The sequence below is a fragment of the Silene latifolia genome, chromosome 9, assembly GCF_048544455.1.
Source record: "Silene latifolia isolate original U9 population chromosome 9, ASM4854445v1, whole genome shotgun sequence".
NCBI lineage: Eukaryota > Viridiplantae > Streptophyta > Magnoliopsida > Caryophyllales > Caryophyllaceae > Silene > Silene latifolia.
The window spans coordinates 3,519,491-3,591,579 of NC_133534.1; the positions used below are offsets into that span (position 1 = coordinate 3,519,491).

Genomic DNA, 72,089 nt, shown 5'->3' on the forward strand with positions numbered 1-72,089 from the left:
CACTAGTTAATGCACCCAAAGCTCGATATTCAGCCTCCGCAGTTGACGTGGCAACCGTTGTCTGTTTTCGCGCCTTCCAAGAAATAGGTGAATTTCCCAACTTCACGAAGTACCCCGTGAGAGACCTCCTGGTTAAGGGGCACCTAGCATGATCGGAATCCGAGTAACCACGCAACATTAAGTCACCGTTTCGTTCTATCACTATTCCTTCTCCCGGACTTCCCTTAATGTAGCGTATGGCTCGTAGGACAGCATCCATATGTTCCTTTCTTGGGGCGTGTACAAACTGGCTCAAAATGTGCACCACATATACCAAGTCAGGTCTCGTAATGGTCAAGTATATAAGACGGCCTACCAATCTTCGATACTTCATAGGATCGTGCAATAAATCTCCATCTGCTAACGCCAATTGATGATTCGGTTGGATTGGTATGTCCACTGGTTTCGCTCCTTCCAATCCCGCTTCTTTAATAATTTCTAGGGCGTATTTCCTTTGGCTAAGAAAAAGACCCTTAGTACCGGATGCAACCTCAATTCCCAAGAAATATTTAAGTCTTCCAAGGTCCTTTATGCCAAAACTTTGATCTAGAAAATGCTTGAGACGGTTGGTCGCTATTTCGCTATCACTTACAATGATCATATCATCCACGTATACCAAAATGCCAATAAAAATTCCGTCTTTATTATAAGTGAAAAGTGAATAATCAGCCATGGATTGAGTGAAACCGTACCTTGTCAATGAATCGGTTAACTTGGCGAACCAATTACGAGAGGCTTGTTTGAGCCCATATAAAGACTTCAACAGTTTACAAACCTTGGTTGATCCGCTTTGCTCGAATCCGGGTGGCATTCTCATATACACTTCTTCATCGAGATTTCCATGGAGAAATGCATTATTGACATCTAGTTGGGTAATAGACCATCCTTTTGAGACCGCTACTGCTAATAAACAACGGACACTCGTCATTTTGGCTACCGGTGCAAAAGTCTCATGGTAGTCCACTCCTTCGATTTGAGTATATCCTTGTGCTACAAGACGGTCTTTATACCGTTCGAGTGTCCCATCGGCCTTATACTTCACCTTGTAAACCCATCTACACCCAATGGCTCTCTTTCCCTTGGGAAGATCAACAACGGACCATGTACCATTAGCTTCTAGCGCATCGAACTCTTTCGCCATCGCATCCTGCCACTCTTTTACTTTCGAAGCTTCTCCATAATTTCGTGGTTCACGAATCGCGTCCACTTTGGCTAGAAAAATCCTGTAATTAGCAGAAAAATAACTAGTAGTGACATAATTACTCAAAGGATAACGAGTACCTTTCCCTTTGGATGAAGACTTGGCGGAGTGAGCACGACTTGGGGGGTCTATAAGGCGAGTTGATTTGCATATGTAGTCTTTACGCCAATACGGCTCGAATTTTTGTCGAGCCCCACGACCCTCTGTCTGTTCTGTACCGGCCTGATGTCCCTCGGACTGTTCTGTTTCTGGTTGCTCATTATTCTGTGCAGTTTCCATTTCCCGTTCCTGTATAACACTATCATTGACTATGGACGAATTGTCCTCTATTTCGACAGTTTGTGTAGTGGCAGGTGGGTTTTCATAAATTTCATAATCATGCACTTCATTAATAAATGGAGCAGCCACTATATCATTAGTGGTATTATTTTCAATTATTTTCGTGGGTTCCATACTAGCATAGGGAAAAATATTCTCGTAAAAGACAACATCTCTCGACTAAAAAATAGTCTTTTTCTTTAAGTCATAAACCTTCCAACCTTTCTTACTTGCCGGATATCCCACAAAAATGCATCTTTTACCACGCTCATTGAATTTGTCCTTCGGCCTATCTTTATTATGAGCATAGCAAATACTACCAAAAACCCTTACATTATCGTAGCTAGGCCTTTTTTTATACAAAACTTCAAACGGAGTCAAACCATCAAGTATTCGAGTAGGTGTTCTATTTATCAAATACGCAGCGGTGAGAACACATTCTCCCCAAAAATCAAGAGGTAAGTTGGCTTGAAAACGTAAAGCACGGGCTTTTTCTAGAATATGCCTATGTTTCCGTTCCACTCTACCATTTTGTTGCGGGGTATCTACTTGACTAGTTTGAAACAACATACCATGCTCATTGTAATAGTCTTTCATAGTATTGCTCAAGAATTCCGTCCCATTATCACTTTGCACTACCTTAACCTCCTTCCCAAATTGAGTCTTAGCCATGTGACAAAAATTAATCAATAATTGGCCTACTTCACCCTTATCACGCATTAATCGAACCCAAACAAAACGACTTCGGTCATCAACAATGGTGAGAAAATATTGTGAACCACATAAACTTTTCGCATGATAAGGTCCCCAAATATCACAGTGTATTAAAGCAAAAATATCCGTACTTCTTTTATCACTAGTCTTAAAAACCGAACGTGTTTGTTTGGCCCGACAACATGGGTCACAAATATTATTAGAATTCCAAGATAAATTAAAGCCAACTAAATTCGAGAAAAGAGGTAAAATACTGCTAGACGGATGCCCAAGTCTCTTGTGCCACAGTCTTGAATCGGCCGTAGTACTAGCTTGTGTTGCCACATGTGCTCGGTCACCCTTGAAATAATAGACCCCGTCATTGTGCTCACCTCGTCCAATCTTCATCCTCGTAGATTGGTCCTGTATAACACAATGATCATTATAGAAAGTCACAACACAGTTATTTTCCGTAATTAATTGTTGTATAGAGATTAAATCACAAGTCAAAGACGGGACATAAAGAACATCTTTAAGTGTAAAATTATTAGCCAAAACCACTTTTCCATGCTCCTGTGCTACGATTTGAGAACCGTCGGGTAGGCTGACAGTAGAAGTTTTGCCTTGCCAAATATCAACGAGTAAATCGCGCCGTCCTGTCATATGATGTGAACACCCACTATCGAGTAACCAGTGACCACCTTGAGTATCATTCATACCTGCATTTTTCTGACCACCATCAGTATTAGAAGCCAAAAGAGTGCGTAATTGGATGATCTCCTCTGGAGTGAAGGTCTGTGTCCCTTCGGTTTTGTGTTGGTTTCCGTCTCCGTGTGTCATTTTAATTATCTTCGTGGAATTTTATTTGTGAGAAAAAAATAAAAATGAACCAGGATCAATGAAGCTCTGATGCCATGATAAACGAAGAAGGTGGACACAGGAGAAGGAAGGAATTAATCTTATTATTGAATAATAATTAGGCATAAGAGATACATCGTATATATACAAAACACAAAGATTAGTTACCTTAACAAGAGCCTAAAAAGGAGGAAACTAATTATATGATAATGCTAAAATAGGGTAGACATTATACACTTAATATTTACGATATTATGTGAATATATCGTTTAACAAGAATTGTAATTGTTATTGATAATATGATGCCTTTTACAAATACAATTGAAATATATATAGAGATAACTCTAAAACTAACTCTAGAATATTCTAAAATATCATAATTTATTTTGTATGATATAATAATATATCATATACCTAAATATATTATGAGTCATGAAATTTTCAAGATCAAGTTGAGCGGATAGTCCGCTGGTCCGAGAGAGGAGTGGGTCGGGGTGGTCTAGCCGAGCATGAGATGCGGCGGTGATGGTTTGTTGGTGGGATCACTCCATAGTCCACCCACAACAATACCTCACCTCACCCCACAACAATACTTATTTTAATTATTTCATATACAATAATACCCCACAATATCTTCTCTCTTTCCAATTACTTCGCTCCACCACAATATTTTACATTATTTAACCCATTTTCTTAAATCTTGTGCAATTTGAACAATGGGACAATTATGTAGAATAAGAGGGAGTACTTATTAACAATTCAATTTCAGTATCACCCAATCACATATTCACAACCTATAGTACTCGATTAGCGTCCTATGTACCATTATTGTTTTTTCATGTACTCCCTTCTATTCACAATAAACTTCCCTATTTTTTTTGCTAAGTGTTTGTGTGGTCCAAAGTTAATTGTATGGTGGACTAGTATATTTATGTGGTCCAAATTTAATTATATGGTCCCCCCACTTACATGGTTCAACCATTATTGTTTTTTCATGTACTCCCTCATATTCACAATAACTTCCCTATTTCCTTTTTTTATTATGTGTTTGTGTGATTCAAATTTAATTTTATGGTGGACTAGTATATTTGTGTGGTTCAAATTTAATTATATGGTCCCTCACTTATATGGTTCAACCTTGTATAAATACAAAACAAACAATACCCCATTACCTAGAGGGCGTTTGGTTAGAGAAAGTGAAAGAGAAAGAAAATTAGAAAGGATAAGAGGGGGAAAGGTAACGGATTACCTAAAACTTAAGTAGTTGTTTGGTTACATCAAGAAAATGAAGTGTGGTGGGTTGTGGTTTGTTTTGATGTGCTGTAGGTTGGATGTGGTGGTGGTGGCGTCATGGTAGTTGTGGCGGAGGTGTTGTGGTGGTGGTTTATGTGGGGTGGCTGTGGTGGTGGTAGTAGCGGTGGCGATGGCGTCATGGTGGTGGTGGCAATGGGGTGGCTGTGGTGTTGGTGGCCTTATGGTGGTTGTGGCGGTGGTGGTGGTTTATGTGGGGTGGCTATGGTGGTGGTTTTGGTGGTGGCGTCTTGTTGGTGACTCGTGTGGTGGTACGTAAATAAGGTAGTTGAAGAGTAATAGGGGTAATGAAATTCATACTTGGGAGGGGGGGTTAAGGAATTAGATGGATTGAGGAGTAAGGAAGGGGGTTTTGATTCTCTTTGTTTGTGTCAAACAAACACCAACAAAGGAAATCAATAACTTTGTTTCCCTTTCCCTTTCTTATAGACCTCCAACCAAACTCCTCCTTATTAGTGTTTAGGCAGTATTATCGGACTATCGGCACAAAACCGTGATAACATTCTCGGTAAATGAAAATACAGATAAACGTCGGCAATTATTGATTTTCATATTCACATGATCACATATTCAGATCTTATCATAGTCGATTACGGTCCTACCATTAATGTTTTTTCATATATAATTTTGCGAGTCATTTGTTTTTTTTTTTTTTTCTACAAACGGTCCCCTACGTATATCATTCAACCTTGTATAAATACACAACAAAGAGTGCCCCATTACTTAACACAACCTAATATTATTTCACTCAAAAGAAAAAAAATGTCGCCCATTTTCGTCCAAGCTACAACCATTACCACCTTCCTCCTAATTTCCCTCCTCCTTTCCACTCCAACAACCACCACGGCCAATATCGTCGTTGACTTCGATAGGAAACCACTTGAGGCCGGATCATATTACATTGGCTTGACAATGACTTTTAACCAAAGTGGCAGCCCCGACTCATTTGGTGCACTAACCATGTATAATAAGGGCACACCCAATTGTGCTTCCTTCATTGTGGGCCAGACCAATACCGGTGCTATACTATCATACATTCCCTTGAAATTCACTCCACAAAATTCTACAGAAAAAAAATAACATTTACACTTCCTCAAACGTTAACATTGCTTTCAAGTTTTTGAGGCCCGAACCCGCGGGTCTTTGTCGATACAGCACCGTGTGGACGGTGTCTGGCACTGAAAACGGGAACATGGTGGTGGTCGACGGCAAAGAGGGGAGTGATGATAGTTGGTTTACGTTGGAGAGAATTGATGATTTGTTTGAACCTTATTATAGGATATTGTATGGGAATAAGAAGGTGTTATATGATCGACAACCTAATGGCGAAATTCTGTACGGTCTTGATAAGGGATCTCCGATATCGGTTTACTTTCAAAAGATAGATGGTGACACAAGTTCATCTACTACTCTCCCCGGTTCTTTAGAAATGCCCCATTTATCCTTTACACAAGGATTACTTGCTAATTAATAATAATACCGCGGAGTAATTTAAATTCCTTCTATTATAAATAGAAGGTGTCTGTCTTATTATGTACTCCCTCCCATCCACTCCAAAGGTAACATGGACCCACTTTTCCTCTCACAAAAAGTGGGTCCATGTTACCTTTGGAGTGGAGTGGATGGGAGGGAATATGTGGGTGTGTTGAAATATGTAATTTCTATTGTTGTATTTTGATTAATTACTAATGAATAATAATATTCCTTCTATTATGAAAGGAATGTGTTGTAAAGTATTGAAGCACATATTAACAATTTGAGTTGTTGAATACACCAAGTTAAGGCAAATTACGAGGTAGAGGAGCGTCAGATGTAGACCTGTCAAAACGGGTCAATGGGTCGGATTTGGGTAGGGTCAATTTGGGTCGGGTCAGCTTGGGTTTGTCACATTATCAGGTTAGTTCGGGTCGGGTCGGGTGCTTTTGGGTTTCCGGGTTGTTTGAGATATGTTTGTCGGGTCATTTTCGGGTCAAGCGGTTCGGGTTGTTTCGGGTATGTTTGTCGGGTTAAGCGGGCCAGGTTATTTCAGGCCGGGTCATTTTCGGGTCATGTTAAGAGAAAAAAAAGGCATTTCAAGTCTTTTGGGGTCAATTAAAGTAATGTTTTGTCGGGTCATTTTCGGATTGGGTGGTTTCAGATCGGGTAGTTCTGGGTCGGGTCTGTTACGGGTCTATGAAAGCTCAGGTTGGGTCGGTTCAATTCGGGCTTCGGGTGTCATTCGGGTGCGGTGGTTCGAGCTGATTTCGGGTGTCAAGTCAGCCTTTTCGGGTCGGGTCAATCGAGTCAGGTTGGTTTTGCCACGTCTAGTCAGATGTATCTTATCTTTATAAATATATATAGAAACATTTAAACCCATCTCATTCACCGACATCATCAACAACATTTTTTTTTTGCAAACCTTTATGGTCTCTGGTGTAGGAATGTCAATCTCATCCGCACTAACAGGTCAATCAGATTAGTTTCGCTTCGGGTTCTTATTAAATTTGACAATATCAGGAAATATTAGTACATGATTTGAAGAGAGAAAGAATATGAATTATTGTGGTTGAGCCATTGAGATACAGAGAGAAGGGGGTAACGTACCTTTGTTTTTCCTTCTGTAATTTAAAATTTAAATTTTTAAAAAAAAAAAAAAATCTTCCTGAATAATATCTATTTACATAGTTAAAATGAGAGTACCAAAGTTGGCTGGTGTGAGTGGTAAGGGCTCTCATCTCTTAAACAAGTGGTCAGGGGTTCGATTCCTGACTCTTTCGAATGAAAAAGCCAAACTTTATGGTCAACCCATTAAATCGCTTTCAAGATCTGAAGGAGATTACCCCAACTATCGGTAGGGGATACTCCTGGTCAACACCAAAAAAAAAAAATAGTTAAAATGAGAGTTGCATAGAAAAAAAATATTAACATACATAAAATGGAAATATAATAAGAGAAGTTTAAAATAACTACTCCGTATATTAGTAAGTTTAACGGTGGCAAAACTATTTCGAGTGCTTTATTATGAGAAAAATATTCAATTGGTTGTGTTACTTGTGTATGAGCACTTTTAATGTAAGATTAAGTTTTGCTTAACTACAATGAATGTCTATATTCTATCATATATCGAAAAGATAATCATGGATTCATGGAAGTAGCTCTTGTATTTTATACTCTTTGTGTCTTCAAGTTACTTACCACATACGTATGGCACTACGTTTTTTTTAAATAGATCAATGTGTTCTAGTTGATTATGATACAAACACTATGAAGATAAGTTTACATGATTATCTTTTAGCAATAATAATATAATAATTTATTAATTTATAGTGTAAAGCACCTAACTTCTTATATGTTCATACGGCAGATTTGATTATGATAGACAATTAGGAGTGTTAGAACTCTTATACTCCGTATTATAGTACTTCATATTCTTATTCATCATATGTAAAAGTCTTCAATTTATTTAATTTCTTTAAATAGTAGGATAAATATCTAAATATATTTTTTTATAGTAACTTAGTATTTTGAAAAAATTGCGCTCTCTGTAATCCATAGTGATGGGGCATATTCCGCACCGCTGACGAAGTTAACATATTGAGCAAGGTCAAAGATATCCACAGCAAAGTCAACGACTTAGACAGCCTCACCGACGTAGCCCATCGGCCTGTCACCTGGGTCTCGGCCAGGCAACTAGCCAGCCGGGACACATATCCGCGTACTCATATCCAAGACCCCTCGGCCGGCCTGCCATAGATCCATCGGCCGAGGGTAGAACGGTCTTTCCACCTGCTAGCCACTTGGCCACTACGTGACAAAAGGTGAAAGTCTATAAATACTCCTCAACCCTCATTGGGGAGAGGATCCACAATTTAACCTAAGAATCACTATTCATCTGGTAATATCTTTTTTATCTCTCTACAATACACCCTTAGCCAAGTAACAACAACTTATCTCTCTAAGTTTACTGACTTGAGCGTCGGAGTGAGTACGCTCGGCCAAAGCCGAGCCCTCAGTTTGTTCATCGTTTCAGGAGACCGCAAGGAGGATTCAAGCAAAGACGTCATTCTACAAGCCACGGGTGGTAACAATACTTGCTCTGGAATTACACCCGGAACAATTGGCGCCGTCTGTGGGGAAATGATACTAGAAGCTAGTCACATTCATTCCCAAACAAAAAAAAGAAACACACAAAAACCCACCCAAAAAGCTAAGAAGATGTCGAAACAACAAGAGGTATTCGTAACTGACGAAACCGAACTACACCAAGATGATACCTTCCACAATTCTGGAGTTGTGCAGCCCTCCACCGGCGGAGTAATCCAACCGGAATTCGGGATGCCAAATATACCAGATACGCCGCTGCCCGCCGACCATGTCACCATCATGGGACACGTGGTTGATGCAGCGAGACTGAAGCTACTCCTGGACCTAATTAGTAGCACGCCGGCTCACACTGTCACACCGAAAAGAGCGGCGGAACCCGTCCAGGAGACCAGGGCCCAAAATGTGACCCCGAGGAACTTGAACGGAGCGCTAGGGGAAGCTGACCATGTCAAGACACCGGAGGAGCCCAAAGTGGTCGTGGTAGACCTAAGTCCTTCTCGCACTCGTGAGAGAACAGCGTCGCCGCGGCACAAACGAGGCACACCCCGGAGGAGCGAAAGAAGCCCAACTCGCCAGAATTGGAGAAGAAGCCCGACTCACCAGAGTCGGAGGAGAAGTCCTTCTCGCTACGAGGAGAGAAGCCGGACTAGGAATGCGAGGAGCCGATCGCCGCGTGTCGTTCGACATGTGGTCAGACAGCCCCTCAGTGCCTATGTCCTTGAAACCGCCGTGCCAACCAAGCTGAAGTTGCCGGCACTCACATACAAAGGGGATAGCGACCCCACCGACCACGCCGAAACTTTCGAGTCGTACATGTCGGTGTGGGAACAACCCGATGAGGTCTGGTGTCGAGTCTTCCCAACGACCTTGCATGGGATGGCTCAAAGTTGGTACAAGGGGCTGCCCGATGGCTCGATATACTGTTACGCCGACCTAAGGGACGCCTTTCTAGCCCAGTACTCTTGCAACAAGAGAAGGGCCGTGGAGACATCGGATCTCCTGACTATCAGACAGGAGGGGGCGAGTCTCTACGGAGCTATGTGAAGAGGTTCGACGCCAAGGTTCAACAGATTCGGGAGATTAATCCCGAATTGGCAGCTTTCGCACTGATGAAAGGCCTCCCAATGGGAGACTTAAAGAACGAGCTCATCAAGTACGGAGGCTTGGGCTTGGATGCCGCCAGGAAGATGGCCGACCAGGCCATCAAGGTGGAGGACTATCACAAGACCTGGGTAGGCCCTAGTGAGGCCGAACCCTCTAAAAAGAAGAGCCGCCGGGAGGACAACCCGGATGAAGGACGCCGTGACAATAATCGGTCACGGTCCGGTGAAAGACGCCGCGACAGTAATAGGTCACGGTCTGACAAGTCCGCCAGGAAACAGAACTCGGCTGGTGCCGGGGGGAGTTCGAAAACGTACTACCAGCAGCGGTACAAAGATCGCACCCCCCTGGTCGTATCGGCCGCCGAGGTCTTCGCCCTGAGCAAAAACGAGGGCCAGAAATGGGAAAGGCCCCCAAGCCAAAGGGGGACGGTGACACGAGCCAGGACTGTGAGTACCACGGCCACACCGGTCACCTTACTGACAACTGCCGGCATCTGAAGAATGCCATTGAGGAGCTAATCCGGAAGGGGAGCCTCGACAAGTATGTTGCCAAAGGCCAAAAAACTGACACCGGCGGTTCAGACAAGAAATCCGTCTTTGAACGGATAGGAGTGATCCATGTTGTCATCGGGGGCAACGAGAACGGTGGGTCCGCTCATGGGCACAAACGGCACCTGAACGACCTGTATCAGGCCATCAACTTTGTGCCCAACACAGCGGTCCCCGCTTCCAACATCCCCGACATGACTATTGGGAAGAAGGACTACGCGGGAGTCATCGCCCCTCACAGCGACCCACTTGTAGTCCACTTGGACGTATCTAACCACCTGGTCAAGAGGTGCCTGATTGACACAGGCGCCTACACGAACATCATGTTCAGGGAGTGCTTTCTCAACCTCGGTCTGAAGGTTGAAGACTTAAGCCCCTGCACCAATCCACTGTACATGACTTTTCCGGCCGGCCTGGTACCCCGGGATCAATCGGGATCACGGTGATGTTCGGCAAGGGGTATGTGGCCAAGAATGTCCTAGCTGAGTTCGTGGTCATTGACGGCTCGTCCGCCTACAACGTTCTCATAGGCCGATTCACGCTAAGCTAGGCTGACGCAGTGATGTCCATCCGGGCCCTGACACTGATGTATGTCTCGGACCGGGGGGAAGCGCAAAGCTCGTCTCCAAGGACGAGAAGGACGAAGTGGTCAATGTCCAGATATCTGCCAGAGGATGCAACATGCAATCCCTCAAAGTGGCAAAGAAATCAGAGAAGGGAAAAGCCCATCCTTACAACAGGAGGGCAACTTCATGGATGCGACCGACGGCTAACTAGGGAGGGTGTGCCTTTGATGAGCCATTAGGACACCGACAATCTCGGGAAAAACTCTGTATAGCGGCGGAGGTGTCCAAGACAACTGTGGGCACCCCGACGCATGTTTATATCTAGTGTAGAATAATCCAAGTTCTCCATCAAAGTGTTCATTTTTCCCACAGTCACCATCAAGAAGCAGGCGCCGTCGCAGTCACCCCAAGTAGTAGACGCTACGGCCGTCACCCCAAGAGGTAGACGCCGCAGCAGTCACTCCAAGTGGTAGACGCCACGGTAGTCACCATCAAGAAGCAGGCGCCGTCGCAGTCACCCCAAGTAGTAGACGCTACGGCAGTCACCCCAAGAGGTAGACGCCGCAGCAGTCACTCCAAGTGATAGACGCCACGGTAGTCATCATCAAGAGGCAGACGCCGGCTCACACTGTCACACCGACAAGAGCGGCAATCACCATTAAGAGGCAGACGCCGGCTCACACTGTCACACCGACAAGAGCGGCAATCACCCTCAGGAAGCAGACGCCGCGACAGTCACGGCCAGCGCAGTTGATACTCGCAAAAGCGATCAACATGCCTTAAAAGCGTTAAACACAGTTGAGACACGTACTCTAGACTGCCTCGGCCAGGCCGAGGCGGAAGCAAAAGAGGCACTCCATTAATGACACAAGAAGACAACTCAGACGAAGACGAGAAAAGACCTCGTCCAAGCCAGAGGCAAAGTGAAAACGCTAAGTACAGTTGAGACGCTCAACTATTAGCGCAAGAAAACTCAAAATGAGGTAAAGACCTCGGCCAAGCCGAAAGCAAAAGAAACGAACTCTTATTAAAAATGATAACAGGTTACAAGTGAGGAGAATGCAGACGACGGCCGTCTCCATAGGGATAAGCCAAAACACAACCTACCAAAGTTGTACAAAATACAGGGAAAAGAAAAGCAAAAAGTTACAAATATGTCATTTGAAGCGCCAAAAGATGGCAGGGAGGAAGGGCTTAATAATTGGCTCCCGAACAGCTGAAGCTATCCGAGACGCCGGGTGAGCCTGGTGACGACCGCCCGTCTCCCTATGCACTGTCTTGCTTGCCATCTAGCGGTAGGAGCATCTTCTTTGATGGGCAACCCGGCAGCCTTTCTTAGCGACCTCGGCCGGCGGAACCTCGGCCTTAGCCTCGGCGGCCTCGGTTTGCCCTCATTCTCCCGGCTTCCTCCTTGGCCGCCTTAGCCTTCTCAGCAAGGGCTGCCTTCTCCGCGGCCGCCTCTTTCTCTATCTTCACCCTCACCTCCTCCTTGGCCTGCTCCTCCACGGCTTTCTCCTTAGCTTCGAGCTTGTCGTCAAACAGCTCGTCAAATTTGTCCCACGGAAAGGAGCCATCAAGAGGGAAGAGCTCCCCAATCACTTCCCTGGCAGCTTCTTCGGCCAGATCCCGGTATTGGGCGCACATTATTCGTTCCCAAATGATTAAAAAATAATCTTATAATTAAAATAGAAAAAATATTTTATAAATGATACTCCCTCCATTCAACTCTAAATATAACATTTTTTTAACACTATTCATAAATGAAGAAAATATTTAAGATTCCTTGTAATCTATAAGAAAAAATATGATCTTGTTTGATTCACCTTTAAGAATACAATAAGAACACGAAATTTTTATATTTTTTTCTAATGTAAAACTAAAGATATTTACATTACAAATCGTACATTGCCCAACGTGTAAAAAAGAGATGTTGGGTTTGGAGTTGAATAGAGGGAGTAATAAATTATCATGGGTTACTAAAGCCATGTTCTTTTGGACTTAATTTCAGTTCTAATAGGGATTGATTTTGTATTAAGTTGATTCAGCTCCATTTGATTGATTCACTCTCCATTGATTCAGATCAGATTCGATTCGATTAGTTCAGATTAGTTTCTTATTCTTATTTTATATTCTTATTTTTATCGTTATTATTATATTAATTTATTTACTATTTTTATTATTATATTAAAATTTATTTTTAATAACATATTTATTATTATTATATTAATAAATTATTATATTACATCAATTATTATTATTTTTATTATTATGATTTATATTAATTATTATTATTTATAATATTTATATTATACTTATCATATTTGTTTTTTTGTTATTATTATTAATATAATATATTATTTAATATATTATAATATTTTTAATGATATTATCATTTATATTACTAATATATTATTATTATTATTATTACTATATTTATTATTATATTACTATTTTATTTTTTATATTACTTATTAGATTATTATTATTATTATATTATATTAATATATTATTGATAATAATAATGAATAATATTATTATAATATTTATTATTATTATTGGTTTTATTGTTATTATATTATTATTATTATTATTATTTATTATTATTATTATTATTATTATTATTATTATTATTATTATTATTATTATTATTATTATTATTATTATTATTATTATTATTATTATTTTTATTTCAGTTCAGCTCTATTAAGTTCAGTTCAGTTCAGTTCAACTCCATTAAGTTCAGTTCAGTTCAGTTCTGACAATTTCAGTCCAAAAGAACAGGGCCTAAGAGCATTAGCAATAGCAATAGCAGATATTAGTCTTGAGATTGTCACCAAGAACTTTTTTTAAAGAGTTGATCTACTAAATCATAAAGTTGGTTCTTAATTTTAAGAATTGAGTTCTAAAATAAGAACTAGGTTGCTAAGCATATGGAAATGTGATGGCCAATGACCATGATTTAGAAAATGTGAAGTGTCTTTAAATTTTGTCCATTTTCAAGAAAAAAAAAAGTTCCTCTATTGTGGATTAAAGTTCTTAAATATTGGAAATTGACAAATATGATATAACATGAGAAGAACTTTATATTGAGTTCTTCTATTGCTATTGCTCTAATATGCTTATATTTACCATTCAAAAGTATTTCGGAAAAGTATGTTTTCATAAAAAAAAAAATTAGCGCATAAATTACAAATTCAATAAAAACGTGGTCAAAATACGCAAAATACTTATTCTTTCTATCCAAATATGATACGATGGTTTTAACCTTAAAATGAATATGTTCATGTAAGTTTTAAAACTCATGACTCACTCAAGACTATATCCATCAAATAATGATACGATACAAAAATATGACACGAACACGACACGCAATTAATGGGATTGGGTTGACACTTCATGACCCATTTATGTAAATGGGTCAACATGAACACGACACGAGACTTAATTAGGTCGAGTTTGGGTTGACCTCGCTGAACACGAACCCGATACTAAAGATCTGTTTACTAAATTAATCATATTTTTTATAGATCCTTTATTACATAAGTATATATAAACTCTCCAACTATTGACATGACATGAAAACCCGACACAAAATTAACGGGTTTAGGTTGAGACTTGATGACCCATTATGTAAGTGGATCAACACGAGTAAGACACGAGATTTAATTAGGTTGGGTTTGGGTTCAAGAGTTCATAACCCATTTACTTGTGGAAGAGGGAGGTTTAAAGTGGTTCGTAGAGATTAATTAGTGAGGTGGTATGGACTATGGACGATGAGGCATGGAGTCTCCGATGGTCTACTGCCCTAGGGCCACCATTGGTTGGTATAATTTTTTTAAGTGTATCTTATAAAATTATTCATTTGCTTCCGTTCTTTTTAAATTTTTTAATTAGTCTCATTTTAGATGGGTCAAATATGTCATTACTTACATAATAAAGACAAAGTGGTGACATCACACTTGTTATTAGTCTTATTATGAAAGTAATCTAATATTTAACCCGTTTATTTCTTTAGACGAATAGTGTCCTTTTAAAATGAGAATTTGTGAAAAAATTTCCTACCCCTTAAATTCGAATAGTGGCTCAGTCACTGACTGTACTATGTAGAATTGTAGATGGTCCTCCTATTTATGACCATATGTTCACTTTACAGTCTCTACTATGTACTGTAGTATGTACTATGTACGATGTAGAATGTAGATGGTCCGAAAACAACAAAAATATTTCAATCAATCCTTGTTCACCGTAGCAAGTAGATGGTCCAAAAACAAAAACAAAAAAACGAGGATTTTCTTTCAACCAATCCTTTGGTAGTTGGGTGGGACTTGGGAGTGAGTGGGACCCAACACATAATCCATTCACAAAAGATTAAAAAATAATCTTAATTCTTAAAAAAATAAATCTTAATTAAAAAAGACATATTTCTATCAGCTAGTCTTGCTTGTGACGGGATTAATAATCCATTCACAAAAGATTAAAAAATAATCTTAATTCTTAAAAAAAAAAATCTTAATTAAAAAGGACATATTTCTATCGTTTAGTCTTTGCTTTCAATGTGGCTAATCCCACGCTCGCATGACTCTCATAAAAAGGAGAGGGGACAGGAGGCACACCCCTATATGTTTCCCACTCACCTCTCAATAGGTATTTTGTGAGAGGAAACGGTATCCGTCACAAGCTTGTGACGGATATCGCCCGTCTCCAATGAGATTTGTTGTATTTCTATTTTGAATTACACAATTTTTTTTTAAGAGGGATACTATTCGCCTTTAAGATTAAGACGGGTTTAATATATATGTCTATGTGAGACAAATAAGACAAAATCAAAATGCATTGAAAAAAAGTAAAAGTTTGTCCTATATACCCATAAAAGGTGATATTTAGCCCGTTCTATTTGAATTAACAATTAGGTTTTGTTCTTTTGGACTTAAAGTCACTTAATTTCAGTTCACTTCAGATCCTATAAGTTCGATTGATTCGAGATCCTATAAGTTGATTCAGATCCTATAAGTTCGATTGATTCGAGATCCAATAAGTTGATTCGAGATCCTATAAGTTCGATTCGATTCAGATCCTATAAGTTCAGTTCAGTTCAGATCTTATAAGTTCAGTTCAGATCCTATAAATTCAGTTCAGAAAAATTCAGATCATATAAATTTAGTTCAGAAAAGCTATATACGGAGTATTATTTTTAAAGACCGATACAAAAATATTTGACATTAATTACTCGATACATACATTATTATTGTAAAAAAAAAAAAAATCACTCCTCTCATTAATAATTTCAGCGTCACAATAGATTTGGGCATGTTTGATAAAAAGCGGAATAAGGCCATGTATTAGGTACGAAACAACATAGTCAAAAACATTTGACGAGGCAATAGATCCGTTGTTGAAAGTGATAGTGAAAATGAAAGTGATGAGGATTATGATAATATGGAAATAAATGGTTAGAAAAAAAGATATAATATGTGATTTATTTGTTATCGTAATGTAATCGTAGTATAATGTATGAACAAACCAATGCATATAAAGGGGAAATTTTTTATTATTTTACCTTGTGTTTTAGACTATAATTTTTTTTTTTTTTTTATCAATGTTCTCTCTTGACAAGTAATAATAATAATAATAATAATAATAATAATAATAATAATAATAATAATAATAATAGTTAAGTTAAATAAAATAAAATAAAATTAAGTTAAGTTCGGCTCCTATAAGTTCAGTTCAGAAAAGTTCAGATCCTATAAGTTAAGTTCAGTTCAGATCCTATAAGTTCAGTTTAGTTCAGATCCTATAAGTTCAGATCAGTTCAGATCCTATAAGTTCAGTTTAGATCCTATAAGTTGATTCGATTGATTCGAGATCTTATAAGTTCGATTCGATTCGATTCGAGATCTTATAAGTTCGATTCGATTCAGACGATTCGTTTGGTCCAAAAGAACATGACCTTATTCTTGCTATAGACGGATATATCCCGGATAGTTATATACGGGTCAAATATGCTTAAAGTGGTGACATTTTTGGACCCCACCACGCAACTTGTTGTCTGTCTTATGCGTAATGTGGTATGTAACTCAGTAACTTAGCCCGTCTTTAGTTATAGACGGATAGTTACCGTCTATAATGAGATTTTGTGTTGAATTAATCAGTCAAATAAAATACTCGTAAGTAGTAAAAAAAAAACTTACTATGTTCAATTTTTTCTTTTCTTCTCATTTTTTTGGGTCAAGTTTTCATTATTTTGAGTTAAATATCTTAAAAATGATATGTAATAAATTAGCATGATTAATATAATTAGGGGTGGTTTAGTTATCCACTAAACAACATAGGAATTTAAATTCATATAAATTTTAAAATGGACAAATTATTTGGTTTCCCAAATTCACATGAATTGGAAGTTCCCATTAATTCCAATTCCTCTATAATGGAAGAAGTTGCTTACTTACTTAGGTTCCCCTAAATAAGGTAAGTGCGAGCGCTTATATGAATTGCACTTCATTCGTATTACCAAACACTATTTACTGTAGTTCATATGAATTCTAAAATCATATGAATCTTTGGGTAAAAGTTGGGTATGAGATTAGAGAGGGTTGAAATGAATTTAAAATCCATCCGGATTTTAACTTCATTCCAAAATGGCTCAAGTAAATCTTAGAATGAACTAATGTTATAAGGTAAATTAGGGGAGAAAATTTAGAATAATTTAACTAAAAATATGTCAACTTTTCATCACCCCCGGAGGGGGAAAACTACCCCTATGCCTATTTGATTATTGTATTGGTTCCATACTATATATTGTAACTATAATGTACTTATAAGGGTATAAATTTTCATCTATATCACAACTTAATATTACAGAGTCGTTAATTTCACTGGTTTAAAACTAATTAAACTAAATTATTTATAATTAAATTTCAGTATCACCCAATCACATATTCACATCCTATCGTACTCGATTACCGTCCTATCATTATTGTTTTTTCATGTATAATTTTGCAACTCATTTCTTTTCTTTTTTTTCTACAACACAAATTCTTGTTTTAGACGGACACTTTTCGTCTTATTTTCAGACGGGCATATGTGACCATTTTATAGTTAAAGGTAACCACAATGGTATAGGCAGTGTTACAGCTTATGGTAACTGGTTTTTCAATAATGGTCACATTTAACTGTAAAATGGTTACAAAATTTCGTCTTATTATTTCAGACCAAAAAGGCCTGTCTGAAGCAAGACACACTATATTTCTACAAAAGGTCCCCCACATACATGGTTCAACACTTCAACCCTCTATAAATACACAACAAATAATCCCAATTATTTCATTCAAACACACAAACAACCTAATATTATTTCACTGAAACGAAAAAAAAATGACACCCATTTTCCTCCAAGCTACAACCACTACCACCATCCTCCTAATTTCCCTCCTCCTCTTCACCCCTACAACCACCGCGGCCGATATCGTCCTCGACAACGACAGAAACCCAGTTGTGGCCGGATCATATTACACGGGCATCTCATTAGCTTTTACCCAAATGGGCCCCGAATTAGGTGGTGGGATAACAATGTTTAATAATGGCACAGACAGTTGTCCTTCCTTCATTATGGCCCAGTCCAATATCAGTGCTAATGACTTAGGCATTCACATAAAATTCACCCCACAAATTCCTACAGAAAAAAATAACATTTATACTTCCTCAAACCTTAGCATTGCTTTCAGGTACTTGAATCCCGAACCCTTGTGCCGTCGGTCGATACACCACCGTGTGGACTGTAAGCGAGAACACGGTGGTGCTCAACGGCGAAGGGGGGAGTGATGGTAGTTGGTTTAAGTTGGAAGAAGTTGATTATTTGGCTGGCTCTTTTTATTGGATATTGTATGGCGATAAGGAGGTGTTATATGATCAACAACCTAATGGCGAAATTCTCTGAAGTCTTGAAAAAGGATTTCCTTTCTTAGTTACGTTTCTCACGGTTGGCGGAAATTCATTATCTACTACTTCCGCCGATTTTTTAAAAATGCCCCATTTACCTTTTGCACAAGGAATATTTGCTAATAAATAAATAATAATACCGAGTAAATTCTTCTAGTTGTGTTGAAACTTGTTTTTGAGGCTGACAAGGTGGTAATGTCGCGTAATGGGGAATTTGTGGGCAAGGGTTATCTTTCTGGGGGTCTTTTTGTATTGAACACTGATTCAGTTTCTAATAATATTGCTTCTACTTCTGCTTATATCATTTGAGTCTATTGATGTTTGGCATGGTAGATTAGGTCATGTGAATGTTGACTATATTAAAAAACTTAGAACTATGAGTTTAATTCCAAGTTTGACGAGTCAAGAATTCTCTAAATGTGCTAGCTGTGTTGAGGCTAAATTCACAAAGAAACCTAGTAAACCAGTTACCACTAGGAAAACGAGTCTTCTTGAGTTAATTCACACCGACCTAGCTGACTTTAAAAATGTTGCAAGTAGAGGTGGTAAAAATTATTATGTCACTTTTATAGACGACTGTTCAAGGTACACCCGTGTTTATTTGCTTAAAACAAAAGATGAAGCAGAACATTCGTTTATAAGTTTTAAGAATGAGGTCGAAAACCAACTTGATAGAAAAATCAAAAGGGTAAGGTCCGACGGAGGAGGCGAGTATAAATCAAACTATTTAGCCGAGTTTTGTGAGAAAAACGGTCTAATACATGAGACTAGTCCACCGTACTTACCTAAATCCAATGGAGTAGTGAGAACGAAAAAAATAGAACTTTGAAAGAAATGATGAATGCTATGCTTTTAAGTTCGCCTTTTCGAGGATATGTGGGGGAAGCAATTCTATCGGCTTGTCATATTCTTAACCGTGTACCTCATAAGAAGTTAGACAAGACACCCTACGAGATATGAAAAGGCTATCCTCCTAACCTGAGCTTCCTAAGGGTATGGGGGTGTTTAGCTAAAGTGGGTTTACCTGACTTTAGAAGACCTACAGTTGGACCTAAAACCTATGATTGTGTTTTTATAGGTTATGCTCAAAATAGTTCTGCATATAGATTCATGTCTTTGAGTGATCGTTCTATATCTGAAGCTAGAGATGCTGTGTTTTTTGAGCATGTTTTTCCATTACAGAAGAATGTTGATTCATCTCCTAGTTTGCCTGTTACATCTGTTGATATCTCTTCACATGCTAGTAGTAGCACTGCTATTGATCATGTTGCTGAACCTAGAAGGACTAAGAGACCTAGATGTCCTAAAAACTTTGGACCTGATTTTGTTTCAACATTGCTGTCTGAACATGGTTACACGGTTTGTGCTAGTGATGAGTTTGTTTCAGCCTTTTTAATAGAAGATGACCCAAAAACCTATAGTGAGGCAATGAACTCCATTGATGCTAATTTTTGGAAAGATGCTATTAAAAGTGAGCTTGATTCTATTGTGTCTAATCAGACTTGGGAGTTGACTGATTTACACTAGTAGAAAAAACCCCTATCACGACGCAGTTATCGTGGCGGTTCTAAAAGAAACGACGCAAAAAGCCCAATAAATTGGCGGGAACAAAATTTTTATGTACTTGTCGCTGCGCCGCGCCCTCCCGGGCGCGGAGCTTCAATTTGACAAACATCTGACATTATTTTCTCGGTAATTGGCTTTAGTTCAAGTGTGCTTAGCTTTAGATTGGCAGGTGAATTAGTTAACGTTGTTGGCCTCCACCGTTTCACGGATTGAACGGTGGGATAAAACGATCTTGGTGGCATTTAGCTGGGACAAGGGCAGGAATATATACAATTAGTACAACATAGGTTTGCTGGAAAAGCTATATGCTTATTCACCCAAAAAGTAGGGTTGTCTAGTAGTTATATGTTATCTGATCAGTTTGTCCTTCCCATTTCTGCAGATATTCGTGGAACTGTTTAAAGGTACCTAACCCGAAACTTTTCCTGCTTATACTTGGTAGTGTACACTGGCAACAGATATGCTTCAAAATTCTTCAAAATCATTCTGATATATTTGTTGCCAGTGATTTTGTGTTATTACCGGCCACACGCACCGCTTAACGGCTAACAACTGCATCAAACAGTCCAAGATAAATAAATTCCATCCCAGGAGAAGAATTACACACCGCTTGTCTGCGCATGTTTGTGGAGTTAAAACACGAAAATAATGAAATCGACATTAGGGGATTGAATAAACGACGAAAACGAAATTCATAATCACCATTTGAAGCAACTAATTTACCAAGCATAACAAAATGAATAAACAACGAAATCAAACTGGAAAATATCAGTATAATACCCAAACAATAACAATATCAAACAAAATAAACAAGAATGGAAATCAGAACCGCTTTTAATAAAAAAAGAGAACAGAATTTTGTGTCAACGCGCAACTTCCTAAAGCCTGTCCCCGAATGCCGCAACCTCTTACCATGTGATAATACCTGCGCAACACTGAATGAGCCAACCACATGAACTGAACTTTGAGATTTTCGTAAAACAGGTTAAGGCGACCACCAGAACATTGAAAGGTGAGGACTAACTAACCATGTATGAGTAACCATGACTGATAGCATTCGATGCAGGCTCTTTCAGCAAGTGCGTAGCGCGGCGCGCCGGTCTTAACCTCCTATACCTGAGCACCAGAACCTATTGTCAGTGTTATCAATTCCCTTTATTTTTTCGGTGCAATATCTAAACCCAAAAAGCTTCGGGAAAGGACGATTTGTTTAAACTAAGGAGACACTCCTTTCATCCCAATCATTTGTTTAGCTTTGATTAAAAAACCTCTCACAAATAATTTTAAAAAAAGGTATACAAATGATTGAGAAGGGAGTAACATTAGTTTTAACCACAAGGCTTAGTACACCAAGTTGCCTGCCATATTACTCAAAAAGGTAGTAAGGGGCCTAGAACTTTAGCACATTCAGATTTAATGTGATATCAAATAGCTATACTCATGAAGTGGAGATGCAAACTAACGAAACATGGTTCTCTTCTGCCAAAGAACGAGCTACCACTCTACCAGTCATATGTATTTAAACACTTGCTTTAGTGAAATAAAGAGCACTAAATGCCTGGCAAATCTAATTACCAAATCGCTAAAACAAATTGAGGACGAATTACAAAGCCCTCACCTTTGAAGATGCCGCATAATATCCCAAGACAAAGGTGAGTACGCATCAACAACGCACCAGACTACATGCCTCGTTCACCCAACCTAAAGACCTGATAACTAACAGCTGTCTGAAACCCAATAACACCAAAATAAAAGGTAATCGAAGTATAAGTTTGTTGAAAATAATTAATCCAATAACAAGCAAACATCAAATTAACAATAAATCTAATCACCCGAGTGTAACTAACATTGAGCGCAATGTATTTCACAATAACCAAGACGTCACTAACTGTACACACTACAAGATAAACCTGTGCTAAGGTGAGCCATCACCGAAAATTTGCTTTTAAATTTAAATTGCTTATTTCCCCTGTGCAATTTTCCACGATCTGCTCTCATTCTACATTGACATTTAATGTATATAAGGTAGTGTCTTCCTTATTGTTTAATTTCATTTCCAACAACGAATAACAACAAAATTACTGAATATAACACCAATTTGATGGTATTTTTCCAAAAGACAGTGAACTATCCATAATAGACCTCCACGTTGTATCCTTCTAATTAAGGCTTAAGCAATTGTAATTCGTTTTTGACAATGGAAGCATGCCAGACAAAAAAATTATTAAAATTTGGGCGAAAATAGTGACTTTCAGATCTGGTGAGCCTTTAAAAGTTTTTAAAAACCGTAAACTGAGACAAGCTAATACATAAATCGCCAACCTCACTATCATTGTCGATCAACTACGTTTAACATCCCCGCTCCTTCCAAAACATTCACAGAAATAAATTAACTATTGGTAAATATCTCCAAATCTCGTTCAAATTCAAGCATAGACTTCAAAATAAAAACACTCAATTAAACATTTATTTTACTCCCATTTGTATCTTCTAATTAAACCTTAATAGTAAAAAACAATCTCAAGCAATTGTCATACATTTTTGGCAATGGCCAGCCAAAAAGAAAAAAAAAGATGAAAATTGTGAATCTAAGATCTGGTGAGCCTTTAAAAGTTTTAAAAAAACTGTAAATTTGGAGATGCCTAAAATATAAATCGCCAACCTCACTATCATTGTCGACCAACTACGAACTACGTTTAACCTCCCCACTCCTTCCAAAACATTCACAGAAATAAGTTAACTATTGGTAAATATCTCCAAATCTCGTACAAATTCAACCATAGATTTTAAAATAAAAATACTCAATTAAACATTTATTTTACTCATTATAGTTTGAAAACATCAAAGATAACTCAGTCATATCCCTCATCAGCATCAGTACCACAAAAGTTTGCCCGAAAATATAAGGTTTTGTTTTTTAGTCGCCTTTCCCTTCCTCCCCCACAATCTTAACAATCTGAAATGACCAGTAGTGGACCCAGTGGTGAACTTACCAGAGCCGAAGTGCCTGACAACATGAAGACTAATGTGAACCTTTTCCTTTTCCAAGATAAATTACGTTAAAAAAACTGAAAATGAAAAAAACACAACCCTTAATCAATGAAGAAGCACAACAATTTAAGCATTTAAATGGTCACATGCCAGTGAGCATCAGTAACACAAATCTACAATAAACTGTTAGAAAACTGATCACTAACCATACAAGTAATTCCGCTGAGGATTGTTGACAATACCATGTCTGAAGAAATGAAACAATCGTGTACCTAAGGAGGAGAAAATAGCATCAGTAACAATAAGACACCCTCAACAAGTCATCAAAAACAGTTTCAATTAAACTATATACTCGTGACACAATACCTAACCAAATTTACACCTTGAGCATCTTGGTTATGCATTAAAGTTTTAAGTGCAAAGATCATGACACAATACCAAACTAAATTTACACCTTGAGCATTTAGGTTATGCATTAAAGATTAAGGTGAAAAGATGACGTGGATATGTTCATCAACTATTATCATTTATCATGGCAATAGAAAAGACATCCATAGAACAGTGCTTGAAAAAAATCCATAAAAGGTTACAAAATCAATTATTGAATAAGCAGATAGATATAACAACTCTCAATAGAAAAATTGGATAGATATACCAACATAAGATTTCAAGTCATTTGAGATTTTACTATCAGCAGTATTTTCCATCAGCTTGACCATTTCGGAAAAAGAATCTTTCGGCTTGCCAGGATTTAATTTCTGATTCTCTTGAAAAGCTTTATGGTGCTCCTTCCTCACAAGTTCAAATTCAGCTGAATGAAAAGGTAATAAATCAAACTCTTAAAATCTTAACCTAAAAGCTGCGGAACTGGATTGACCACTTTGCTTCTGTTCCTCTTCAACTCTATCCTCAGTATTACTATCAGATGAGCCAAACGTCTCATCATTAAACGAGTCCTTAGTTTCCCTCCGGGAATAAGGGAGAATAAGGACCTGCCTGGAGAAGTACGCATATGTTTTATATCAAGTGAAGATAACTAATTAGAAGATTTGCATTGTGAGCTCACAAACTTTGGCGTTGACCCTTTATTAAGATCAACGAACAAGGACGACAACAACAACAACAACAACAACAACAACATTAAAATAATTCCTAAGGGCTACCGCCTACGTTCTTCGACACTTCATATGGGCTCATGTACCATGGGACATGGTAAGACACTTTGACATTATTTTAGACCCAAAACTTGACAATTTTTCATGAAATAGCCGAGGCCGACTACCAGGTTTCCGAATGACCCGCAAACGAATCAAATCAAAATTCAAGCTATTTAAAGATAAACGAGATGGATAAAAGGCCAAAAACCTTACCTTATATGGACGAGGAGGGTTATGTGGCTAATTGCTCTTGCTAAGCTGAAGGTTCTCAGTAGGACGAAACCTTGGATGCACTGCCAGCTGCATATCCAGTTGGTCTAGTTAATGAACCACTTCCAAGCAGGCCATCATGTTCAGGGTTCTGTCAGGTTCCCCTTCCTTGGCTTCCATAACGCCTCCCGGACTCTAATTGAATAAGAGTTCGTTGAATTGCATAATCCTAGAACTTACTCCAAATTCAAACAAATAGTCATAACGAGAATTGATCAATGTATCGAAAGATAAAGGCTAAAAGATTTACATCATGGTATCCCTCTTATTGCATAAAGTTCAATGCCCTCTACCTCATCCCACACCAGACAAATCACATCATTCATCATATTCATATGATTCACATTATTCCGATTCCAGTATTCTGCCCAAAATTTTCAGACTTTAACATAAAATCTTTTTCCGACTTCCGAGGCCTTCACAATTTAAAATCCCCACTTCATAATGTATATATATGTTTATATCTCATACTCCATATAACTAATTGGTCAATGCACAAAATCATTCTGACTGGTTTAAGTACCGCAAAAACAAAAGTAGCAAAAGGTAACAAAACAATGGGTGTCAAACCAACCGGAAAGTGCCATTTGCAACTAACAAGAAAAGCACTAATCACTGGAACAAAAGAACGCATACCTGAATAAGTTGAATCTGAATCACCCTCACTTTTTCCACTCGAACGACTGTCCCACCTCTGGACCCCTCTAGAATAGGTACCCGAGTCCCCTCTAGCTGGCGGTGATGATCCATAATCAGTCCGTCTTAAACCTTGTAAAGGTGAACTTCCAAAAGCTCTAGGTCGGTCTTGAGGGACACCGTAAGATGTATCACGGAATTCACTGATCCACCATGAATCCCGGATTAATAATGCAGAAAAATAAAATAAAAATCCAAACTAAGGGGATTGTTAGTTGTCAACCAATAATCTTCACAACTTGAAAAATGAGTCTATTACCTTAAAAGTGACTCATTAAAACCATCGGGTAGCTTCTTACAAACATCAAGCTCACTCAACGATAAAATAAACTCTTTCGTATACGATCTTGAAGGCTTCGTGCAGGAGCAAACCAAGTGACATACCATCTAGATCAACAAACACAAACATCACAAGATGAACTGATAAATCATCAAGGACAAATAAATGTAACCAATTACTTTGAACGTTCTATGCTTGAAACATCCTCCTGCTGCACCACAGTGACCTACTCTTCAATTTCAGCACTCATGCTCGAGAACGAAAATGATAAACTTCAATTATATAAACAATATCAATCAAACAAATCCTAACCCTCAATCAAATGCACCTCTCGAGACTGAACCCTGCATTCGTAAACACAGGTCCAATCCCAAATTCTCGATTGCACAATACCCTTCCGGACAGCCTTCCCTTTTGCACAAAAGTTCAACCCTTTTACTCCCAATTCTGAATTTCAATAGAAACACCGCATCAAAAACCTAAAAAACCTTCGTCGTAGCACACCCTGATATCAAATTAATTGTGGGAAGCCTTGGGATAAGTGAAGTATATAAATCAACCGATGCAGCTTTTTTCAGGTCAGTGAAGCAAAGACTGGCATTGCTTAACTGTCCTCAGGTAAGTAAGTGAATAGTATGGGATTATGGTGATGCTTGAGTAGAAGAAGAGTATTTGTTCCATGTAATTTCCACGATAATTTGTGCATTATAATTTGTATTTTTTGTTGTGAGTATTTCGTAATACAAGTCAGAAAGTACGGGAATTTTCCGCTGTGTACTTGTGTGAGCATTAATTTATCCCTTTCACCTTTAAGCGCACACATGAGAACATACGAAATGTTCTATTCAAGCTGCGATTGAGATGTATAGATTTGGAGTTAAAGGTAAAGAAGAGGCAATTAAGGGAAACTAAGGTGCTGGAACGTTTTTTTGTCTGCTCTGTTCTCGGGTAGCTGGTGCTCAGTTTTTCATCAGGCGGGATGATATATAGAAATTACGTAAACAAGTTAAGTGTACGTAAACAGGTTAACAATATCAACGTAAAGAAGAATAATACTTGATGATCGAGCTACGAAGATACCACAACTAAGTACACATACGTTAAAAATAAAGACAAAACCCGCAAAATGAACACATGGATCAAATTAGACTCGACAGCAACCCGTAAGTACCACAAGCAAGTAAATATTCTTCTTTAAAATACCACAGTTAAGACTGAACAGAATCAGCACCTAAATATGCTTTAACAAAACCCTAAATAAGCAAGCTAGCACATATGAACGTCCTAAATAATCCTGACAAATTAACAACCAATAAAAGCATATGCTTAAACCCAAACACCATCACCAACTTGTAACAGTGTAAACTAACATTAAAATAATGGACGCCGTTCATCATCTAGACACCGAGCGGTACCCACCAGAGATGCTGCATGTTTTAAAAATGCAAAAGCAAAATCCCAGCCACAAAGACTCCGCCAATGGCACAGGAATATCTAAAAGCAAGATGGATTGAACTAAAATGAGCTAAATTGAGCTGTGTGTTTGTATATCTGGAACACAGACTCCACCATAATGTTTGGTGTTTTGACGCTTGTAGTACTTTGCCATTAATTTTCCAAATAAGGCTAAGACCCAATTTAATTAACCACAAAATACAATTTAATTCCAAAATTTGAAAAAGAAAAACAAACTATAAGTCACACGAAGAGTGCAGTTCACCAAACTCTAAGCACATTTCCAATCCCAGATGGCAGCACACGGCAGTACTCTAAGCACATTTTAAAATAAATTTACATAATGAGACCCGACCACGTAATCAAGTAACCAAATGAACAATTTAACACGAGCAGTGGTTTGAAATGGACAAGTAAACACGCACCTCATAGTCCAAGGGAAACCATCAACAAAGCCACTGTTGTCACCGATAACAACCCTCCTGAGAAAGGAAAAACAACTGGAGGAAGCCGTCGCCGTAACCGCTAATTACCTTACAGAGGATGCCAAAAGTTTTATTGATATTTTATTAGTGTGATTGGAAGTTGGAACACTGACTCTTAACATTTTACACAATTATTTATTGGAAAAAAAATTTTGACTTGTGCTTTTTTTTATATATTTTCAATCATGAATATTCAAAAAATTATGTTTTAGTATTTTTAATACGCTTAGCGAATCGATACGAATTAGCGAATTATATTATTTTTAATACGCTTAACGTATCGGATACGCTCAATAGAGCGAATCACGAATTCGTATTACGAATTCGTATCGAGCGTATTACGTATTCGGCAACCCTGGCCAAAACGACTGAAACCGTGGTCTATGATCCACATCCCAATCCCAGGTAGTTGCAGCTTCAGAAGCCCGAGCTTACTAATAAATAAGAAAAAAACTAATCACTCAAAATAAAAAGAAGGTACACATCAACACGGAAAATGAAATAAAATGGACAAATAAACACCTAACTTTATGTTCAAGGCAAATCAGAACACAATTATTAACATTACCCCAAACACACTATAATAAAAATAGATCAGCAGCTACGTATTAACCACCTCTTCAGCGATCACGCGCAATTAAACTCAAAGTTACTCCATTAAAGTAAAAATCTGATCAAGCAAGAAAAACTCACCAACAACTGTTGAGCCACCGCAACATCACAGGAAGATCCCGAATTCACTGAGTACACAATCAAATAAACAAACCAATTAGACATCACTTAGCAGAACCAAACGCTGGCCACCCCCGGTAAACCATACGGTGTTTTAAAATCTAATTCAACACCGAGCCTATATATTAACAATAGTAATCTAATAATAAAAAACGGTAATAATAACAAACACAATCGCAACAGCTAAACTAATAATAGACACAATAATAACAACAATAATTAAACCCACAGGACGGCAGATCGGGAAACACAACAACCAGATCGCACACGAAATGATGAATTCACAATTCCTAACTGCACATGAAAAGATGAATTCACAATTACTAATTTCTAAACTAAAATCTGAAGCAGCTAAACTAATAATAACCACAATAACAACAACAATAATTAAACCCACAGGACGGAAGATCGGGAAGTAAAACAAGCAGATCGCACACGAAATGATGAATTCACAGTTCCTAACAGCGCATGAAATGATGAATTCACAATTTCTAAACCCTAAACTAAAATCTGAAGGCGGAAATCACAATAGACCAAACGCAACAACACGTTAACAACACAACAACAAATTACAATGGTAAAAGAACGCAATAAGTGTGAAACAATCAACAAAGAATAGTAATTTGGTATTCGAAGTAAATACCTGGGTTTTGCTGAGGTAGGTCGACATATGTGCGAGAAACCAAAGACGGAGGAGAATAAGCGGTCAATAAAAATGGCAGAGTAAAAGGGTTAGATTGTGGTTGTGAGTTAAAGGATAAATGGAGGGAGGAGATCTTCAAGGGGATCCAACGGTAGGGGTGTGACTTGCTTTGCAACTATTCATTGCTACAGTCCCTATGTTGGGGCTTTTTAAATGGTAAGGATAAGGATTTAGGAGGTCTATTGTGGCTAGGGATGTCAATGGATCGAGTTCGGGTCGGGTGAAGCCTCATCCGTCATCCATCCGTCCTTTTAAAATCTCATCCAACCCGTCCGTCATCCGTGAAACATATCATCCGTCATCCATCCATCCATCATCCATGGATGAAACGGGTGGATCGGGTGATAAACGAGTGTTGTGTATCTATATATTTAAAGTTAAAATAAATGATTTTTTTTTTCTCTACAAAAATAAAGTTAGATAATTATTTTAGTTTAAATTTCTAGTGGTTAGGTTCACAAAATATTTATATTGAGAGTAGAAAAATATGAAAATTTAAATATTTTATATCTTAATAATGTGTTATATGTAAAAAAAATTAAATAAAAAATAATAAAATCGGGTGATGGATGGATGGCGGGTGGATAGCGGGTGGAATTTCTTCATCCAACCCATCCGTCATCCATTATCCGTTTCATCCGTCATCCATCCATCATCCATTTAAATCGGGTTTTCATCCATCTTTTAGGATCAGGTGGATCGGGTTTTGATGGATGCGGGTGAAATTGACATCTCTAATTGTGGCGGTTTATGTAAGAACCGACGTGATAACTCGAAATTTTTATGGCGGTTCCAAATAAAAAACGCCACCATTAGTCAATTACGGCGGTTATATGAACAACCGACGTTAGAAATGACGCTAAAAGTTAATAGTAAGTGACAATTTTTTGGACTAAAAAACCGCCATTATTTATTTTTGTGTCGGTTTTTAATTCAACCGACTTAAGCAAAACCCTTTACAATTCCCTAATACACAGTTCAGCGCATTCATTCATTCATCGTCTCTTCATCTCCACACCCCAAAAGCTCAATCCCTTCAATTCAATCATCAATAGCAAATCTGATACCGGCAACCGTCCATTTCCTTCTCACGCCTTCGTCGACAACCATGAACTGGGCATCTCTTTAACCAGACTCGTTCAATATCCTTGGTAAGTTACCACCTCATTATTGCTAGATTCGTGTTTAAATTGACCCTAATTGTTTAGAATCTGTAAGCTATTTTTGTTGGATTAATAATAGGGACTATCCAATTGATGATACAAATCCGTAACCCTGATTCATAATTTTTGGCGATGGAGCAGAGAGGTACTCGAGTTGCGTCATTTGGACAGACGGAGATTAATTGGGACAAGTAAGTATTCCATTCAAAAATCAATCATTCAATCTTATATATGATCAAATTCATGAAGAAATGTGAGCATTATATGTTTTTATCATCTTTATTTACTTTGGTTTGGAGTTTAATCATTTTAATTTCAATATTATCCCCTTAATTTTAACTATCAATCCATGCTCAAGTGGATAGATGGAATTTGTGATGACTTATTTTCATTGCAAAAGAAGAATACTTTAGATGGATGACTGTTGAATACTTGTTTCCAACACCAAACTCGCCATCCGTTCCGTTTTTCTGAGATTAAACTTTGCTTGCAGGCTCGACAAGACTAAATTCTGTGTTGTTGGAGCTGGGCTATTTACAGGGATAACAGTCGCTCTTTATCTAGTTTCTGTTGTTAAGACTAGGCTACAGGTCGCATCTAAGGATATTGCTGACAGAACTACATATTCAGCTGTTAGAACCATACTCAAAGCTGACGGAATACCTGGTTTGTACAGAGGATTTGCCACTGTCATTACTGGTGCAGTCCCGTCCAGAATTATATTCCTTACTGCTTTGGAGACTACAAAAGTCGCTGCTTACAGGATTGTTGAACCTCTTAATTTTTCTGAACCATCTAAGGCTGCCATATCAAACTGGGTTGCTGGAATGTTAGGCTCTCCTCCTGTGGGTGTATAGAAGGGGATGTTTATTGGGTTTGAACTTTGAACTTTGAATAGGTGCTGGCTCGATTTTAGTTAGTCGAACACCAGCTTCTAGTTACTCCACCTCTTAAAATTACTCCACCTCTTAAAAATTATTAAATCAACGTCACCACTTACCCACTTGACTTCCTCTTAGAAAAATAAAAAAATTAATTATCATTTTTCCATTATTCATTCCTTTACCTAGTAAAAAATATATTTTTCCTCATTTCACATAAACCCATCCGACCCACTATATCTCCATCCCCTTCCTTGCACGCTCCATGGTTTGGCTTTCCTGCAAATACTCATCTCCCATTATTTTACTTAAATGACTCTACTTCTTGTTACTTATTCTTAATCCCGTCCACAGTACTCCACTGGAAGGAACAGTTCAGTGGTCTCTTATGTGGTCAGGTGGGTTCTTGTCATGATGCCCTACGTGGCAACGACTTGCATGTTGTATTGAATAAGATTACGTAGTATTTGTGAAATTAACGGCAATCTCCCACGTGTAATTTATTGTAAAATTAACACTAATCTCTCCTACACAATTCGATACCAATCGACAAATATGCAAGTCGTTGCAAACGTAGGAGAAGGGAAAGATGCTAAAGAAATGGAACTTGAAAAAGTTCTTCATATGAAGAAAGGTTTGGACCACACCAGCTATGCAAGGAATTCTCTATTTCAGGTTTACCCTCCTTCGTCTCCCTTACTATATGTATATTTCTCCGAGTCTTTATACTCCCTATGTTCCAGTGAAATGTTTACACTTTCTTTATTTTGTGAGGGAGAAATAAAGGAAGTGTAAACATATCACTGGAACGGAACGGAGGGAGTAGTATATAGTGTTCAATTGTAGAAAATGTTAAAGTAAATCGGTTTAACTTTCAAAAACAATTACAATAAAGATATTATATCTACTCCTATGTCCCAACTCCTAACAAATTGTTATCTATTCTTTCACACAAAGACTGAAATAGACCAATAAAATTTAAAAAAAAAAAAAAATAATATGACCCACGTGCACACACAAGCAACTTGCTCCCAAAATATAGAAATAGATAATAAATGAATTATGAATAATACCCTTAGAATGAAAATAGATAGCGATTCACATGGCTGGAAAAATGCGCAAACATCTCTTTATCAATCTTCTACACCATACAACTGGTGGTATAGTTTACTAATTGGAAATCTCTATCTTTTTCTTTGTAACAGAGAACAGTGATTGAAAACTTATAGGCACCAAATTATAAGAAATGAAGTAAAAAAGATTTTGACGAAAGGGAAGGTTGCTGGTCTTCTTCGGCTTGTTTTTCATGATGCAGGAACCTTTGAAAGAAATGACAATTCAGGTATTCAGAACCTTCAATATAGCCCGTAGCTCCTGAAAGTTGAAACTCATGCTAGCTGGATGTTTTGGTAGGATAACCTTATTTTTGTTCAAGTATTGTATAACTCAGTTCTATGATCTGCCATCCTCACTCTGCCTAGACGCGGTCCCTCTTTTGAGGCATTGAGGTAATGTTAATGTTGGCCCTGGCCCAAGTGAGTGTCTACAGTATGAGGCTAACTGATGAATGATGGTATGCCAATATTTCATAGTGATTTGATGTCATTTGTAATGTGCCAATGCAATTAATTTAGTGTCTTTGTAAGCCTTTAATATATGAGGCATTAATGGTTTGACGTATGAAATTATGAAACCATCTCCAATATATACAGAGACTTTTGGTCTCTTTGATCGCAGAAATGTCAGTTAGCACCACTCTATTAGTCATTGCTTTAATTTAATTTGATGTTTCAATCCCCCTAATAACACTAGTAAATATCGTCATTCTGATCATCTTATGGCTTATGTTGTTATGTAGGGGGTATATGAACGATTCTATAACATATGAACTTGAAAGACTAGAGAATAAAGGGCTCAAAAAATCTCTGAAGGCATGCTTTCACACCTTTTCCTCTCGACCCATTTCTCCTCACACTGGGCTCCTAATATCATTGATGATGATGAGTATTTCCACACTTTCACAGTTCCACATGTCAGTCTATATGTGAAAAAAACATGGCAATTATCTGTTGTTGCTCAGTGCTCTTCGGAAGTCCAGGCGAATGCAGCGGATACTCTTTGTGCAATTACACGAAACATGGGATCACCTCTTACAGCTAAAGTATGCAGTCTCGGGTATATTATCTCTGTTTTGTAGTTATTTTTCCTTCATTATGATTTGATAGTATGAGTTCATAGCTGATAGTTGATTGTTTTCTGGATGCAGTTTTGTGTCAAGGATTTTCTCCCATGCACTTGAAGATTCCTCTACCAAGTCTGGTCTAGTACACTCGCTGTTTATCTCTATATCTTTGTTGGATCCCAGATGGTCATCTTCCTCTTTGTTAATGCATTCTCTACGAGGTCAGCATATGTACGAGGCGCCGATCGCAGTAAATCCGGAGACTACTAATACAATGCTACCTAGACTTGGTTAGTGTCTGAAATAATCTTTTTAACATTACTCTTTTATCTAGTCATGGTTACCCATGTAGCTTCGTATAAATTTATTTCTGTCAGCATGTCACTAAGTCTTGGGGTTTTAGACTTACATCAAAGTCTATTTGTGGCCTCAATTCGGTGCCCCCCTGATACGTGTTTGATAAAAAGAAAAACGAAACGGATATATTCGACAAACTAGACCTATAGCTTGACGAATTACGAGACCAAGCCAAGACCTATTGACTCGAGACTCAAGGAATTATGTCAGAGTCGCGTCTAGACGATAATTCGAAAATTTCTAGAATTGCACGCAGCAATAGCAAGAAGTTTGCAGGGATGTTTTTTTTTTGTGAAAACTTTGATGATCCTCTTATTAATAAAACAAGGCTTTAAATAGCCCAAAAGAGACACATGAAAAGTCTCCTATAACTCTAGAATTAACTAGCTAATTAAGGTAATTCCCTAATTAAACTAGGCCACTAATTACAACCTTCCACTACTCCAAAAATAAATAAGACAAAAACTACTATTATTTTTGTAAACAAAACGTAAAGCTTGCATGGACAAAGTGTTGGACCAATATTTAATTCACCGTGACCATGCATACACAACGAGCCAACGTCCCCAAGTAAACGTCTCGGCCACTGCTCGTATCCACCAGTGGGTTCTCCATAACGATGTCCGCATCATCCCCTCCCCCTTCAAAAGGAATTGCCCTCAATTCGGCAAGACCGTCATCATCGAGATAAGGCGATAAATCGCCCACATTAAAAGTCGCGTGAACTCCGTAGTCCCCTGGAAGCTCCACTTTATAAGCGTTATCATTGATACGCTTGACAATTCTATACGGTCCCTCGGCCCGAGGCATAAGCTTATTCTTACGTTTACTAGGAAACCGCTCTTTCCGTAAATTGATCCACACCAAGTCGCCTTCCTGAAATACCCGAGGACTACGGTTTTTGTTCGCCTTTCTTTTGTAGTTTGCATTGATAGCCTCGATGCGCTCGCGAATTTGCTCATGGAGCCTGGCCATAGATTTCAGTTTAGCTTCTGCATCTTTATGAACAAACTCATCCTTGGGAAGTGGAATCAAGTCGAGTGGCAGGTACGGATTAACACCATACACGGCTTCAAACGGAGTTCGTCCAGTGGCGTATGTTGGGGATCGGTTGAATGCAAATTCAGCATGCCCAAGCTTGAGGTCCCAATCCTTTTGAGTACGACTGACCAACCCACGTAATAAAGCTCCCAAAGTCCGATTTGTCACTTCCGTCTGACCATCCGTTTGGGGGTGGTGCGATGTACTAAATAGCAATTTGGTCCCCACCTTCCTCCATAGTGTATTCCAAAAATAACTGAGAAACTTGGAGTCACGATCCGACACAATGGTTTTGGGGATCCCATGAAGACGGACTATTTCACGGTAATACAAATCAGCCACATGACTCGCATCGTCGGTCTTGTTACAACACTTACAAGCTACAAAATGAGCCATTTTCGAAAACCTATCCACGACCACCATTATGGCATCCTTTCCTCTTTGGGTCCGTGGAAGAGCTACAATAAAATCGATGGAGACATCCTCCCATGGACGCATCGGAACGGGCAAAGGAGAATACAAACCGGGTTTGAATGTACTTTTGACTACTCGACAAGTTACACACTTTCCAACGAGGTTTGTTACGTCACCCAACATTTTGGGCCAATGGAAATGCTCTCGTAACACCTCCAAGGTTTTAGTTACACCGAAATGACCTGCTAGTCCCCCACCGTGAGCTTCTCTGACCAATAATTCTCGAATGGGATGCTTCGGGACGCAAAGGCGATTGCCTTTGAAGAGGAAACCATTCTGAACCATATATTCTCCAAACACACCGGTGGAGCATTTTTTAAACAACTCACTAAAGTCCCTATCACCTTTATAATAATCTTTAAGAGTCTCGAACCCCAGAAGCCGAACTTCTAAAGTAGTAAGCAAGGCATACCTGCGTGAAAGTGCATCTGCAACTATATTATTGCTGCCATTTTTGTACCGCGCCGAGAAGTGAAACGACTGCAGAAATTCGACCCACTTGGCGTGCCTTGGGCTCAATTTTTGCGGACCATTAATGTACTTGAGTGACTCATGGTCGGAATGCAACACGAAATGGTTGGGACGAAGGTAGTGACTCCAATGTCGTAAGGCCTGAACAATTGCGTAGAATTCTTTGTCGTAGGTACAATAGTTCAAACGGGCACCATTTAATTTCTCCGAAAAGTAAGCTATTGGTCTCTTCCCCTGTATCAAAACCGCGCCAATCCCGACTCCGCTAGCGTCACACTCAACTTCAAAAGCTTGGGAAAAATCAGGTAAAGCCAAGATGGGTGTAGAGCATAATTTTTCTTTTATTAGCTCAAAAGCAGCTTGAGCTTCTTTACCCCATACAAATACTCCCTTTTTCATGCAATTAGTAATGGGACTAACAATGGAACTGAAATCACGAATGAAACGACGGTAAAATGAAGCTAAGCCGTGAAAAGAACGAACCTCGCTGACCGTTTTGGGACTTGGCCATGACTTGATTGCCTCGATTTTAGACGGGTCGACGGAGACTCCCTCTGCCGAGACAACATACCCCAAGAACACTACTTGGTCAACCTCAAATGCACACTTTTCTTGCTTCCCGTAAAGTTTCTGAGTCCGTAAAATATCGAAGACTTGCCGCAAGTGATTTATATGCTCCTCTCTGTCTTTGCTATACACCAATATATCATCCAAGTAGACTACGACAAATTGACCCAAGCATGGTTTCAAGACTTCATTCATGAGTCTCATAAAAGTACTTGGGGCGTTGGAAAGGCCGAAGGGCATAACAGTCCATTCATACAACCCGTGCTTCGTTTTAAAAGCCGTTTTCCACTCGTCTCCTTCACGCATTCTAATCTGGTGATAGCCACTCCTTAAATCGATTTTGGAGAATACTTTCGACCCATGGAGCTCATCCAACATATCGTCAAGTCTCGGAATTGGGAACCGATATTTTATAGTTATATTATTTACTGCTCTGCTATCGACACACATACGCCATGTACCGTCCTTTTTTGGAACAAGTAACACTGGTACAGCGCAAGGACTCAAACTCTCCCGAACGAAACCACGAGCTACTAGATCATCAATTTGTTTCTGCAATTCTTTTGTTTCATTCGGGTTGCAACGATAAGCTGCTTTATTCGGTAGCGGAGCCCCTGGAATTAAGTCAATTTGGTGCTCGATTCCGCGTATGGGAGGCAACCCCGGTGGTAAATCGTCGGGAAAAACATCCTGATAATCCTTTAACAAATCAGCCATGGGGCTGCCGACTTTGAAGGACTGACCCGCGACGGTCTCACTGTTAGCAACAAGTAAATACACTAACCCTCCATGCTTCAAAGATTGATCAATTTCCCGTTCAGTGGCCAACATCGTATGACTCGATTTCGGTTTTGCCTTCGTGCTCATGGAACGGATTGCCTGAGGAGACATAGGCTTCAAAACAATTTTTTTGCCCTTCTCCCGTAGTTCATATTCATTGCTCCTTCCCCTATGAGTCACATCCCGATCAAATTGCCACGGACGTCCCAATAAGATATGGCACGCATCCATCGGAATTACATCACAAAGAATTTCATCCGCATAGGAACCCATAGTTAGCCCGACCCTCACTTGACGAGTCACCTTAACACTATTTCCGTCGTCGAGCCAGTGGAGTGCGTAAGGTCTAGGGTGTGCTGTAGTAATCAACCCCAATTTTGACACCATCTCACTAGAAGCAACGTTGGTACAACTACCCCCGTCAATAATTACGCTACACCATTTATCCCCGACCCGACACTTGGTATGAAACAACACATCACGCTGATCCGAGTCCACAGCCACGGTTTTAGTTTGAAGAGTCCTAAGAACCAATGCTGTATCGTAAATAGGGGCCTCGTACCCTTCCACTTCCTCCTCTTCGCTGCCCTCATTGAACACAAATGTATCCCCTAACCTTTCTTCCTCCTCCAACAATTCATCCCGACAATCCACGGCTTCCCTCAAGGTCACCACTCGTTTATTGGGACACGAGCTTTGATAATGTCCGAACCCCTCACATTTGAAACACCTTACCTTTGAAAGGGAGGTTTCTTTGGTTGCACTAGTTGTTTTAGGGGTAATGGGGTCTGTGTTAGAAGCCTTCCCTGGATTACTACTGGACGCAGGGGAATCATATTTCGAGGATGACTCGGGTTTAGTCCATGATTTATTTTTCCCATAATCAGTACCGGACCCTCCCCCATATTTTGATTTACCCTGAGACTCGAGTTTTAAACAGAGCCCACAAAGTGTATCGAAATCCGCATAGGGATACAGTTCCACAGTACTCGATAAGTTAAAATTTAATCCCCGTAAAAACCTAGCCATTTTCTGTTCCTCAATTTCCTCCAATTCCCCCATCAAAGATAAATTTTCGAATTCATCAATATACTCTCCCACACTCAATTTCCCTTGCCTAAACTCCGCAATTTTACGATAAGTAGTAATCCTATGGGTTGTGGGTACATACCGTTTACGAAGTTTCCGCTTCAAGGACTCCCACGATGCAATTTTATCCTTTCCAGCCCGTATCCTTTTGGCCTTCAACCCCTCGAACCATAAGGACGCTCCTTTGCTCAATCGTAAAATCGCATATCGACATCTCTTCTCGTCAGTGATGTCTTTGAAATCGAAGAACCGCTCGATTTTTCGTTCCCAATCCAAATAGTTTTCGGGATCGGTACCTCCTGTAAATTCCGGCAATTCTGAGATTTTGAACTCGTCTTGCTTCGCTTTCCCACCGGTTCGACTTCCGGTAGGTCTATTACGTAACAAGTCTTGTAGCTTATCATAAAATTCGTCGTCGAACTGTTCGCCTGCCATTATCAATTTTTGTTTTGAGTGTTTTTTTTTTTTTTTTTTTATATATATTTTTTTTTGTAATGAACCGAAACTTAGGATCGTCTCGATTTAATGGAAAATCAAGAGCCGAAGCTCTGATACCACAAATGATACGTGTTTGATAAAAAGAAAAACGAAACGGATATATTCGACAAACTAGACCTATAGCTTGACGAATTACGAGACCAAGCCAAGACCTATTGACTCGAGACTCAAGGAATTATGTCAGAGTCGCGTCTAGACGATAATTCGAAAATTTCTAGAATTGCACGCAGCAATAGCAAGAAGTTTGCAGGGATGTTTTTTTTTTGTGAAAACTTTGATGATCCTCTTATTAATAAAACAAGGCTTTAAATAGCCCAAAAGAGACACATGAAAAGTCTCCTATAACTCTAGAATTAACTAGCTAATTAAGGTAATTCCCTAATTAAACTAGGCCACTAATTACAACCTTCCACTACTCCAAAAATAAATAAGACAAAAACTACTATTATTTTTGTAAACAAAACGTAAAGCTTGCATGGACAAAGTGTTGGACCAATATTTAATTCACCGTGACCATGCATACACAACGAGCCAACGTCCCCAAGTAAACGTCTCGGCCACTGCTCGTATCCACCAGTGGGTTCTCCATAACGATGTCCGCATCCCCCCCCGCCCCCTTGATTTGTTTGATACTTCCTGGACCTTCAGAACTTTTTCTATCTAACTTGCTTTGAACTGTGAAAGTGTCGAACATGGTCCATGGCTAATGGTAACAAAGATTTATTCTTGCTGCTAGGGTTAGTATTTTGTAGTAGTTTGTGGTGTCTGGTGTTTACAGATGATTTGCTAAACCTTTTGGTTGTGAATTCTAATGATAACATATTGCCCACCACATCTTGCCATTAGCCTGCTGGGTTTAGTATTTTCAGTAGTTGTAGAATATGTGTTGATATGTATTTTCAGTAAGCGACAAGATAGAATTCACTCTTAGCGATTCGCGATTTAGGTTACCCGAGCAAATGCGGTACTACTGTAGTATGGTGGAAGAGTAATTGAATACGTCTAACTCATGTTCATTCTAATTGTTTTTCCTGGGATAAAAGGGAGAGAGTACAAGTAAAATTTTGCATAATGAAGTCTTCAATCTTGCATATTTTGACTGGATCTTTTGTTCTGGCTGGATTTGAATTACTCTTTTTCCTTCCGTTTTAATATGTAATTCTACCAAGTGAGCATTGTTCGGTTAATTGTTCTAATTTGTCCATTTTTTTTCCAGATTGTTGAGTTCATTGTTGTTCTAGTGAATTCATTTTTCATTTTATTTTGACATGAAATATGTGGTATGTGGTGCTATAATTCAAACTTTTGAGTTTTTTATCTTGGTTTTGCTTTATACTCGTATATATTTATATAGGTACCCTTGTTTTCATTGTTTGATTTTTAGTAATAACGCTAGACGTTGATTTAATAATGCTTAGTTTGATTTTCTTACTATGGGTTTTGTTTACTCTATCATTGCAGATTTAAGAGTAAGAGTGTCAATTGACGAGATAAAGAATGTTAAAGAGGTGTAGGCTACCAAATGTTTAGGGAATATGTAAATGTTGATTAGTCTATTAAATAAGATGTGTATATGATTATTTATACACTTCGATGTAAAATTTTTGAACATGGACATTATTGTTCTGCCGTATGATATGAAAGTTTTTGGGTAGTTGGTTGCATTCTTGTACATGTATTATTTGTTCATTTCGATATTCGATTGTCATATTTATGGGAGGTTGCTACTGAAATTTAGGTAGCAATTTTTTTTTTAAAAAAAATACCTATCTATGGCGACGGTTCTAAGTTAGAAACGCCACAAGCTATAGTGACGGTTCTTAAGTAAAACCGCCACTATAGATAATCAATGGTGGCGTTTCGTAAGTTAAAAACCGCCACTATAGATAATCAAAGTGATTAATGAAATACCTATGGTGGCGGTTTTCTTACAATAACTGCCACTATAAATGAGTTATAGTGGCGGTTCTTGTCTAACAACCGTCGTATTATATAAGTCTATAATGGCGGTTTTGTATAACAACCGCCACTATAGGAGAGCTATAACGACGGTTGTACGACCACCTACAACCGCCGTAAAGTTTATACGACGCCGCGATAAACGACGCACCCTAAATCTCTAAAAACCGCCACAAAAGGTCATTTATAACCGCCATCGTAGGGGGTTTTTCTACTAGTGTTACCTAAAGGTAGTAAACCCATTACGAGTAAATGGATTTTCAAAAAGAAAATGAGACCTGACGGTACAATAGAAAGATTCAAAGCTAAACTTGTGGTTAGAGGTTTTACACAAAAGAAAGATATTGATTATTTTGATACTTATTCACCCGTGACCAAAATATCGACTATTAGAACTCTTGTCGCCTTTTGCTATTCATTAACCTTTTTATACATCGATGGATGTCAAAAGCGCTTTTTGAATGGTGAGCTAAGGGAAGAGATTTATATGTCGCAACTTGAAGGGTTTGTGGTAGAGGGTCAAGAGAATAAGGTGTGTAAACTGAATAAATCACTATACTGATCTGAAACAAGCACCTAAACAAAGTGGTATGAGAAATTTAACAACACTTTGGTAAGTAATGGCTTTATGGTAAACAATTCTGATTCATGTGTTTATTCAAAAGTAATAGAATCTGATTGTGTGCTTATATGCCTTTATGTTGATGACATGTTAATACTTGGTAATAATTTAGAGGTAATAATTGAAACCAAAGAATTTTTGTCATCACAATTTGAGATGAAGGACTTAGGAGAAGCTGATGTAATCCTAGGAGTTAAGGTTATTCGAAACTCTAAAGGAATTTCTTTAAGTCAATCTCATTATGTGGAAAAAGTGTTGAAAAAGTTTAATGCTTTGATGTTGTGCTGCTTAGGACACCCTACGATTCTAGTGTACACTTATGTAAGAACTTGGGTAAGAGTGTATCCCAAGAAGAGTATGCTAAAATCCTAGGTAGTGTGATGTTTCTTATGAATATACTCGACCGGATATTGCCTATGCGGTTAGTAGATCGAGTCGTTACACACATAACCCTAGTAGTGAACATTGGAATGCTCTACGTCGTTTACTAAAATACCTAAAAGGAACAGTTGACTTTTGCTTGCATTATAGTAAATTTCTTTGTGTTAGAAGGATATTGTGATGCAAATTGGGTTTGAGGTAACGATGAGATCTGTTCTACTAGTGGTTATGTCTTCACCATGGGTGGAGGTGTTATATCGTGGAAGTCTTCTAAACAGACTTGTATTGCACGCTCTACCATGGAGTCGGAGTTCATAGCTCTTGAATTGGCAGGTCAAGAGGCTGATTGGTTGAAAAACCTGTTGGCAGATGTACCAATGTGGGGGGGACAAAATATTCAGGTCTCCTTACATTGTGATTCACAAGCATCTCTTGGTGTCTTTGCTAAGAATAGTGTCTATAATTCTAAGAAACGACACATTCGAATCAGGCACGCTGCAGTTAGACAACTCCTTGATAATGGAGTTATCGCTTTGGACTATGTGAAGTCCGAAAGCAATTTGGCTGATCCCTTTCCTAAGGGATTGACTAGGAGACTAGTCATTGAAACGTCGAGGGGAATGAGACTTAAGTCCTTAAGTCAAGAGTGACTAGGCCTAAAGTTTTTATTCCTATGGCGTTATATGATTCATAGCCTTGACTGGTGGTGCTTTTGAGACGCACTTGATGAATCATACACAAGGTTGGACTTATGTTCTTAATGGCTCATGTAAGAAGTGTTATTGAGAAGCACTTGAGCCACCTACGTAGGTGTGTTGATCATAAAGACTATGAGAAGTCTTGTGAACACATCTGTTAGTACCGAGGTAAACGCAATGCTCTAAAAGAGCGCGTTGCACTTTGAAATCGCGGAACGATCACAATTCTGAAGGTATGATATGTGTTGTGGGGGGTATCGACTGAAGCTCAGCTAGGAATTCAAATCGCAAGATATTCTCTCGCTGTAAGTAAGTTGTTTCCTCATCTCACTAAAGTGTCAATTCAAATCGAAAGATATTGATACCTAAGTATCCAATCCTTCCTTTACCTAGAATTTCTTTCTCTTTCTCTGTCGCCCCTAGTGGGGGATTGTTGGAAATAGGGGCTTGTTTTGCCTTTGTAGTTTTTCCAATTTGTCCCACATTGGTAGAATGAAGTTGTTGTCATGTGTTTATATATGACCACACCCCTTACCATATCACTAGTGGGTCATGAGAGGCTTTTGTGGAAGCTTTGCGAGGTGCTTAATTCAGCTCGCACGCGCGCGTGCCCGTGCCCGAGCCCGGCCCGGCCCGGATTCGTGATTCGGGATTCGGGATTTGGCAATCGCCTGCGGCGGGCTGTGCCTATCTTTTTGGGCCGGGCCAGAGCTGTGTTTTTGTTTTGGGAAGATGTGACCAAGTTCGTTTATAGGAAAGTGTCCAGGTGCATCTGTTAAATCGTCTGCAATTAAGAGCCATATCTTCTGCGTTAATGGCTCCTTAATCACGTTTGACTGATGTTAATGCGGAATCAATTTTTGGCTCCTCACCTGCTGTTTTCTCCTATATAAAGGAACCTTCTTCATTCCAGATTTTACACATCAACACACTTTCTTCCTCTCTTCTCATTCTATATAATTTCTGGGTAAAGATAAATTCTGTCGTTTCAATGTTCTTAGTCTCGAGTGGGCGCGCCTAAGTGCAGTAGTGTAAATCCTTGGGGTACTACCGGTCATTTGCTGATCGCCACCACGGTCGTACCGGAAATATAGTTTTCAAGGCAGTGGCTCTATTACCACGTCACTACGAATCAGTTATCTCTTTTCCCTTTTACATTGTTACTGCAATTTTATTCCAACAAGAAGGTGTTATAAAATATTTATGTTAAGTGTCTCATTATGTTTTTGTTTTTGGTTCAAGTGAGTGCAACATGTTGCGCGTGAGAATCGAACTCCCAACTTCACGGTTGGAATAAGAGAGCTTTACCACTTGAGCTAACTCTTATTCGCAGTGTCCTATTATGTATGTGGTGTGTGTACTTTCATTACTCGCTAGGAGTAATAAATAAATAAATTCCTTCTATTATGATAGGAAAGAGTTATAAAATGATTGAAGCACTTATTAATAATCTGAGTTGTTGAATACACCATGCGTTGTCTAAAAATTTCTGGCAAATTACAAGCCAAGGAAGGGTAAGATGTATGCAGTCTAACATTTGGGTTAATAAAGCGTGAGACTTTTTCCAAATAACTAAAAATGAGAATAACCAAGTAAAACAAGAGAAGACTATACATGTAAATTGGAAAAAGATGCACAACGCTCTGGACACATAAGACGCTTTCTGTACAATGACGAATCTTAAATGATAATTTGAAAGCGATAAACTCTTACGTTTAAATTTAACGCTTTTAATTAGACTAAATCATACGATCTATTTTAATTAGAGGTAAACAAATGATTGAGACGAAGGGAGTTAGGAAAACACGACGGAATGAAAGCACAATGTATTTTTAAGAAGAATCAAAATCACTGACCTTACAACATGACAACATCTATACAATTTACAAATCAGTTCATATCTGCTAAATGCACACGTTAGAAAAACCCCTTTAGGGTTCTATTATGTACCTATACCTTGTAATTGCAATCTATGAAATTCAAGCTTTTCTCATATAATTTCTATATAGTATCGAGCATTTGATCCAACAAAAATTCCCAATTTTTTTTTTTCATCCTTCACTAGGGCCAATTCCGGTCTCTCCTTTGCCAATTCTATTGAACCCAATTCTCAATTTATCCTTGTCAACTTCAACAATCGCACAAAACTTACCCCAAAAATTTACCGAACGTGGAAGACACAGGTCGCTGATATCCTCTATGGTTTCGATATCCTTAAGTAAGTGTATGGTACATCCCAAACCCGACTCGACCCTCACTGTTGCGGACTTCAAGATAACCCCCAACCCTGCCTATGCCATTTGGATGCATTAAGATAGTCTTCTCAAAGGAGCTATCCTTGGCACCCTTTGTAGACATAAAAATGTGTCTTACATTTATAAAAATGGAGTCAAAGGTCAAATGTTGACGTATGCAAGAGTTTATCGATTTTAAAATGGGTCGGTAGATTTTAGCCCAAACAAATTCGTTGTTACCTAGTCCATCTTGTCAGAATATAAAATTGGTCCACTCGAAAACTGGGTTGTGCTATATTTCTAATACAAAATATGGGGCATAAATAACGTGTCCAAGAGTGAAGGTGCCGAGTCCAAATTGGACCGGTGCTTTAGCAGCCCATGAATCCGAAGCCCATGAAATTCTCGAAAGAAAAACAAAGGCGATGCATAGTTGACGTTAGAAAATATGTCCATGTTCATATATAATTATGGGATAATGATTGCATTTGTAGAGGACTCGGTCAATCTCCCCTACTACTAAGATAATAAAATTCTCAAGTAGTTTTCCCGCCTAACTTACACTACTTTTTGATGGGCCAATCTAAGTTGGGCTGTCGACTTTTAATAAATCAAATTTGCTTTTGCATCAAGTCTAACGTATGATTTGAATCAATTGAAAACCTATACATGGAAACAAATGTATGCTTTGACTTTTCGAATAAATGCAATCCTATACATGGAAACAACCTCTCAAATTATGCAATTTTTACAATATTATCCCGAAAATATGCAATCACAATCAATTACCCCCTAATATATTATGCAATTTTACAACATATCAATTGCACTCTCGAATTCTGAAATCTTTATTTTAGTAATATGGAGTATATTGAGTATGGAGTATTTTTTAAATAATGTATAACAATTTTTATGTATTTTCTTATAGGAAATAGAAAGTGAAAATGTTAGTTTTAATAATTTGAAAATTGTCTTTTTAGACGCGTAGTATATTATTTTTACCAGTTTTCTTAATAAGCTAATAGGTTTTTTAACTAGATTTTACATCTAACTTAATTTCATAAATTAGTTCCCCTTATCGATTTAACATTATAGTGTTATTATTAATAGTAAACTTTCTTTTCTATCTACTTACTATTATTATATTTAGTATATTATAACATTAAATTAAAAGTAGCTTTAATTTATGCAAATAATTTTATTAAAAGTTCCTCTTTATTTCATCTTAAAAATACCGTGCTATAGCACGGGAACTACACTAGTTAGTCAATAACGGAATTGTTGTTCCACAAATAAGGAAAGATCAACGTGAGATTAGCAAGTTTTTTTTTTTTTTTTTTTTTTGGCAGCTGTAAAAAAAGTGGATTACATACTCATTGCCCTTTTAGCTATAAGCAATGAGCTCGTTTATTAAGATTTCTTGGTACAAAACTAAGACATAAACAGTGAAAAGATGGGAGTAAGGTAGCAATATCTCCAAGAACCCCTTTAACAAGATGATGTTCTTGTTCAATCCCTGCTATTTGGTAGAGCACCTGTAGATAGTCAGACGAAATGTTCAAATGAAATATCCTATTCTCAACTATGCACTGACAATAATGCGTTTGTGGAATTCTCATCATCTTCGAACAAGGTTCTTCTTCAAGGCCTCGAGTGTTCACGTTGGTCTTGCCGCTCCCACACTAGCCTGGCACCGCCGTCTTGCACATCCATCGATTTGAAACCAGCTGTACACAGTCTTATCTACCTACATGAATAGAATTAGACCCGGTACAAGTTTCCGGCGGATATCCCGTCACAAATGAGAATTCGTGGCCATGAAATTATTGTCAACACTATTCAATATTCAAGAGCAAGTGTTCACTGTAGCATGTAGATGGCCAAAAACAAAACAAAAACGTGGAATTCCTTTTAAACCTTGTTCACTGTTAGCATGTAGGGTGGCCTAAAAACAACAAAATCGTGGAATCTATCTATATCTATCTATTTTAATCAATTTTCGGGTGGGACCCAGCAAATTGTTTATTCACTTGAGATAAAAAAAATGTACAAGTGTGTAGATTATTATAAATGATGGAGACTTTTATTTTATATTTAAAGCGAGTTAAATAGAATAAGGCTTCGTTTGGTAAAACTAGATGAAAAGCTACCTAAAACCTGAAAAGCTACCCAAACCCAAAAGGAATTTGAAACCGAAAAAGGAATCGAAAAAATATTGAAAATTACGACACGAAAAGGTGAGATTTTGATTTTTATTAAAATCATTTGGAAGACTATTTGAAAAAAAGTGATATTTGGTCAAATGACGTAAAAGGACATGGCTTATTATTGTTATTATTTGTGTTTTTATTATTATTATTGTGTTATTGTCGTTAGCATTATTAGTAATTAGAAGAAAATGCAATTTTTTTCACTATAATTGCACAAGTGTTCAACATGTTTCAAAATGACGGAAGCAATAATTAAAATATCACGATAACGTAAAAAAAATATCAAACAGTATATCAAAAAAATGTATTTATGGATACGAAGTAAGTTTTTTATTAAACCATACATAAAAATAGTTAATTAAATTGCACCCTAAATTAAAGTATTGATATTATCACGGACGCTTTTCATTTCCGTAGAAACTATTTATTTGGGTTTATTTGAGATCATAATATAAAAAATAATAATATTGGAGTAATATATAAAAAGTGGAAGGGTAAAAAAGGTAAGCAAAATATAATCAGGTACCTGAAATCTCAAATGTTACCCTAGGTAGCATTTCATTTCAGGTACCTTTTTTGCTATAAAATGCTATTTGCCAAACGCGTTCAAGAAAATAAGCTACTTGAAATTTTTGTGAAAAAAGCTACTTCGATTAAAAAAGGTACCTGAAATGCGCTACCAAACAGAGCCTAAATACATTAAAATCATAATGTTTATAAATTAGTGAAAAAACTTATGTCCTTTCTATTTAAGCACGGTTGTATATTTGTATTTAATTAATTTTAAGTTTTAAATGTGGGACACATATGTTTTGTTATGAAAAAAAAACAATTTAAGATTGTATAGAGTAAGTTTAGGTTGTTCTATAATTCTGGACTTTTTTTGAGCTTCTTTTAAATATGAACCATGGATTCATCTTTAACGAAAATACACACTTGAATCTTACCCTATTATTAGGCTCTGTTCTTTTCAACAAAAACTATGAACTGAACTGAATTTAATGGACCTGAACTGAGAAGAATATTGTTGATTGAACTGAACTGAAGTAAAAGTTAAGTTGTAAAGAAATGAGCTAAATTAAACTAAACCAAATAGAGTTGAACTAAACTACAATGAGCTGAAATTAAAACAGTAAAGATAGGGCCTAAATCTTCCGTGTATCAAATATATAAGAAATATGAAATATAAACTTGAGCTAAATTATTAACCATTTAATTTCAGTACATACCCCACCCAATCAAATATTCACATGCTATCGTACTCGATTACCTTCGTTCCATTATTGTTTTTCACAAATTCTCATTTATGACGGCACTATTCCGTCACAAGCTTGTGACCTTTTATAAGGAATAAGTGGAAAAACAAGTGGGTGGGAGTGGGAGGCTATAAGAGGTCATAAGCAAGACGATTTGATTGTTTTTTCATGCATAATTTTGCAAGTCATTTATTTTTTTTCTACAAAATTAAAGCTCTTTAGTTCAAAACCCTCTATAAATACACAAAAAATAGTCTCTATTATTTCATTCAACAAAAAAATGTCATCCATTTTCCGCCAAGCTACAACAACTACCACCATCCTCCTACTTTCCTTCCTGCTCCCCACCCCTACAACCACCACGAACGATATCGTCCTCGACTCCGAAAATAACCCAGTTGTGGCCGTATCACATTACTATGCCGTGTCAATAGCTTTTACCAAAATGGGCCCCTACATAAGTGGTGGGACCACCATGATTAATAAGGGCACAGACAGTTATCCTTCCTTCATTGTGGCCCGGTCCAATATCAATTCTCTCGACTTTGGCATTCCCATAACATTCACCCCACAAATTGGTACACCAAATTATACGGTTTATACTGACTCAAACCTTAACATTGCTTTCCAGTACTTGAGGCCCGAACCCAAGTGTCGTCGTCGATACACCACCGTGTGGACTGTGTCTGGCACTGAAAACAGGAACATGGTGGTGCTCGACGGCGAAGAGAGGAGTGATGCTAGTTGGTTTAAGTTAAAAAAAGTTTATTATTTGGCTGGCCCGGTTTATTCGATATTGTATGGGGATAAGGAGGTTTTATATGATCAACAACCTAATGGCGAAATTCTGTTAAATCTTGAAAAGGGATATCCTTCCTTGGTTTGGCTTGAAAGGTCGCATATTGATGCAGTGCCAGAGCCAAAATCCAAGCTTAGGAGGGGTCCAAATTTTTTAGGGGGGCAAAATGGTAAAATATAAGGTATACTCGAAAATTTTCGTAAAATCTAACTCAAAAATTCGAAAATTTCATCGGTTAAGGGGGCGAGCGCCCATACTAATCCCTAGCTCCACCACTGTACTAATGCACTTTGGTTACTTGCTAATAATAAATTCCTTCTGTTATAAATAAAAGGTGTTATAAATTCATCGGCATTTGTTGTCGTTTTTCACTTTGGAATATTCCAGTCAATTGTTGTCCTTTTTATTTTAGTTTGACGAACAATTTGACAATTCACACTTAATTTGGTTCACGTGTCATTTAGTATTTGGTTCATTCTTTTTTTCTTGGTATTTGTGTCAAAACTAAAGTACAACAAATGTCCAGAACGAAGAGAGTATTTGATTACTTGCTAATAAATAATAAATTCCTTCTATTATGAAGGAGGAATGTGTTATAAAATATCGAAGTACCTAATAGTGCTCCGACAAATTACAAGGTAAGTTCGGTGTATAGCTTAATATTTTATGTTACAAAACAGAAGATGACAATACATATCACCCGGCCAAGATTCATTATTTAATGTGAGAGGTATTTTAATTAAATGTTAATAAATAATTGAAACGGAGTTTGTAAAGGGTAACATGACAAAAGGAAGGCAAAAAAGGCATTTAAAAAAAGAATTTCTAGGCTAATGCAAAATTCATCTCAATCAAAATCACCTTACAACTTGACAACATCTATACAGTTTACAATGCAATTCATCTATACAATGTTAGCTAGCAGTCACTTGAATTTTACGCCTAAATGCACCCTGGATCATATCGGTCAATGTCCTAAGTTAAAACTAGACCTAGCAAAATCAATTCGACCCGGTTAACCCGATCCAAAAAGGCTGACCCGAGACCCAACCGCCGCACTCGAATAAAACCCGAAGCCCGAATTGACCCGACCCGAAAATAAACAGAGCTTTCATATACCCGTAACAGACCCGGCCCGAAACTACTAAACCCGAAAATGAGCCGACAAAACATACCTTTAATTGACTCCAAAAGACTTGAAATGCCTTTTTCTCTCTCAATCATTGGCCCGAAAATGACCCGGCCCGAAATAACTCGACCCTCTTGACCCGGATTAGACCCAACCAACAAACCCGAAACAGACCCTTAAACCCGAAATGACCCAACCCATCCAAACTAACCCGAAAATTTGAGAAACTCGAAATGTTCAGACACGAATTGGCCCGACCCGAACCCGACCCATTGACCCGATTTGTCAGGTCTAGGTAAAATGCATTAATCAAAAGAGTAGTAAATTATCGGGTACACCCCGCTTAATCCACTTTTTTAAAATTGTTCCCACGTCAATTTTTTTTTTTTTTTAATTACACCCAAATTGCTCAGACTATATTTTGCACCCAATATCGGATTCACGGCAATTTTTTTGTCAAATTTCAATTTTTTTTGTTTATTATGACGATTTTACCCTTCTTCTTTCTTTTACAAAGCATATATATGTGTTCATCCTTCTCCCTTATTCATTCCCTTCTTCATCCTTCTGTCTCATTCATTCCCCAATTTAATTTTATTCATTGTGTTTTTCATCCTCAAGATAACACAATTATTTTTGCTACTTAGTATACCACCATCGATTAGCTCTCCCTCCTAAATATTGTGTAGCTTGAGCTACCTACATCCTATCAGGGCAAATTTTTTTTTGAAACAACTTTTCAACTCCCTTAACCACTCCAATAGCTGAGTCGGCTCACCCGTCCGTCATACTTCTCGGCCAGTGTCGGGCAATCACCACACTCATACTTAGTGACCTCACCCCTTCCATTTTACTAACTCGTGTGGCTCAACGGCTACCATAGTATTCATTATGCGATCATGTTTATTATACAGCGTTGCAAGAACCTTATCAATGATCCCATATGGTCCATCAAGCCGGAGCATATATACAGAGAAGGAAATAAAGCAGCCGATATGCTTGCCAATCGAGGGATAGAGTCTAGTATTACTCCTACTCATTTAGATATCCCTTTTGATAATCTCCGTACTATTCTTAGGGATGATGTATTCGGAGTTACCACTCCTCGCATTGTAACAAACAATTAATTTTCGGGGCCTAGCCCCTCTTCAGCACCGAAAAAAAAAATACATGCGGGGGCAAACTAGTCATTTTTCACCTGAAAATAGCTTTGGGTGCAAAATATAGCCTAAACTATTAATTTGGGTGTAATTTAAAAAAATAGTTTAAAATGGTAGTAATTTTAATAAAGCGGATTAAGCGGGGGTGTAATCAATAATTTACTCTAATCAGGGTGAGATTATCAGTCAGACTCTCCCAAGTCTTAAAACTCTGCCACATCAGCTTTCCAATAACTTTTATTATTTCTTTATTGGTCAGACTCACCTCAGACTTACCTCAGACTTCATACATTATCCGTCATACTCACCTCAGATTTTACTTTTCTACTTTATTCCTTTTTATGAAAAAAAAAAGAAACGACACATGGGATACATTCATTGGAGGATTTCATTTCAAGATGGGTCAAGACTCACCCAAAATTTTAAGTTGAGTCTTGAATTTCCAAGACTCAACTTAAGACTTTGTCAAGAGTTAGGTAGATTATTAGTAGTCTTGAATGAATCTTGACTTAAGACTTATTGAAGTCTTATTTCAAAACTACTAATAATCTTACCCTCAAAATAACCGAATGTCTAAGCTCCACTACAAATAAATATTACAATAAAGATAGTGCACTTGTGCAAATATAACATAACTGGACCAAATGAAAATATCGACTTTGTACCCGACAATAATTTAAGAATAGCGACTCCAACGCAAAAAATCCTTATCAGCATGCAACGGCCATGAAACCACAAATCTCTCATCTGACAGCACATCCGTCACAAGATTGCGACTGGTCAAATACTATACATGTGGCTAAATAAGATAAAACAGAATTCTATTTTCTGTGTACTCTGCTTTTGTATTATCTACCCATATAGATTATATTTAACTCGTCGCAGAGTTAAGTTTGCGACAGACAGATATTCACGTCAAATGAAAATTTGTGCCATGAAATTATTGTCAACACTATTCAGTATTCAGGACTCACTGTAGCTTGTAGACGGCCAAAAACAACAAAAACGTGGAATTCCTTTTAATCCTGGTTCACTGTAGCATGCAGCCATGTAGGGTAGGCGGGTGGCCCAAAAACAACAAAAACGTGGAATCTATTTTAATCAATTCTCGGATGGGACCCAATAAATTATTCATTCACTTGAGATAAAAAAAATGTACGTAAAGAGATTTTTATTTTATATTCAAAACAAAAAAAACAGAATAAATACAATAAAATCATTACGTTTATAAATTAGCCTAAAAACTTTTGTCTTTTTTATTTAAGCGCGATTGTATACTTGTATTTGAATAATTTTAAGTTTTAAGTATAAGACGGATATGTTTATTTTAAGAAAAAAAATAAACAATTTAATATTGTATGGAGTAAGTTTAGCTTGTTCTATAATTCTTGATTTATTTTGAGCTTATTTTAACTGTGAACCATGGATTCATCTTTAACGAAAATACATATCTTGAAGCTTACCTTATCATTAGGCTCTATTTTTTTCGCCTGAAAAAAAGTTATGAATTAAACTGAATTTAATGGAGTTAAACTGAGAAGAATAGAGCTGAACTGAACTGAAGTAAAAGTTAAGTTGTAAAGAAATGAGTTAATCTAAACTAAATCGACTAGAGTTGAAGTAAACTGCAAGGGGTCGAAATTAAACCAAAAGAACATGCCTAACTCTTTTCTGTATCTAATATGAAAGAAATATGAAATACGGAGTATAATATTATCATTGAGCTAAATTATTAACCATTTAATTCCAGTTATCTCCCAATCAAATATTCACATGCTATTATACCCGATTACCTTCCTTCCATTATTGTTTTTGACAAATTTTTATTTGTGACGACACTATTTCCTTCAAAAGCAAGACCATGTGATCAGTGGCGATTATGGAGAGGTGCACCCGCACCCCCCTTTGTTAAAATATAAGTATAATTTTGTGTAATTAAGAGACATATTAATTATGTTGGTCTAGGTCTAGTGGTTGTGTGTTGTTTTTCCTTGTTCAATGTCATGGGTTCAATACTTTTATGTTATTTTTCCTTGTTCAATGTCATGGGTTCAATACTTTTAATGAACATTTTCTATTCAATATTTTTTTTTACCATTTGTGTTGTGTATATTTTTCCCAATCACGCAAGAAATTATTATGCTAGAACCAGATTTCTCATTATATAATCATATTTTTGCAACTTCGGTAATTTCGTTAATTTTTCGCACCCCCGTCCACTGAATCCTAGAATCGCCTCTGCATGTGATTGTTTTTTTCATGCATAATTTTGCAAGTCATTTCCTTTTTTTCTACGAAAGGTCTTTAGTTCAAAACCCTCTATAAATACACAACAAATAGTCTATTATTTCACTTTTAATTATTTCATTTAACCCACAAACAACCTAATATTATTTCACTCCCAACAAAATAAAAATGATACCTATTATCCTCCAAGCTACAACCACTACCACCATCCTCCTACTTTCCCTCCTGCTATCCACCCCTACAACCACCACGGCCGATATCGTCCTCGACACCCGGAAAAACCCAGTTGTGGCCGGATCATATTACAGTGTCGTGTCAATATTTTTTACCGAAGCAGGCGCTGATGTAAGTCTAGGGATAACCATGTTTAATAATGGCACACTCAGTTGTCCTTCCTTCATTGTTGCCCGGTCCGAAATCTTTGACATTCACATAAAATTCACTCCACAAACTATTACAGAAAAAAATTACGTTTATACTTCCTCAAACCTTAACATTGCTTTCGAATACTTGAAGCCCGAACCCGATTGTCATCGTCGATACACCACCGTGTGGACTGTGTCTGGCACTGAAAACGGGAACATGGTGGTTCTCGACGGCGAAGAGGGGAGGGATGGTAGTATGTTTAAGTTGGAAAAAGTTGATTATTTGACTTTCCCTATTTATTCGATATGGTATGGGGATAAGGCTGTGTTATATGATGAACAACCTAATGGCGAAACTCTGTTAGGTCTTGAAAAGGGATATCCTTTCTTGGTTTGGCTTTTTCTGGGAGGACCATCTACGAGTGCACTGGCGGAGCTAGGAATCAAGCTTAAAGGGGTGGGGGCGAATTTGTAATAATATGAGGACCATCTACTTGAAAAAATATTGAAAATTTTATCTTCAAAGAGGCGAGCGCTCCTGATAGCCCCCTGGCTTCACCACTGTCCTAATGTACCATACTTTGACTACTTGCTAATAAATAATAAATTCCTTCTATTACGAAAGGAATGTGTTAAAAAATATCAAAGCACTTATTATTAGAGTTCTGGCAAATTACGAGGTAAGGGAGGGTCAGAGCCTAATGTTTTGTGTTATCAAAACAAAAAGAGTTTCTCCAATCACCAAAAATGAAAAGTACTTCGAGAACTTAATCGAATGATCGTTGCTGTATAAAAGAGTAAATGAGACTACTTTTTCTTAGTGTTTGTGCATTGACGGTGGTTGGTTGGTGTGTCTTAGATTGGGCGGGTTTTCCAGTCACACGACGCTCTATTTCTGGGTGGATTGTATTATTGGGTTCCTCTTCTGTCTCATGGAAGACGAAGAAACATGTCATCGTTTCTCGTTCATGTGCTGAACGAAATATCGTTCTTTAACCAAATTGACTTGTGAACTTAAATGGCTCAAGGGGCTATTAGCAGGGCCGTCTTGGATATTAAGGGGCCCCTGTGCGAAATTTAAAAATGGGGCCCTATAACTGTTTAAAAGCGAATTTTTCTAATTTTTGTGTAAATCTAAATTTTAATTACCTATCGAAGATAAAGCTTAAAATTTAAACATATTTTAAAATAAAACCTAAATTTTATTATAAAGTCAATTTAGGATACTGAATGAAATAATAAATTAAATTCATGTAAAAATATAAATTTATTATTTATTTAAATTTCGTGAGCAATATTGAAAGTCGTCTTCCACCATTTTTTGGTCTTTTTAAAGTGAAATTCTAGTTTTAATAAAGATTATTTAAAATTTGGTTGAACTCTCAACTCTCAACTCTCAACTCTCAACTCTCAATCTCATTTGCTCGGATGACCAAAAAAAAACTCTCAATCTCATTTGCTAGAAGTAGGGAGATATGGAAATTAAAACAATTATGTGGGACCTACTATTAAATGCAAGCAAGGAAAAAAAAACTAAACATGAATAGGAATCGAACACGGGAGCTGCATATGGAAAGCAGAAGGCAGACCACTAGGACATAATGTTTTCAATGCTTTTAATATGCGCTAGCTTTTATTATACTCTTCTTACCTGGGTTTTTGGGCTCAAATTTTTGGGGCCCTGTGCAGCCGCACGGGCTCAAAGACGGGCCTGGTGCCTATTAGAATGTTTTGGCGTTTTTCATACAAAGCCGATGACTCGATGAGCGTATCTTGTGACAGTCTATCCGGGGTCTTTTGCTAAAATGACCATTATTCCTAAAGTATTTACCAAATTAACCATTCTCGAATTTTAATTACCATTCTAACCATTTTTGAAACATTAGAAACAAAATCAATCTTGATAATGGCTAGTTTGGGAAATAAATTTGACAAAATGGCTACTTTGGTAAAAATACAATAATATCAAAATTAATTATTTTTTCATGATGGCAGTTAGTATGTATATATTTTTCATCAATCCATGGATATTTAAATATGTGTGCTTTTTTAAAATCTTTATATTACTTATTATTCTAATTTTTATAATTTTTCATTGGGCATATTGGTCTTTCATATAAAAGTTACTCTAAATGTAAAAAAAATACTTCGTAACAAATATGTTTATTGAAAAAAAAAATTATATGGGATGATTTATAAAATAGAGGAAGAAATAAAATGGTAAAAATGGAGTGATTTATAAAATAGAGGAAGAAGTAAAATGGTCATAATTTTTAGTTTCAATTATTGTTATATTTGAGGTTTTTAATATTTAGTTTTAACTTTATCACTTCGCTCATAATTTAAATGTTGACTTTCCTTTTCGTAAGAATCGCAAAATGACTTAACGCTGATTTATTAAATAGAGGAAGAAGTCAATTCACGTCACACGTTTTTTTATATAATCATACATTATACTCATATATAACTATACAAGTGATTTAACATAAGTGTGACATTTGAAAAAATGAGATTAGAGAAAATAAATATTGAAAAAAAAAGTATAAGTCTGTAAATATCCATGCGATATATATAAACGAGGTACATACTGTCATTATGAGAAACTAATTTTTGATATTGTATAGATCTCCTACCGAATTATCTATTTTACCCAAATTATTTCCAAAACTAACCATTGTCAAAATCAAATATATTGTTAAAATCTTACAATGGTTAAAATGGGAATTAAAATTTGAAAATGGTTAGTTTGGGAAATACTTTAATGAAAATGGTCATTTTAGTAAAAGACTCGTCTATCCGCTCTTTATCTTGATAAGAATCTGGTATTTCATGATTGAACAAAATATATAAAGGTGGATTGTCATTTTTTATGTGATGCAATTAGAGACGACACTATCTCTCTGAGTCATGTACCCTCACACCTACAACTTGCGGATATACTCACGAAAGCGCTGGTAAAACGACATTTTGATTTTCTTCTTCGCAAGTTCGGGATTTGTGACTTGCATGCTCCAACTTGAGGGAGAGGGTTGGATTTAGTCTTAATGGATAAATCATCCTAAGGAAGAAGGGCAAGAAAATGAAAACCTAAATTGGTTATTCACAACAATGAATATAAAACGTAAATAAATAAATTTGGATCAAATACTATAATTTATGTGAGGAGAGAGAAGGACCAAAATAACCCAAAATCGATTACTCTTCGCCGGCGACTTCTCCGGTCGCCTCTTTAGGTCGCCGGCGAGGCTGCTTCAACCCCTTCTTTTCTTGATCCTCTTTCGCACTTCCTCTATTTTTTCGTGCTAACCATCTACTTCCTATGGTTTTCTCGATTTCGATCAAGTTCTCAAAATCGATTCAGGTATTGGTTGTCTAGTCCTTGATTGTTTTCGTTCACCATCTGCTCCGATCATTGTCTATTACTTTTTTTTTTACCATGTATCGATTGGTGTTCTGATTTTGCTCTTCGAGGTAATCATCTATAACTAAATTTATGACGATTTTATTAAAGAAAGAAAGTTACAGCAATTATGTAAATTTGTAAGTTGTCTTAAACGAATTATCATACCGTTTTAAAATTATTATCTTCGAAAACGTAAAGAAAGGACTTATGTTATTTTCAAGTCTAATTAATGCCTTAAAATTTCGTAGCAATTGGCGTTGTAGATTTTCCATAATAAATCCGTTATGAACATGTCGACTGAGAATCCGCGAATGCAGTAGTAGTCTAAAGATTATTTCGCAAACCTAATTTATAAATTGAAATTGAGTTGGGCTTTTTTCATACAATAACTTTGAAGAGCCTAGATGATGCTAGGAAAAGATACTTCTTAAAAATCATATGGTAAACTTGTTTTATGAATCAATACTTTTTATGCGACGGAATTCGTCAGTATTTATAAATCTTTCAAGAAAACCTCGATAAGTCTGGAATTTGAGGAAAGTCTATTTCACAAGAACTGTAGATATGAGTCTTAGTTACAACCCCACTGGTCTTGCGTCGTTTGAATTTTTATTGAATTAATTATGACCTTTATAGTGAGACTGAACTGTGCTGTAAAACGGTAGGGTTAGAGATATAGCTTTGAAGTTGTCAAAAGGATTAGGACGTGATGGGTATAAGATAAGTACATGATTAGTTGGTTGATTATGTAGTAATTATACATAAATATATTATGCAGGTTATGCATTTGTAAATGATTGCTTTGAAGTTGTCAAAAGGATTAGGACATGATGGGTATAAGATAAGTACATGATTAGTTGGTTGATTATGTAGTAATTATACACAATGATGTTATGTAGGTTATGCATTTGCAAAAGATCGATTTGATTGCTTGTGTGACTCGAAAATTTGTTATCAAGGTAGGATAACTACTCAACTGGATCGTCTTATTGTATTTATATCATTCGTGTGAGCAATGTATTTGGATGGATATTAGCTTTGGCTATTTTATTTATTGTGGATGGTATTTCATATATGGATTATTATTGTGTTCCATTCATTGGCATAGCATTTGCATCAGATTATTATCATTGTTGCATGGTATATGCTTTGAGTCTCTGGTGGATCGTGTATGTGAATTAGAAGGCCCCAGGCTATTGCTGCGGACTTGTCTCTGGTCGATATTGTGTGGTTTCCTCAACTTTGGTTGGGATGATGGATACGCCAGGCCAGGTATTGGCAGGATGAACGGGTGTTTCGGGTGATGAACTCAGCTCAATTTGCATATCATATCATAACATGCATTATCATATAATTCTTGTTAATTACTGTGATAATTATTCTACTCTACACTTGGCTGACGTGTGTGTTTCCGTCATGTCAAATAAAATTGATGCCTGTTTTAATTGACGTCGTCTTGTGGTGAACCATTTAATATTTCCGGTTAAATGAGGATCAAATGGGGAGCAGATTGAGATCGCATGTGACTTAGCTGTGAGGAGCATTGGGACGTGAAGACTTGGACCGTAACTGTTGTCTAGATCACTTTAGTATACTCAAACACTATTTATGTAATCTTATTTATTTTCCGCTGCGTAATAAATTGTATTATTATAGTTTTAATCGGTTGACTATTGTAATAAAACCTTTATTGGTTAATTTTATTTAAAATACTTTGAATTGCTATACTTTGTTATACACTGCCTCAGGAAACCGAGATGGTAACAGTCCTAATTATCTGGGAATGCCTTGCTAAATACTCCTGGATAATTGGGGGTGTTACAGGTATAGTCTACAAATTGTAGTTATAGGGGTGTTCATTCAATGGTTTGAACCAATGACCGGACCGGACCATACTTTATTTGGTCTGGGATCCACGATCCACTTATTTACACAAGTTTGATCTTTGGTCCGATCCTGGATCAAACCAAACGGACCGACCATGGATCAAACTTTTGTAACAAAGATCTTTAAAATTGTAAGACCTACAAATATATCTCCTAATCTTATAATATTACTTTGTACTTCGTAATATATTTACTTTCACATTATATACTACTCCAACAAAATAAATTTAAGTCATTAATATAAATTAAAGTAATCGTTGAAATAATAATAAAAATATATGAATTGGTCCACATGGTCCGATTGGTCCACATATATTTATGTCCCAAATCGGACCGGATTAATATATAAATATATTTATGACGATCCGTTTTAGGGCCCAATATTTTATTCTTGTTTAGTCTTCGGTTCATTAAGTTTGATATGGTTCAATCCGATCTCTGACCGATGAACACCCCTACTAGTTATAACCTATAAGGTAGTGTTTAGGTCCGTATGATGATCCGTTTGGGAGTGGATTCTCTCAATTTTCTTCCCATCATCATAAACTTACGAAATATTTAATTCAAGTGTGTTAAAATTTAGGTTGAAATTGTAGTGTGCTAAATAGTTTCAAACTCTTTTTCTATTTGTATGTGCAGACTAAATCGTGCTTGTTGATAGAAAATGAATGGTGTAATACAGAAGGGGTAAATTGAAATAATTTTCACTCCATCCTCAAATTTTTGAAAAATGGTGGAACAACTTAATAGTTGAGGTGAGAAGACTCGCACCACTTAAGCTAACACTTGTTTTTGAAATCAGTGGGTTAGTAAAAATCAGAAATTCTTATTTAAGACGAGCATATTCATTTTAAACTTAATACGGGTTAAAAATACCATGAGTAAGACAAAAAGAAAGTTTCGAGGGACTAGCAAAACAATTGTACTATATAGCCAAATGGATTAGTATTTAACCCGTTTTATTTTTAAGACGGATATACGCGTCTTAAGAGAGATCAATTGATGAAAGATAGTTGTACCTAAATTCAATGTTCCTAGGTCAAAAAAATTTCTTTTTCACTAACTTTAGTACTCGGTAGAGGTTTGTCTTGCTTGAATTCATGTTATTGTAGAGAATAATAATTGAATGAATTGAAAGCTTAATATTATTGATAAACGAGGGATGCTTAGAGCATCCACAATGGTAAGCTAGTTGCTACTAGCTTACCTTTGCCCACATAAGATTTTCAAGCTAGAATATTTCTAAGCTACAAACTACTACAATGGTAAGCTACTAGCTTAGTGTTGTGGCTTAAATGCACCATATGTCAACTACCTTCCACAACACTTTTTTAATTAATACATTTACTTATTTTACCTAGAAAATAAAAATTAAAAATATTTAGTGTTGTTTTAATTGGTAGATTTTTTCTTGTAGGCCCATTTGAGCTACTAGCTTCATGGATTCTTACTACTCAATTTAATTTAAGTACATGTAAAGTGCTCCAATGATTAAGCAAGTAGCTTGAAAACTTTTTTATTTGCAAGCAAGTCCTTTTGCTTAACCATTGGAGATGCTCTTATATAGCAATTATAATAAAGGACAATAATTTAAAACACAATCTAAATATAATATATCTTAGAGATATATTTGATATAATATGGAAAACTATGACTATTACAATATTGTCATATTGTGAACTAATTGTGAAATTAGGACTAGGTAGAATGAGGATGACCTACATCAACCGATTTTAATAATTCGATGCAACACAAATTAAAGGTATAAAATCGATATAGAGGTATAGATTGTTTTCAATCCTCTCCCCTATCAAGGTAACCTTTAATTAGCTTCTTGCATCAAATTTGCGTAATTTAATAAAGCTAAATAGTACTCTCTCTGTCCCGATTATTTGTTGTTCTTTTTTATATTGGGATGTCTCAATGAGTTGTTGTCCTTTCTATTTTAAGAATGAATTTGGTGAAAAATTTGACCATTCACACTCAATTTATTCTACTTATCATTTAGTAATTGGTATCTTTTCTTTCCTTGGTCTTTGTGCCAAAATCAAAGGATAACAATTGATCGGAACGGTGGGAGTAGATCAATTTATGTTGCTTGTTATTAGTCGTTTTTTTTTTTACACGTTCTTTAACCCTTTGTTTTGTCTCGCTTCTTAGTCCAATTCTAGGTTAATCGTTTTAATTAACATGTGATGTAGGTTAATATCTAATTAATGAATTAGATACAATTAGGTCAAATTATTTTTACTTGGGAATAATTTGTAAATAAACTCTCTTTAACTAATGAATCCATCTTTCTCTTGACTCATTTTCTCAATAGTTTAAGATGTGCGTGCTTAGCAACCCTTTTATAGCACTTGACTAAATTTGAACCGAAATCCGTATATCCTATGGGCTATCTTAAAGTACTTGGCCCTAAAAAAATTGAATACGTATTCTCTGCCTAGTTATAAGTGAGTGTTTAGGACTTTAGGCCCGTTTGATGATCTGCTTGGGGTTGGATTCTCTATGTTAATCCATCTCTGATTATATATTCTCAAGTACTCACTCCGTCTCGATTAATTGTTGTCCTTTGATTTTGGCACAAAGACTAAGGAAATAGGAGATGGTCAATTACTAAATGACAAGTGGAACAAATTGAGTGTGAATGATCAAATTGCTCATCAAATTCTTTCTTAAAATAAAAAGAACAACAATTGACTGAGACACTCAAAATGGAATAGAACAATAAATTACCGGGACAGAGGGAGTATATTTCTTTTACTAGTTTTTTATCGTGTACCCTTAGAATACCCAATAGAAAAATCGATTTAAAAATAGCAACTCCTGAGCAAGAAATACACAACATACTCAAACCCTTGTGTCTTCGTCGATACAGTACCGTGTTGACGGTGTCTAGCCCCGAAGGTCAGATGTATGCACCCTAAACTTTTGTGTTATCAACGCGACAGACTTTTTCCAAATGACCAAAAAAAGAAAAGTGTTTCGGGAACTTAATCGAATGATTGTGATTTCACAAAAGAGCAAATGGAGACTAACTAGGTGAAACAAAGAGAGTATAGAGTACTACTCCTTATATAGGTAACTAGAAACATTAACGTTATATTATGGACATAAGACGTATTTTTCACAATGACGAATCTTGGTGATAATTTGAAGGTGATAAGATGTTCTGTTTAACTTTAATCCTTATTAATAAGGCTATATACAATCTGATCAAAAATGACAATACACATAGTACTTGGACTGATACACTTCACAAGGATTCGTTATTCATTGAAACGGAGGTAGTAAATGAAAAACATGAGTGAATGAAAACATTACAATAAAGCTAGTGCAAATATAACGCAACCGTCAAAATTACATTCTCGAATTTGAAGGCGACAATAATTTAAGCCTAGCAACTCCGTAAGCTGTTTCTTTTTTTTTTTTACAAAATGAAATTGTTTCATACAAGGGGAGAGCCAAAATTTGAAGTAAACGGGAGCGACTAAATCCAACTGGGTGAAAGGGTAAAGTATAAGGTAACCTCAAAATTTTTCGAAAACTCCCAACTAAAAGCTTCGAAATTTTCAAACACCAGCCAGAACAAGGCCCCTACGAATACCTCGCCCTGCCACTGATTTCATAATACCGTCTTCTATAGTAAAGTAATTACTAATGAAGTTATTGTCAACCTTCACTATTCATGACCATGTAGCCGCATATCATGTAGAATTGTAGATGGTCCTTGCAATTCATGACCATATGTTCACTGTAGCATGAAGATGGTCCTTACCATTCATGAATCATGACCATATATTTACTGTGCCACGAAGATGGTCCTTACTATTCACTATTCAGTATTCATGAGTCATGACCAGTTCACTGTCATGAAGTTCAGTATTCATGAGTCATGACCATATGTTCACTGTCACGAAGATGGTCCTCACTATTCAATTATTCATGACCATATGTTCCCTGTAGCATGTAAATAATTTAGGGGGTGATAATGAGACAAGACAGTTCGCGAGCAGCTTGAGACCGACTCGTTTAAAACTCGGTATATGCTCGGCCCAAGAGCTTAACGAGTCAAGCCAAGCAAACATTGGCTCGGCTCAAAAAGCTCGCGTGCAACTCGAACTTGTGTGATTAGATAAGATATTGCACATATTTTATTAAAATATTTTATCATGATTATATTTTGGAATCAAATGTCTCACTGATTTGCTAAATAGTTTTACATAACCTCCGACCCTGAAAATATCAAGATAAAAACTCAAAAAATTAATAATTATATATAGGCTAGATTTGTGCTCGAGCTCAAGTTAAAGCAAGTTTGATAACGACCACATTTTTTCCAGGCTCGAGTGATCTAGAGATCGACTCGAGCTCGAGTTTTGGTTTTTAAGCACAAACGGAGTAAGACCAAGCTCATATTCGATTCGTCTCGACTAATTAACATCCCTTGAACGGTAGAATACTAGAACGTAGATCGGTCCGGATTCTCTCCATTTCCTCAAAAGAAATGGACATCCATTTCTTATCAACGGTCCGGATCAAATATTGTGATGATCTAACGCTTGTAATCGTTTCATAAAAATAAAGGTTTAATGGATGGTGAGAGAAAATATATTAAAATATGGTTGTATTAGAGAGGAAATGGAGAGAAGGTAATGGAGAGGATCTAATTGATCCAAAAACGTACAACAAAAAATCTTTCAATCAATCCGTGTATAGATGGTCCAAAAACAACAAAAACGTGGAAATTATTTCAACCAATCCTTGGGTAGTTGGGTGGGAGTGAGTGGGACCCAACACTTTATCCATCACATATTTTTATTTAGAATTAATTATACAATTAAAATTCTCATATTTTTTTGTCAATTTTTCATTATTTTGAGTTAAATATCTTAAAAATGTTAATAAATTATCATGTGATAATAATATATTCATATTTACCATTTAAAAGTATTTAAGAAAGTTATGTTTTCAACAAAAAATAATACCCCATATAAATCACAAATTCAATAAAAACGTGGTCAAAATACTTATCCTTCTTATCCGGATACAACGCGGTGGTATTTGGTAAGTTTTAACCTTAAGATAATTATGTTTATGTTAAGGTTAAAATTATTGGTGGATTTTGAGATAAGACTCATCAGTCAAGATTCACTCAAAATTACTAATAATTTATCAAATTCTTGACAAAATTACTAAGATTTAGATTTTGGATACCATTTTTAGAAATATCTTCCCATAAGGTCCGTTCTTTTGGACTGAATATGATCTAAACTGAATTGAATTGAGAGATTATATGATTTGCTTTTTTGGTCTGAAATAATAAGACGGGATTTTGTAACCATTTTAAAGTTAAATGTGGCCACTATTGAAAAACCAGTTACCATAAGTTGTAACACTGCATGTACCATTGTGATTATATTTAACTATAAAATAGTCACATATGTCCATTTCAAAAATAAGACGAAAAGTATCCATGTGAAACAAGAATTTGTGAAAAAAATGAGGGAGTACTTATTTAGTGTTTAGCGTTTAGGCAATGGTATTGGACTATCGGCTCAAAACCGTGATAACATTCTCGGTAAATGAAAATACAGATGAACGTCGTCAATTATTGTTTTTCATATTCACATGATCACATATTCAACCGTCCGTGTCATTGAAGACGACCACTATCCGTCATAAGTTGAAGACGGATAGTAATCCTCTCATAAAATGCAAGTGGGAGAATTAGTGGGGGTATCCATTTCGCTCCACTTACACTATCCATAATCCATTTGTATTTTGTGTGAGAGATACTATCCGTCTTGAGCTTGTGACGGATAGTGTCCATCAACAATGAGAATTTGTGCATATTCAAATCCTATTGTACTCAATTACTGTCCTACCATTATTGGTATTCACGTGATCACATATTCAAATCTTATCGTACTCAATTACGGTCCTACCATTATTGTTTTTTTCGTGTATAATTTTGCAAGCACAAATTCTATCCGTCTATTGTTATAGACGGATACTATCCGTCTATTGTTATAGACGATAGTGTCCCTCTTACAAATGAAAGTGGATATTGCAAGTGGGTGGGAAATGGATATCCCCACTTACCCTCCCACTTTAATTGTGTGAGAGGGTCATTATCTGTCTATAGACAGATAGTAGCAGTCTATAATAAGACGGACTGTTTTGCAAGTCCTTTTTTTTCCCTAAAAACGGCCCCACCATAAATAAACAACAAATAGACCCTATGTTTTTTCATGTATAAATTTGCAAGTCATTTTTTTCAATGAAAGAGCACGTTCTATCGTACTCGATTACCGTCCTACCAATATTGTTTTTTTCATGTATAATTTTGCTGAGTCATTTTTTTTCATGAAAGAGCACGTTCTATCGTACTCGATTACCGTCCTACCATTATTGTTTTTTCATGTATAATTTTGCAAGTCATTTTTTTCATGAAAGAGCACGCTCTATCGTACTCGATTACTAGGCAGAGTACGGATCGGGTATTTGATCCAAAGGGCTAGTTCGGATCGGATATCCATATTAAAAATCCTGAAGTTAGATATCCAATATCCAAACTAAATGTTTCGGATGTCCAATGTTCGGATATCCAAAACAATCAGATCGGATGCGGATATCCATCGGATATCCTTACTTTAGAATTTACTTTAAAATTAAGTTTGAAACACGATTATATTCATAGTCTTACATGATGATTTTCTTTAGTATTCTTATTCCAATGTTCTCGACATAAAATTTAAGTACCACCTAGATATTTTTCTAATATTTAAACATTAATTAAGCTGTTGTATCAAATAAAATTTTATTTTCTCGAAATTATCCTAGAAAACTATAGTTTCGGATCGGATCGGATATCCAAATGTTTTAATTCTAATATCCATATCCAAACCAAAACCAAAGATTTCGGATCAGATATCCAAACCAAACTTAACTTTCGGATCAGATATCCAAACATTCGGATCAGATTCGGATCGAATATCGGACCAATTTGGATAATCGGATTTTTTAATCTGCCCTATCGATTACCGTCCTACCATTATTGTTTTTTCATCTATAATAATTTTCCTCGTCATTTACTTTTCTACAAACGGTCCCCTATGTACATGTTTCAAAACCTCTATAAATACACAACAAATAGTCCTTATTACTTCATCCAAACACACAAACAACCTAATACTATTTCACTCACACACCAAAAAAAATGACACCCATATATTTCCTACTATCCCTCCTCCTCCTCCTCTCCACCTCTACAACCACCACGGCCGATATCGTCCTCGACTCCAAAGGGAACCCCGTTGTGCCCGGATCATATTACTTTGCCGTGCCGTTATCCCCAGTTATAACCAGATTAGTTGGTGGTGGGCTAACCATGTTTAACAATGGGTCAGTTAGTTGCCCTTCCTTTATTGTGGCCCAGTCCAGTATCCGTGGCCCATTGGACTATGGTATTCCCTTAAAATTCACACCAAATGTTAACATAGAAAATAATATCTATACTTCCTCAAAACTTAACATTGCTTTCAAGTACTTGGACCCTAAACCTGCGTGTCGTCGTCGATACACCAAAGTGTGGACGATGACTGACGCAAAGTTGGTGGTGCTCGACGGAGTAGAGGGAAGTGATGCTAGTTGGTTTACATTGGAATATGGTTATGATTTTGATGGTGTTTCTTATTATTCGCTTGCGTTCGAGAATAAGATGTTGTTTGCTGAAAGAAAGGAAAATGGTGCAATTTTGTTAGGTCTTTTAGGGGGAATGCCTCCCTTTATTAGTCTTGTCAAGGTAGAATATCGCTCAATGTCTATGTAAGCAAGTGTCTTATTATGTACTCCATGAAAACGAGATATCGTCACCTGATGGTACTACGTTTTACTATTAATAAGTTGTTGTACTATTTGTACTTTTGATTACTTGCTAGGAGTAATAAATAAAATCCTTTTCATTTTACTTGGTTGATTAGCTATCAACAACAACAACAACAATAATATACAAAACCTTTGTATAAAGGGTTTCGGCAAATTACGAGGTAAAGGAGGGTCGGATCTACAGCTGGCAAAGAATGACACGAAATTAACGGGTTTGGATTGAGCTCTCTAAACACGAACCCGATACGAAAGACCTGTTTGCTAAATTAATCCTAATTTTTCTTGACCCTTCATCACGTAAATATACTTAAACTTTCCAAATATGGGCAAGACACGAAAATACGACACGAAATTAACGGGTTAGGGTTGAGGGTTTATGACCCATTTATGTAAGTGGGTGGACACGAACACGACAAGAAATTTAATTGGGTCGGGTTTGGGTTAGAGTGTATGTGATCCATTTACATTTGACAAGAACACGAACCCGACACGACACGACACGATCTCCTTGCCAGGTCTAGTCGGATCTATGCAACCTAACCTTTTGTGTTATCAACGCGAGAGACTTTTGCCAAATGACTAAAAAAGAAAAGTGTTTCGGAACCTTAATCAAATGATTGTTACTTGACAAAAGAGCAAATGAGACTAACTAGATAGGTGATAATTAATTTGAAGGCGATAATATATAATCTGATCAAAGATGACAATACGTAGTACTTGGACGGATACACATCACCAAGATTCGTTATTCAAAAATAACGTGAGAGGTATATTGATTAAAGGTAAACAAACGAGTAAACTGTTCCTGTTTTTTTTTGAAATTTTTATTGCTAATAAATACGGTACTCCGTAAACTGTTTCTTTTTTTTCACAAAATGAAATTGTTTCATACATCAGCAGAGCCAAAATTTGAAGTAAATGAGAGCGACTAAATCCAACTGCGCAAAAGGGTAAAATATAAGGCATCCTCGAAAAATTTCGAAACCTCCAACGAAAAGTGAAGTGATTGCTAATGAAATGAAGTTATTGCCACCCTTCACTATTCATGACCATGTGTTCACCGTAGCTACGTAGCATGTAGAAACTAGAATTGTAGATGGTCCTTGCAATTCATGACCATATGTTCACTGTACCACGAAGATGGTCCTTACTATTCAATATTCATGACCATATGCTCACTATTCAATTATTCATGACCATATGTTCCCTGTAGCATGTAAATAATTTAGGGGTGATAATGAGACGAGATAACTCATGAGCAGCTCGAGATCGACTTGGTATAAGCTCAGCTCGGGCTCAGGCCGAGAGCTTAACTAGTGTCAAGCTAAGGAAGCATTGGCTCGACCCGAAAAGTTTGCGTACGGCTCGAATTTGTGATATTAGATAAGATATTGCTCATATTTTATTAAAATATTTTATTATGATTATATTTTTGTATCAAACATATCAAATGTCTTACTGATTTGCTAAATATTAACGTTATGGACATAAAACACATTTTTCACAATGACGAATCTTGGTGATAATTTGAAGGCGATAAGATGTTCTGTTTAAGTTTAATCCCTTTTAACAAGGTTATACAATTTGATCAAAGATGACAATACACATAGTACTTGGACTGATACACATCACCAAGATTCGTTATTCAACATGACAGGTATATTTTGATTAAAGGTAAATAAATGATTGGAATAGACGGAGTAAATGAAAACATGAGTGAATAGTCTTGCCACCATCGATCCTATTCGTATAATATTTTGGTTAAATGGTTATGACATCCTTACATTATAACATGATATTAAAACTCGATTTAAGAGCTAATATCGTTCAGAATTTAAGCTTAGCTAAAATGCAGTCTCATTCTATGGAATTTGCAGTGCCAATGCTGTACACGGTCTTATCACCGGGATATCCAATGGCGCCACCTGTCACGGCATACCGCCTTCTTGTGGTGGCTTCTTAGACCGATTGCCACGCAGCCGAGTCCAAGCACTTGTTGACCACTTGTAACCCAAATAGTTGTATCGGGCTAAACCCACAACATGGGAGAATAATCAGCCAGGGACTCTCCCTGAAAACGGCGGGTAATGGAACCGTCTGCCATATTATAGACACCCATGTCTTTTGCCTTTGCGGCAATCTCTAATAGTAGGACGAAATAACAAGCGGTTATCAGTAGATGCAATTAGGCTTGCACCCATAATAACTAGAATGTGGCACTTCTACACCAAACCAGAGTTGATCAAATGGCTCAAGCCCATTGGCCCGGTCCGGCCTAGCCCACTTTTTTGAAGGGCTTACGCCCTATATTTTGGCCCAAAAAAGCCCAAATTTTTTTGGGTTGGGTTTGGGCCAAGCATTTGGCCCACATTTTGGCCCGGACCGACCCATATTAATTAATAAATGAATACTTTTTTTCTTATAAATTTTGTTTAAGTAATGTTAAAATTATAAATAACTTTTAACAAACTCATACTATATGTATTTATCTACTAAACATGATTAAGCATAATAATGAGCCGATTGTTGTCTTTATTTTGTTTTACTTTTAGAGAATAATTTATACTTCCTCCATTTCATTCAATTCCATACATTTGCTTTATACACGTATATCAATGCCCGTTTTCTTTTGTCATATCTTTATTTACATATTAGTAAAAATTATAAAAATTTGTATTATTCACAATGTACTGGGTAAGACAATTAAAACAAGATCCCACATGACTATATTTTATGCTATATATTAGAAGTTGTATCGAAAATTCTCCATACTTGTAAATAGTGTTCAAAAAGGCAAATGTGTGAAATTGAATGAAATGGAGGAAGTATGCGCTTCTTCATTTTTGTACATTTGGGTTTGGGCTCCCTAAATTGGCTCACACATTTGGTCCGGTCCGGCCAAGCCCGCATGCATGGGCAGTTTTTATTGTCTCGGCCCGTCCCAAACCCGCATAGTCCCCGCCCATGATCACCTCTTCACCAAACGCTTGATTACGCCCAACAAACAACCATATGTTCCCCAGGCTATTCACTTCTTTCACACGTTCCATGTCACCATGTTCACTTGACCTGAGCTAATAATATTAGGAATTAAATTAGGAAATTAGGAAATTTCTTATATATTAGTCCTTCCGATAATAATGAAGATAATAATAATCGTCCTGGTTTGACTTGCATAGTTTCCAAGACATTACTCTAACTCGGTTTTTCTCCATTTATATAAATATATTCATATTTTTCATTAAAATGATATACTTACGAATGACTTTACTACGAAGAATGTAAATATGTTATGGAGTATTATGAGGTAATAATGGAGGGTCGGATGTATGGAGTTAACGACATTTGTGTTATCAACGCAAAAGACTTCTTCCAAATAACCATAACCAAAAATGAAAAGTGTTTCAAGAACTTAATCGAATGATTATTATTTTGTAAAAGAGCAAATGAGACTAACCGAGTGAAACGGAGAGAAGACTACAGGTAAATTGAAGAAATAAGCATAACTAGTGTGTAACCCGTGCATTGGAATAATAGAAGTCTATGGTATGCACGACATAATATGAGTCTATTACTTGTAACATTATATTATACTCCGTATATATGCAAAAATAATTAGAGCAGTATAAGTATTTTGTACAAATAGGTCGATGTATGTAACTAAATAATCGGGGAAAGTAGAAAAGTACCATCAAATGTTTGGTGTTAGATGCAATTTGACCCCAAATGTTTTTGTAAATGCAATTTACCACCAAATGTTTGAGACCGTGGAAATCAATCCAATTTTAAAATTTCAACAAATTTAAGAGAAAGTAGCAAATTATCTCCAAATGTTTGGTGTTAGGTGTAATTTAACTCCAAACGTTTTTATGAGTACTATTTACCCCAAATATTTGAGTATGTGTAAATTGACACAATTTTAAAATACCGACAATTTTACATTTTCCTCCACTCATTCCACCACCATCAAATACAACACCGACAATTTTAAAAGGTAGTGAACAACACAAAAATAAAACACCTTCAAAAGTCCTTGAAAACATCGAGAGATGTATTGGACGTAAGAAGATCGATCCTTTCCAATTGTTCTATGAACTGCAGGGTTCAGTAACTGACCCATAGTACTATGCTAAACAATACGGAGTATTATATTTAGATTAATTATTTACTTAAGTCAAAGGAATAGAGTGAGGTGCATTTTTGTTCCTTGGTTTGAACTAGGGATGGCAATGGGTAGGGTCTGGGTAGGGTCCGCCTAGACCCAGACCCGACCCGAGATTTTCCCTTTGGACCCGTGCAGGCCAGGACCATGCACCCGCAAGGGTCTAAAATTTGAGGACCCATACCCGGACCCTATGGGTAAGGGTGGGGTCTGGGTCTACTCGCGGGTCTGAGTTTCAGCCACTTTAGTAACAAGATGAACAGCTATAGGGTCTATAATATTTAAAAAAAATTCATACTACTTTAACATTATGAGTTTATTAATCTGCCGTTAATGGTGGTTGTCGGTCGACGGCTATTAGAGAGGTGGTTGTCAGTCGCGTATCGTCTTTGTGGTCTTTGGTTTTCTTGTATCAGTGGTGGAGTGGTGGTATTGTCAGTGGTTGGGTTTTATCACTTTATGGGATGAGGGAAGAGAAAGATACTTTAGTTGGGTTTCTACAGTCTGCCCGTATGAATTCAGAAAAATTGTAATTTTGATTTTTTTTTTTTAATAAAGGGTCTAAGGGTCGGGTATGGGTCTCATAACTTAGACCCGGACCCGGACCCGAAATATTTTCTTAAGACCCATACCCGACCCATACCCATTAGGTCTGAAAAAATGAGACCCATACCCGACCCATTAGGGTCCGACCCTCAGGGTCTGGGTCGGGTCCCCGACCCACTGCCATCCCTAGTTTGAACTGGATGATCCAGTTCAAAAACTCGAGTGAATGCTCCCTCGTATAAGTCCTATTGGACACAGTTAATAAAGGTTATATATTATCCTACTTGGATGGAGGATAGCGTTTGATGGTGGTGAATGAGGTGAAATTTTCGGAATTTGAAAATTTGATTAATTTGCACATAATTTCAAACATTTGGTGGTAACTTGCACTTATACATTTGGGGCCAAATTGTATCTAACATCAAACTTATAGAGATAATTTGCTATAAAGTTGTCCTGGATTGGACACGGGTGTAGGAAAATAGTCTTATGTTACTATAAATATAAGAGATGACAACCTATTACAGAATTAGTAGCGACTTCATGAATAGTTCAAATGAACACTTCTTCATGAATAGTTCAAATGAACACGTACTCGTAATATTTTATAATTCAGATCAATATTCTGATAAAGGTATTTGT

The 72,089-nt window shown here is 37.0% G+C and overlaps 2 protein-coding genes and 2 long non-coding RNA genes across 8 annotated transcripts; 2 read left to right on the forward strand and 2 right to left on the reverse strand.

The window, feature by feature from the left end:
* Positions 1 to 20,916: 20,916 nt before the first annotated feature.
* On the reverse strand, positions 20,917 to 26,013 carry LOC141598732 (uncharacterized). The gene is made up of 3 exons (XR_012523622.1): positions 24,587 to 26,013; positions 21,844 to 24,027; positions 20,917 to 21,341 (listed from the first exon to the last, which is right to left on the reverse strand). It is a non-coding gene; the product is annotated as an uncharacterized LOC141598732 (long non-coding RNA).
* A 1,904-nt stretch (positions 26,014 to 27,917) lies between these two features.
* On the reverse strand, positions 27,918 to 29,046 carry LOC141602350 (uncharacterized). Its single transcript, XR_012524414.1, has 3 exons — positions 28,935 to 29,046; positions 28,253 to 28,299; positions 27,918 to 27,993 (listed from the first exon to the last, which is right to left on the reverse strand). It is a non-coding gene; the product is annotated as an uncharacterized LOC141602350 (long non-coding RNA).
* An 887-nt stretch (positions 29,047 to 29,933) lies between these two features.
* On the forward strand, positions 29,934 to 40,150 carry LOC141598733 (uncharacterized). 5 transcript variants are annotated; one of them, XM_074418477.1, is made up of 7 exons: positions 29,934 to 30,145; positions 30,237 to 30,348; positions 30,651 to 31,713; positions 32,244 to 32,380; positions 32,897 to 33,213; positions 33,305 to 33,510; positions 39,959 to 40,150. In XM_074418477.1, the coding sequence occupies exons 5-7, from the start codon at positions 32,972 to 32,974 to the stop codon at positions 40,009 to 40,011; spliced, it is 501 nt and encodes a 166-aa protein (XP_074274578.1). In that variant the 5' UTR covers positions 29,934 to 30,145; positions 30,237 to 30,348; positions 30,651 to 31,713; positions 32,244 to 32,380; positions 32,897 to 32,971; the 3' UTR covers positions 40,012 to 40,150. The 5 variants fall into 4 exon arrangements, with proteins under 5 accessions (XP_074274578.1, XP_074274581.1, XP_074274582.1 ...); XM_074418481.1 differs by having other exon boundaries at positions 32,897 to 33,199; XM_074418478.1 differs by having other exon boundaries at positions 29,959 to 30,145; positions 30,299 to 30,348.
* Positions 40,151 to 53,360: 13,210 nt separating this feature from the next.
* LOC141600088 (uncharacterized) lies at positions 53,361 to 54,032 on the forward strand. Its single transcript, XM_074420273.1, has one exon. It carries the CDS (start codon positions 53,361 to 53,363, stop codon positions 54,030 to 54,032), a length of 672 nt encoding a protein of 223 aa, XP_074276374.1.
* Positions 54,033 to 72,089: the final 18,057 nt, after the last annotated feature.

Coding starts and splice junctions, on each gene's coding strand:
- LOC141600088 (XM_074420273.1), top strand. CDS start 53,361: ATGATACCTATTATCCTCCAAGCTACAACCACTACCACCATCCTCCTA.
- LOC141598733 (XM_074418477.1), top strand. CDS start 32,972: ATGCTTTCACACCTTTTCCTCTCGACCCATTTCTCCTCACACTGGGCT. Junction 33,214..33,304: donor GCTAAAGTATGCAGTCTCGG/GTATATTATCTC, acceptor TTCTGGATGCAG/TTTTGTGTCAAGGATTTTCT. Junction 33,511..39,958: donor TACAATGCTACCTAGACTTG/GTTAGTGTCTGA, acceptor CTATCATTGCAG/ATTTAAGAGTAAGAGTGTCA.